At 36.7% G+C, this 72,089-nt stretch overlaps 4 protein-coding genes across 4 annotated transcripts; 1 reads left to right on the plus strand and 3 right to left on the minus strand.

Annotated features, from left to right (window-relative positions):
* Positions 1 to 12,298: 12,298 nt before the first annotated feature.
* Positions 12,299 to 14,182, minus strand: LOC109156531 (3-hydroxy-3-methylglutaryl-coenzyme A reductase 1-like). Its single transcript, XM_019304386.1, has one exon. It carries the CDS (start codon positions 14,058 to 14,060, stop codon positions 12,387 to 12,389), a length of 1,674 nt encoding a protein of 557 aa, XP_019159931.1. The 5' UTR covers positions 14,061 to 14,182; the 3' UTR covers positions 12,299 to 12,386.
* A 15,634-nt stretch (positions 14,183 to 29,816) lies between these two features.
* Positions 29,817 to 31,603, plus strand: LOC109156539 (3-hydroxy-3-methylglutaryl-coenzyme A reductase-like). Its single transcript, XM_019304394.1, has one exon. The coding sequence runs from the start codon at positions 29,881 to 29,883 to the stop codon at positions 31,495 to 31,497; it is 1,617 nt and encodes a 538-aa protein (XP_019159939.1). The 5' UTR covers positions 29,817 to 29,880; the 3' UTR covers positions 31,498 to 31,603.
* A 23,583-nt stretch (positions 31,604 to 55,186) lies between these two features.
* LOC109155595 (uncharacterized mitochondrial protein AtMg00810-like) lies at positions 55,187 to 55,852 on the minus strand. Its single transcript, XM_019303215.1, has one exon. The coding sequence runs from the start codon at positions 55,850 to 55,852 to the stop codon at positions 55,187 to 55,189; it is 666 nt and encodes a 221-aa protein (XP_019158760.1).
* An 11,950-nt stretch (positions 55,853 to 67,802) lies between these two features.
* On the minus strand, positions 67,803 to 69,766 carry LOC109155606. Its single transcript, XM_019303225.1, has 9 exons — positions 69,626 to 69,766; positions 69,343 to 69,526; positions 69,073 to 69,169; positions 68,857 to 68,984; positions 68,682 to 68,769; positions 68,437 to 68,569; positions 68,063 to 68,347; positions 67,930 to 67,965; positions 67,803 to 67,823 (listed from the first exon to the last, which is right to left on the minus strand). Exons 1-9 carry the CDS (start codon positions 69,764 to 69,766, stop codon positions 67,803 to 67,805), a joined length of 1,113 nt encoding a protein of 370 aa, XP_019158770.1.
* Positions 69,767 to 72,089: the final 2,323 nt, after the last annotated feature.

Genomic DNA, 72,089 nt, shown 5'->3' on the forward strand with positions numbered 1-72,089 from the left:
TGGATTATGTGTCAAAGTGGGTAGAAGCAATTGCAACTCCGAGGAATGACTCAAAGACCGTGCTCAAGTTTGTCAAGAAGAATATATTCTCCCGGTTTGGCATGCCAAGAGCTTTCATAACCGACAATGGCACACATTTTTGCAACAAGCTTTTGGAGAAACTTCTTCTCAAGTATGGTATTCATCACCGGCTCTCTACGCCCTACCATTCACAAACATGTGGGCAAGTAGAGTTGGCCAATAGGGAAATCAAATCTATTCTTGAAAAAGTGGTGAGTCCAACAAGAAAGGATTGGTCTTTGAAGCTAGATGATGCACTATGGGCCCTAAGGACCGCATTCAAGACTCCTATTGGTGTTTCTCCGTTTAAACTTGTGTTCGGGAAGTCATGTCATTTGCCGGTTGAGTATGAACACAAGGCATATTGGGCGGTTTCAAGATTGAATTTGGATGAGGACTCGGCAAGAGAAAAGAGGTTGTTACAATTGAATGAGCTTGAAGAGTTCCGAATGGATGCCTATGAAAATGCAAGGATCTACAAGGAAAGGACCAAGTACTTTCATGATAAGAGAATTTTGAGAAGGAACTTTGAACCGGGGGACCAAGTGTTACTCTACAATTCAAGGCTCAAGTTGTTTCCCGGTAAACTCAAGTCAAGATGGTCGGGCCCTTTCCGAGTAGTGGAACATTACCCATCGGGCGCCGTTTCAATTGTGGCTAAGTCGGGAGATCCTTTTATGGTCAATGGGCAAAGGTTGAAGCTCTTTAATGAGCCAGAATTCAAAGAAAAGGAGGCCAATGCGGTTTGGGATCTCTTCTATCCCTCATACACTTGAACACCAAAGGTGTAACACCCCAGATTTTCAAGACATTTAAAACTTATAATAAAGGTAGAATCTTATTAAATCTCAAGATATAAATACAAGTGTTCGGGGTGCTATGCCACACCTGGGCTAGAGAACCCAAGTGCACAGGCTAACTAACTAATCTCCTCAAAGTGTAAATACGTAAACGTGGCACGCAGGCCAAAGGGAAACTATCTACTTCTAAGTTCCAACGCACTCCAGTGACTTAATCTTCTGTGCCTGAAAGCCAAATATATCTGTTCAGCGAGAGATGCTGGTAACCCACTCCAACGCGTTGAAATACAATACATATAGAGATATATATAGATATACGAAAACCATTTTGAGCATGAAGATATACCCTACGAACTCTAGCTTTAAAACCGGGAATGACTCGACAGATAAGGTCAGACACAAGCAACAGTTATAACGAGCATATGCAGTTCACAACAGATAAGGCAGATAAGGCAGAGCATAAACAATGATCATAACCCAATATGAACAATCCCCAATATAAATCCCATAATCACATCCCCCAGACACTCATAATCACAACTCGTCCATGTCACAACACATAACGCACGTTGTTGGCGCCACAGGACCACTCGCATGCCCATACATGCGGGTCAGCGCATATAGCTCTGACACGGCCCCACAGCACCATACCCCGTATCGCAACACGGGGAGGTCGATCGCAACCGACCGATGAACCGCAGCTCATCATAATGTTTGATCGCAACCAAACAGTGGACCGCAGCCCAAGAGAGTGTGTCATCTGACTGTAGCCAGGAATTCCCATCTGACTACAGCCAGCCTCTGAACCACAGCTCAGGAAAGATGTCACCTGATTGCAGCCAGGAATTCCCATCTGACTACAACCAGCTTCTGGACCGCAGCCCAGGATACCGTCATCCGACTGCAGCCAGGAATTCCCATCTGACTGTAGCCGGCTTCTGAACCGCAGCTCAGGATAACCAATCCGATCGCAACCGAATTGGGGTAACACACACATATAACACATAGCAAGCACATGCAACCCACATTACACCTTGGCAAGGGGATAAAGCGTATAACAAACCTATGCGTGATCCATCACATACTAAGAATAGTCCTAAGAGGTTCATACTTCTTTCACCTAGGTCAACGGGATACCAATTCAACTAGCATGCAAGATAATAGACTCATAAACCTACGAATGGTACCCGAAACATCAAACTAGACATAGGCACGACAAGCGGGGTCCGTTGGGACACCACGGGGATCGGGGAAACATCAAACGGGGAAGCCGGGGTCCCGAGGGGGGGAAGATTCCAGCGGGTAGCCGGTGGGTGGGGGTCCACCTGCCGGCTGCCCGCCGGTAACACTGTTCCGGGCAGCGGGTGCCCGGCGGGCAGCTGCCCGCCCGCCGGCTGCCCGCTGCCGGAGCTGCCCGAATTGCCGCGGGTAGGTGGTGGGTCCCCTACCCCCCACCTACCCCCCACTGACTCTTTTCACCACTTTTCGTCCCGGGAACCATTGTGGAACCCGAAACCATGCTTAGACACTTTTCAACGTAATTAACGACAACACATAGACAATTAACGGATCAAATACGATAAACGAACGGCACATAACCTATCATGCTTTTCTAATCATAATCAACACCCAAACATGCGATTTCCCCACCCGATAATCCAAGAATAATATCATACGATACAACCTAGGGTTCTAATCACTTTTATATCAACAAGAATACAATTCGTCTTCTAATTGCAAGATTCGGTAGGAACAACACATAATCATCAAGGATACCAATTAATCATCAAAAACATCATAATCATCAAGAACAACACATAATCATCAAAACCCCAATTAATCATCAAGAACATCATAATTATCAAGAAACTCCCAATATCAAGATTATCAAGATTCCTCATGGAATCATTATATCGACATCAATAATAATCATCATCAATCGCCATTTACAACAATATGGGGGAAACCCTAAGGGGAAATCATAGCTATGAAAATAGGTTTTGTTGAGACATGGGTTACCTCTTAGCCTTAATTAATTCCTTGGCTATGAAGGATCTTTTCTTTAAGCTTTCTTGATTTCTTGATTTCTTCTAAGGGAATTCTTGGAGCTCTCCTGGGGTGGTGGGGCGTGTAGACGTGTGGGGGTTCTAGGTGCCTCTTAAGTCCCCTATTTATATATTTAGGAGTCCTTGTTAGGAACTAATATTATGGGCTTGCTAATTCTATTCCTCTTGGAACTAAGGATTGGGTTTAGGGATAAGGGTCCATGGCCCATAGTGGACCATATTAATTAATTAAAGGGAATCCTAATCGTAGTCTGAATAGTAAAAGGCCTACTTCCTTTATTCCTAATAGATAACTAGGTCTAGGATTCCTAATTAGAATCTGAATAGTAAAGGGTTTACTTTCTTTATTCCTAATAGGCTTAGGACTCTAATTTAGGCAAGAGTCCACGGTTCATGGTGGACCTTTATTAACTAATTAAAGGAAACCTAACCGAATTAAATCATATTTAATTATTATTAACGGGATTAATTTAATAATTAATCTGGGATTGAAGGCCGTAACACGGGGTGTTACAAAAGGTCAAGTCGAGCTAGCGACGTTAAACGTAGCGCTTCATGGGAGGCACCCCATGTTATCTTTTAAATTCTTGCATTTTCCTTTATCGCAATCTTACTTTATTCTCCTTATATGTTTTTTTTTATGTGTTTTAACTAGAGTTAGAAGTGTGTATCTTGTGTTTTTGTGAGTCCATTGATCCTTTATTGTGTCAATTTTGCTTGCATATCTGGGATGGATTTATTGGTTTTAAGTGGATTTAGTTGAGGAGTAATTGTGTGAGCATTAATCTTAATTGTTTAGGAAGGTGTTGGGAATGGTTTAAGTTTGCATGGTGATATTTTGGTTAAGTTTTTATCTTTTAGAGCCTTAGTTGTTGAGTGAATTGCATGTTTTTAAAATCTGAGCTTGCTGGTACTGCCACTAGTATGCCCATCCCTGAGGCCATCCGTATCTATAAAGTTGAAGCAGGTAGCGGACGGGCTGGCGTACGGCCATCCCTTGGCCAGTACGTATCTTTCTTTAAAAAAAAAAAAAAAAAAAAAAAAAAAACTCAAAATTTTTTTTTTTCTTTTCTTTTGTAGCAGCTTTTTTTTTTTGTTTCCTTTTCCCTTTTTCTTTTTTCCTTAGTAGTTTTCTAGTATGCTTCTTTTATGCCCCGAGCTTGACCCTTACCCCTTTGTGCATATTATTCTTGATTCTTCTTCTTGTTTTGCTTCTACATCGGGGACGATGTCGTCTTTAAGTGTGGGGGAGGGAATAATTTGAGTGCTTTCTAAAATTTGACAAAAAAAAAATGAAATTTTTGAAACTTTTGCTTGAATGACTCATTGAGTTTTGTGTGAATAAATTGTCTATCTATGCTTGAAATTGTGATTACTCCCTACTTGTTGGTTGGTGGTTTGATTGGTGGTGTTTGTTGCAATGCAATTTGTGATTGATGATTTGAGGTACACCATATGATTGATCTATTCTCTTGCCAATTTCCTTGTTAACCACTTAATAAATGAATAAATTTTTGATCTTGTGTGTTATGCTTTGCTAGTGAAGGCTTATGTGAGATTCCGGTCATGTTTGTTTTGCTAGAACTTGCCTAATTACTCCCCAAGTGAAGCCCAAGATTTGCATGCTTTGAAATGATTTAGGCCATTTTTGTTTAGCCCAAGCCTTTAAACCTACCCTTACATATGTTTTTATCATCCGTTGTCCCCGTTGAGCCTTTTGTTTGTTTAATAAGTGCTAAGCGCTTGTCCACTCTTTGTGATTGTTTTTCCTTGTGTTAACCCTAATCTTTTAACCTTCAACCTTTAGCCAAAAATATTTTCCTCCACCCTTGAGAGAATAGAGCATTTGTTCTTTTTCTTAGAAGAGATCTTTATTGGAGCTTGTTTTGTAAGTAATCCTCTTGATAATTTTGCCTAAGTGTGGGGGTCTTGATTCATTGAATAAGTTTGTTGGTTGATTTAAAAAAAAAATGATGTAAAAAAAAAAAAAAAAAAAAAAAAAAAGAGAAAAGTATTGAAAAAGTGATGAAAAGAAGAAGAATAAAAGTTTGAAATTTGTTTTGAGAGTTGTACTCAACCCCCACCACTTTAGAGGTTTGTTTTGTCCTTTGAGTCTTGTTTGCTCCTTAGTCCATAGATGTTATATCTCTTCTAGCTCTAATTGTGAATAAATGTGAAGTTCTCTCTTTTGTTTAATTTCCATACCCCTTCTTTGTTAACCTTTCACCCTTAGCCCCGTTACAAGCCAATAAAAGTCCTACTTGATCTTAGCATGCAATCTTAGAGTTGAACTAGTGGGAGTATGAAGGGCAAGCCTATGGGATCTCATTCAAAGCCAAGTTTTGCATAATCTCAACTTAGTATTGTGCACACTTGATCATCACACACTTAAATAATTTTGGTGCTTGGTTATTGGCTTGAGAATGGAACTTGTGTGGAATGCTAAAATGATTCTTGAAACAAGTTGTGTTGTAGCAAGTTGGCTTGTGGATTGACAAGTTGAGCAAGGTGGGAGTGTGATCAATTTCTTTGCTAGGATAGTGATTTATTTTTGTCTTTGCTTGAGGACAAGCAAAAGTTTAAGTGTGGGGGAGTTGATAAGTGCATTTTTGTATATATTTTTACCCCTTCTTGAACCCTTTTTATATGTGAATATCCTAAAAACTTGTGTGAATTGTGACTAAGTTATGTTGGTTTTATTTCAAGGTACAATCATTCACAACAAGTGAGGAATTCAATGATTTGTGGGAAGATACGAGCAATTTTGGGACCAAGAGATCAATCAAAGAGTTTGGAATGCATTTAAGAATTTTCAGCAGCCTCGTACCCCCTTGCGTACGCCCATCCGTCAGCCCATCCAAGATCTCAAAAAAGAAGCAGGTGGCGTACGCCCTGCCGTACGCCCATACGTATGCCCGTACGCCCTTTCCAGTGAACCAAGATTAAATCGTACTGCCTCAGGGATGGCCATCCCTAAGGCAGTACCTCTGTGCTCTGTAAAATATTTATGCGATTTTCTTGGATTTTTGGAGGAAGTTAGAACCCTAAATAGCTAGAACTCATTTCTCTTCATTTCCTTAGACTTCCTTAGCTTAGACTAGTCTAGTATTACATCTCTAACTCATCTAGCAAGCTTGTAAACGCGGATTGGAGTGGGATTCAACCACAACTTCTTCATCTTCAATAGAGAAGCTTCTTACTCTTCTTTTAAAGCTCTTGTGCAATGTTTATGATATTTTCTTGTGCTTTGTTGTTATTTATGCTTATGAAGTGTGAGTAGTCCGTTTTTGGGCTCGGATTAGGGTGATATTGCCAACCTAGATGCTAAATAGGTGATTATTGCATAAGGGGGAAGATATCTAACCTAGGGTTCATTTGTTTGTGAAGGATTTATGTTGAATCTTGTTAATATTTGGTACGTAACTCTTATTAACTTGCTTTTGGATAGTTTTTCTCCACAATGAAAGTTGGGGGAAGAATTTAAGCCTCTCCTTTCTCTAAACCCATTTTCTTTCTATGAAAATAGGGAAGAATTGGGGGCCTAAAAGCTTATGTGCTTTAAGAGCTAGGATTTGATACACCATGAAAGTGGGGCAATCCTTGCTCTAATCCTTGTTTATTAGCTTATGAAAATGGCTTTAAGCTAGGATTTTTATGTGCTTGCCCTTGTGTTCCCTTGGTTGATGTTCTCTCCTAATCCCTAAGTTGTTAAAGCATCTAGAAGGCAACATCCCCTAATTTGAGCCCATCTTTTATCATTGTGTTTACTTGTGTTTAAATTGCATTGTCTTAACTAGATTTTTAGCCTTTAATTATTAACTTTACCCAACCATGAATTTGAATTTGCTTGGATTCTTGTGGGTTCCAATACTTTGGTGCCTAGAATTTTAGTTGTCACTCAAGTACGTGCCATAGTCCCAATCCCTTGCGGAACGACAATTTACACCCGTTACTCACCATCTCTTTCCCGTACATCACATACAAACACATATTCAAATGAGGAAATCTTAGCTCGTATGCAAGATGAACTCGCACGTGAGAATCATGAGCACGCGATGAAACTGGATGCAATCGTTGAAGAATTTAAACATCTACTTTCCAAATAAGTTAACATAATGTTTGAATAAATATTTGCATGAGTTTACTCCATTGTTGTTTGGCATGTGTATAAGTTTTATGTTTTGTACGCATAAACCAACCCTATCATATTTTCCTTCCATACTCCAATTAATTTTCTGAAAGGTAATTTTTGATAGTGACAACACTATCAGAATAAAAAATAAAAAATTAATTCGCACTACTTGACAACAGTTGGAGTCTTACGAAATTTCTTTAGTGAAAAGTGATTTTATACAAAAGTACTTTGTGATAGGGACTACACTTTCATAAAGCTGATAGGGACATTTAAATTGAAATAATTGGACTCTAGTACACTACTATAAATAGCACACTACTATACAAACAACTAAAGCTGATAGAGACATTTAAATTGAATTAATTCGGACTCTAATACACTACTATAAATACCACACTACTATACGAACAACTAAACCAAGCCCCACAACTGCACCACAATACTTCTCTATCCGTAATACATTTCTTTCAACAAACTTTGCGAATCCCATATCTAGAAAGAGCCAAATTCATTATTCTCGAACTGCAATTTTTTTAAAATGGCAGCTATATCTACATATGTTTTCGTTTTTTGGGGTGGGGAAATACAAACAAGTGGGGCACCGCCACAGATAAATTATTCACTACAGCCTCGAGTAGTTATTCCAATACCATCAAATATTGGACTCATTCCTATGGAGTTAATGATCAGACAAGCAATGGGAATCAACATTGGGGACAATGTTGAGCTAATTGGAAGAGTGATAGTGGATGCTACAATGGGTAGCACACACTATCTACTGCACATTGCACGCGAAAGAGACTGGGAATACTTCATACGACAAACAATGCCAAACGGAGAGTTACATGTGTACGTTCAAACAGAAGATATTTATGGTGGCGGATTCGGAGTTAACGATGTCGATCCACCGGAGGAACTCCCATCTGAGTCAACAATGGTGGAAAGTTCATCAGAAAGTGATGCCACGTATCAACCTGATGAGTCCATACCGTCCGAGAGTTCAGGAAATACGGAGGACGAAAACATACAGGTGTCAGTTCCATTTGACTTCGATTCAATGAATGTAACTACTCAAATGAATCGAGGTCGGGGTCAACGATTGCCAGATTCTGCGGTCCCGTCTTACCACTCACCGATACCACCTCCAACAACTGCATTCGCATACGGCTTTACGGAGAGGGACGATGATGAAACCCTATCATACGACCCCTCCACAAATGTTATTGCGAAAGGAATGGTATTCCCGGATTTTCCGACGCTAAAAAAAGCAGTAGGAACATACAATATGTTGCACGGGCGGGACTATGTCACCAACCACAAAAAAAGGGCAAATTGGAAGGTCTCCTATACACATTATACCTCAACACCATCTTGCCCGTGGACATTATCTGCAAAGAAGTTGCATGGGGCATCTACTGAATGGCAGGTCACGAAGTACACTCAGCCCCACGAGTGCACAGTTCAATTCAACCAGGGGCCCGCGGACAAACTGTGCACCAGCTCATTAATATGTGATTTGATCTTTCAAAAGATCACTGCGGATCCACAGTACAAAATCAAACACATCCAAGTGGATGTGAGACAACGATATGGTGTCGACATTTTGTACCGGAAAGCTTGGTATGCCAGACACAAATGCATTGAAATGCAGTACGGGAATTACCGGCACTCGTACAATGAGCTACCACAATTCTGCCGGCAGTTGCAACTGTCCAACCCTGGTACCATTGTGGAAATCATGACCACACAGAACGCAGAAAGGGGTACAGGGTACGCGAATTTCTTGTATGCATTTTGGGCGTTCAAGCCCGCAATAGATGGTTTCCGCTACTACATCCTGGTTATTTGTGTTGACGGTACCCACTTGTACAACTGGTACAAAGGCCATCTCCTGCTAGCCTGCGGATATACCACCAACAAGGAAATCTATCCACTGGCATATTCGATCGTGGACTCCGAAAATAATGCCAGTTGGACTTGGTTTCTTCGACTTCTTGCCGAAAATGTCTTTCCACATCACAATTCCATGTGCATCGTCTCGGATAGACACGCTGGAATCGATGCGGCGTTTAATTTCGTCGAACAATTGAAGGGGGGCCGTGTCAAACGTCGGTTTTGCCTACAACACATTCGCAGCAATGTCATGTCAAGGGTGACCAGAAATAGGCGGTTACGAAAATTAGTGTGGGAAGCTGGTACTGCTGTGACAAGGGATCAATTCCTTCAACACATGCAGGCAATCCAAATCAAATGGCCGGCTGCATACGCCTATCTTGCCGACATTGATGTCGATAAGTAGACATTATCTCACGACGATGGTCACCGGTACGACATCATGACAACCAATCCGTCTGAGTCACTAAATAATTCACTAAGGTGTTGTCGGATGTTACCCGTCACGGCAATAGTCCGAATGACTTTTCACAAGTTACGGACTATGTTTGCCGACAGACGTACTGCGGGAGAGGGGATGCAGCAACACGGCCTGTGATTCACGACAAACATTACCGATGATTTGTCAGCTCGAAACAATGAGGCAAGCGGTGCAAGCGTTCAACGTTTCAATGATGCCCTCGGAATCTATGGTGTTGCCCTAAATACTTGTTACGTTTCCCAAAGTCAACAAAATCACTTTCAAGTGAATCTAACGGAACGTACGTGTAACTGCGACTTGGGAACGTCAACGGCTTACCTTGTGCACATGTGATTGCAGCATGCAATTACCGAGGGCAAGGATTCGGCCCATTAGTGCCAGAAGTTTACTCGGTTGAAAACTACAGGAACTGTTATGCCGGTAATTTTTACCCCGTAGACGAAAGAATTCAGTGTACCGGTCCAGTTACTTGCCTTCCACCGATTTCTGCTAGGCAACCAAATCAACGAGGCCAGCGCCGCACACGTAGGTATCCAAATGAATGGACTTCGGTTCAAATCGAAGTAGAAGATGTAGGTATTGTCGAAGGACAACTCATTCTCCCCCAAACTGTCCTACTTTGAATCATCAATAAAATAATGCTTTGTTTATATTTTTAATTATCCAATTTTTTCATCTAAATTCAAATTATGATATGAAGTATGGACATTATACATACTGAGCATGAACCTTCTTCTTTTTTAAGAGTCCATTTATTTCTGCAAACAATAAGTCGGATGAAAACAACAAAAAATATAATATGAATACATTCGTCCGTATTTATTAAAAAATAAATAAATAAACAAAATAAATTATATGAATACATTCGGACCTCAATGGTCTGAATGTATTGAAAAAACAAAAAAAAAAATATCAATACATCGGTTTTCCTTCTCTGGGGTCCAATTATTTATGTACGCAATTCTCGTAACCAACAAACCTATTATGACCTTTCCTGTTTATGATTCTAGACGGACATGATGGGTTCAAGGACCGGCCGTGGGGCACCGCGTAGACGAACTGAGACTGTTATTGCCTAGTAGCTGCCAACCGGGTTTATCCCTTTTCATTTAACCACAAAAAAAATAAAAATTTGATGAGGAAGTAAACTTGGAATTTCTCAAATTATTTTAAAATAATTTACACGGAATAAGATTCAAATTGGCCGCTGAACATAACCTGAAAATGCAATTATGCCACTTAACGAAAAAAAAAAGTGTAATTAGGCCACTAAACACTCTAAATGTATGCAATTTCACTTAACGAAAAAAAAAAGTGTAATTAGGCCACTAAACACTCTAAATGTATGCAATTTCACCTGATAGCAGGTTACTATCAATTTTAGTAGGTTACCTGCTTACGTGCCACCTGAGTTGGCATTTTTAATAAATTTTAATAATAAATTTTTTTAAAAAAATTTAAAAATGACAGCGGCCACCCCTTCGTTTTATTTTTTTATTTAATTTTTTCAATTTTTTAAATTTATTATTAAAAATTATTTACAAATTATTAAAAATGCCAACTCAGCTGCCACGTAAACAGGTAACTTGCTAAAATTGATGGTAACCAGCTATCCGATGAAATTGCATACATTTGGAGTGTTCAGTGACCTAATTGCACGTTTTTGGAGTGTTCAATTGTCAAATTGCACTTTATTTTCATTCAGTGGCCAATTTAAACCTTATTCCAATCTACACAAATCATTTATTGTTGTGCCACCCCCAATCCCAGAAGCTACAAGATTTTGAAATATATATAATTTAAAAAAAAAAAAAAAAAAAAAAAAAAAAAGGTAAAATTAACTACACAACTTGCCACATGAAGAATGGCAAAATTTGATTAGGTTTAGTAAAAATAACTAAATATTATTATTATTATTATTATTATTATTATTATTATTATTATTATATATGCTCTAAATTTATGAAGCAACTGATACCCCGTCAGAATGCAACAACCAATAGAAACAACAATTATATCAGAGAAATCTCTTAGGGTTGGGGTGCAACCTTTGGAAGAATTATATGAGAGAAATAAACACCCTACAATAGGTAGAGTTATAATTTCGTAATTAGAAGTACATGTAGAACTAAAAATTACAAAGTATTTACCAATTCAAAGAATTTAAATTCATTATAAGAGAAATGAATTTGGATAATTCTAAAAAAAAAAAAAAAAAAAAAAAAAGTAAAAAAAAAAAAAGAAAGAAGAAATGAATTTGGATAATAAATGCTGCTTCTGTGTTGTGTGTTCAGGTAGAGTGAGTCTTTTAATTTCTTCCAAAAGGCAGAACTCCAACTCTAAGGCCCTCTACATCCTGACCCGACAGAGCATTTGAGAGGATGTAAATCATGGTAACTCAATATGAATTACAGAGACTAGACATGTACTCACTGCGCACAAGGAACCCCTCACTTTGAGTGAATCTTTTAATTTCTAAACTTTGTTAGACCTTTTCCGAACAAATAGAAACTGAATCGAAATCGAAAACAACCAAATCAAATACCGAGACGCTCACCACTACCAGGAGGATGAGGAAGTCTAATCACCTCTTTTTATCTTCTTTCTTTTCAGTGCATTTTAACCAACATATATATATTTTCTGCCAGAAACCGAGTGGTTAAAATTAACGAGAAGGATTTTTGTAAATTCTAAAATTGATCGAAACGTTTATTTTTGACAAAAAAAAAAAAAAAAAAAAATCCTTATACGTCAATAACTATAGTTGTAATTTTGTAATTCGAACTTTTTAAGTACATCAAACCATTACAAATTAATTATCAAAGAATTTAAAATTATTTTAAATTAAAAAAAGAGAAACAAATTCAGATACATCATTAATAATGGATGATGTTGCTTTCTCTGTGCATTACTCTGTCCAAGTAGTGAGTCTGAAATGATCTTGATTAACTCTAAGCTTTGTTAGACCTATTGTATTTCATGTGACTCTTCACAAGCTGACCGGCAGCAATTGCAGACATGAGAGAAAGCTCTCCGGCTAATACTGCTCCTGCAACCACGGTGGCCAACCTTCTTGAGTTTGCTCCGGGAACCTCCTTGCTAGCACCCTTCACTCCTAGAAGATTCAAACATGCCGCCTGAGAAGCGAGCTGGGTCCCACCCCCCACAGTGCCTACCTCAATGGACGGCATGGTTACAGAGATGTGAAGGTCTTTCCCATCGTTAACCGCCTCCATCATGGTTATACAGTGCGAGCTTTCAATGTTTTGTGCTGGGTCTTGTCCGGTGGCGATGTAGACGGCGGACACAATGTTGGCGGCGTGGGCGTTGAATCCCCCGAGAGCACCGGCCATGGCGGAGCCTGTGAGATTCTTGAGCATGTTGAGCTCTACTAAGGACGCAACATCGGTTTTGAGTACTTTGTTGACTATTTCTTCCTTTATTATGGCCTCGCAGACCACAGACTTACCCCGGCCTTCGATCCAGTTGACAGCCGCAGGTTTCTTGTCAGAGCAAAAGTTTCCCGAGATACCGATGACATCCATGTCGGGGAAGTCAGTTTGGAGGAATTCCAAAACGTTCTGGACGCCCTTGGATACCATGTTCATCCCCATGGCATCGCCGGTGCTACAAGTTAATCTCATGTACAGATTCTTGCCGGCAATAGCGCATTTGATGGTCTGGAGGCGAGCAAAGCGACTGGATTTGTTGAAAGCTGCAGCAATGGTGTGGAAACTTAAAGGGTCCTCCAAATAGAGCTTCAACTGAGCGGCTCTTTGGGCAGTGGAGAATCTCACCACCGGAGCTCTAGTCATCCCATCCTTTAACACCACACTGGTTGCGCCTCCAGAGGCATAGATGGCTTTGCAACCCCGGTTGGTGCTGGCCACCAAGCAACCCTCCGTGGTGGCCATGGGAACAGAGTACTCCTTATCGTCAAGCAAGAGAGGCCCGGCAATACCTACCGGAATCTGCACGTACCCAACTGGCATCTCGCAACACTGACCCAGAATTGATTCATAGTCAAAATTCTCCAAGGGAAGTCCGTCTAGAGACTTGCCTGTTATTCTCTCCAGCGCCTCCCGACGAATGGCTGCCGCCCTCTTGCAATCCCCTAACTTAGATTCCAGGGAGTAGGACGGAACCCGACCTTCAACAACACCTTTTACTATCTCCTCGTCCTCTTCCGATAATATTATTATTGGATCAGATTTGATAGGCGGAGGTGTGAGGACATGGTCATTGTCTACAACATCATTTTCTTTTTTCTTGAGAGAAATCTGTTTTTCTTCTACTTCTTCGGATTCCTGTTCTTGAAGATGTTGGACGAAAACGGAGCCAACGCCCAAGAAGCCCAGCAGGTAAACGAAGGAAGCGGCGAAAGCGAGGAGGGCCACAATCTCAGAGAGTGTGAGTACGTGGAGAGGCTTGGAGTGGCGGATCTTCTCACGCCAGTTAACGAGCAGGTAATAGACTGCCGTGAAGAAGATGAAGTTGGTAAAGTAGACAAGCAGTGGGAGAGGGTTGGAAGGTTGATTTTCTGAGAAAGAATCGAATTTGGTTGCTTTCTTGTGTTTCGCCGGAGAAGTGGAAGTGGCCGGAATCTGGATCTGCTTCAACTCCATGTTGATTTTTGAGAATTCTTAGACAATCACACAACTAACAGGCCAGGTGCTATTACAACCTTTTTGATGTTGAAGCTCTAGCACTTATGATTTGTTAGGTGTTTTTTGCCTGCCCAAATAATGAGTTCTCTGAACCTATATTTATAGATGAATGAATTGTGAAATGGTGGAGGATGGGGTTATAAGAAAAAGTGACATGGTAGAATTTTGTTGGGTCAATATGGTTGGGCTGACTGTTTCACTCTACAATCTACATATTGATTATTGATTTGTCTCAGCACGTGTGGAAGGTGATAAACAATAAATAATTACATTCATTAATACCACTATATAATAAGCATACAATTAAATTAAAATAGGAAAAAGTGTCAAATAAGCCCTCAAACTTTACCTAAAAGTGCAATTAAGCCCTCCAACATTAAAAAAGTCAATTAAACACTCAAACTTGTTAAAATAGATCAAATAATAACCCGTGTTTACCGATAACCAATAGGTTACCGGTTAATTACCGCCCAAAACGCTCAGTTTCCCGCCGGTAATTCTTCTACATTGCCAGTCTTTCCCATGATCGTCTTCTCCAGTCCCATACATTGGAGAAGATGAACTGTTTTCGTCTTCTCCAATGGAGAAGACGCACATATTTTTTTTGTTAATGTTCATCTTCCCCTTGGACCCCTCGGAAGCCACTCGCTTTCTCTCTCGTTGCCACCCCATTTTCCGACACCAAAGCCACGCCACCGAAGAAGGGAGAGCTTCTCCTGCGTATCGACGAGCAGCAATGAGCAGCGAGCAGCTGGGTTTCCTCCAGCGTGTGTAGTATATCGGCGAGAAGCAGCAGCAGGTCCGGCGAGGCTCAGTATCTGCCACCGAAGCCACCCTCCATCACCAATGACGCCGTCAACTCCCCTTCCTCGTCGACTGGCACCAGCTACAGCGAGCAGGACCACTGCCATCACCTCACCCTTCTCTCTAGTTCCTCAACATGGTCCTCCTTGGCGAAGCAACGGACAAGCAGCAGATCCGGCGATTCCTTCTGGCGAGGTAGCTGCGGCGGTCATTGGCAGCAACTCCTTCCTAGCGAAGATTGGTAACCATCTGGTCAACTAGCAGATGGTTGAACTTCGACTGACCGAATGTTGTATGGAAAATTAATGACCGGTTGTTTCAGGTGAACAACCGGTCATTTGGGTTTAAATGTATCAAACTGACAAGTTTGAGCTTTTAATTGAACTTTTTTAATGTTGGAGGGATTAATTACATTTTGGGTAAAGTTTGAAGGCTTATTTCACCCTTTTTCCATTAAAATATAATAGCTACATATTTCTTTTTTGGGTCACACTTGTGTGATACCATCTCATAGATGTCACAGACACCTATCTGGGTTCCAAACTTGTGACCTCCTATTTAGAAAAGTCACAGAAATATCATTCAACTACAAACTACTTGGCATAAGAGCTACATATATAAAGTGCATGAATATAAAAAAGTTTGTTTTTCTAATAGTTTGAGGTTTTTCCATGTTTTTTATGGACCCACTGCACACATCTATATTAACTATATTTTAATTATTCTTTTTTATTGATTATCATTTTAAATTATAATTATAATTATTTTTTACTTAAATTAGGCTTGAAAATTTTAATTTAATTATTAATTATAAAATTGCAATTAAAATAATATATTATGGAGTATTAAATTATACATTACGTTTAAAAATTACATTTCCTATTTATTTTTTTAAAAATATTTATAAACAAATTTATTTAAAAAAAAAAAATCAAATGACCATGCAATGGCCATTTAGTATATTTAAAAAAATATAAAATCAAAACATACTACTTAGAGTGGCCACCAGCTAGTTTACACTCCAAAATCTAACGGGTTCATTATTTAAAGTCACTATCTAGGCGCATGCTTGAATTTAAATGCGTGACTTTTTCTTTTTAACATAAAATCGATGTGGATTGAAGTCTGAATCAATAATCACAAATGAACCGTACAAGACAATATAGGAATACAAGAGAGAGTCCTAACATAACTCAACTACTAGACTCCTAACACCCCCGCTCAAGCACAAGGTTGGGGGGCAACATTGAGCTTGCCACAAAGAAACGTAAACAGCGAACCCGACAAAGGCTTAGTAAAAATATCAGCTAACTGATCCTTCATCGAAATAAAATGAACCTGCAGCTCTTTAGTTCGGGTATGAAACACCGGATTAGCACACAAGTAGGTAGCGCCCAAGTTGTCACACCACAGCTTGGGCGAAGAAACAGGAGCCAAGGACAACCACATATATCTAGTAAGATCATCCACGAACAACACAAAATATTTGTAACTAGTAAGGAAAGAATAGGCGTTGGGCCCCAAATATCAGTACAGTTCCAAAACATGCAAAGTAGATGTTTCTAAACATGGTAAGGGAAATCGTCAAGACTTCCCTAACTGACACGCAGAACAGAAAGACGAACTACTACTAACATTAGAGGAACTAAAAGAACTACTACTAACACTAGACGAACTAAAGAGCTACGGGTTCATTTTTATTTCGTCACCTTGTCCCAAGGATTGGAGCTGACTGAGAAGGCTGAGCGTACGAGCTCGTGTAGTGGAACAGAGCGGCTGGAATGGCCATCCACAGCTAGCCAAATGAATGACCTCGTCGGAGAGGGACGAAATCAGGAGGTAGAGAATGGCTTGATCCTGATGAAGCCAAGCCTCTCGAGTCAACGATGGCGCCAGCGGAGGAGTCGCAACATCGTCGCCCGGCGGCTGACCCAGTGAAGAATCGGGCAGACAAGGGAGGGTGCCATCAATAAACCCTAACAGACCTTGGCCACGAAGAAATGGAATCAACTAGGTTCTCCAGAATAGGTAATTACGGGTGGATAGTATTATGGAAACGAAATGGTGCACAGAGGAGAGGGAAGTATTGGTGGGCATCGGGACTGACATGGCAGCCTCGGAGACGGTCCACTCAGAGGAAACTCCAATAGAGCCGTCAACAGAACCTGAAGTTGCCACGGCGAAGACCTGGAAAACTATGATACCATATGAGGATTGAAGTCTGAATCAATAATCACAAATGTACCGTACAAGACAATATAGGAATACAAGAGAGTCCTAACATAACTCAACTACTAGACTCCTAAACAAACCAACATTTACAGAAGAAAAAAAAAATGTCCAAAAACTCTACCCTGAATCGTTAAGAATCCAAGTTCAATTTTTTTATTAGAAAAATTTATTCAAAAAACTCAATTGTTGATGTTGTAAATAAAGTCAAACAGTTACTTTCATTTTTTGTCCTAGTATTATTGTGGCATGACCATTTTTTGTCCTTTATTAACAAAACATTTTAAACGTCGTTAAATACAAAGGATATTTCAGTCTTCAATTATGATTTTTTTTCAAAAAAAAATATTAAAATATAACGGGTCACCGCACTTTGTATTAAAAAGATTGAAATTTCATTGTATTTAACAGAATTTTAATGATCTTGTAGATAGAGGATAAAAAATGATCATGTCAAAATAACATTAGGACCAAAGAGGGATGTTCTGACAAAAAAGGATTAAAAGTGAACTGTTACCTATAAATCTAGGACAAAAAAAATGAAATTAACTCTTATAAATTTTAATATATTGTAATTTTTGGAAGACAATAATTGCATATTAGGATGGTCAACAATCAAAGAATTAATCATAGGTTATTAAATTGAATTCCACACACACATATATATGCATTCCGTATGAAAACAATTCCACATGTGAGCCTGTGGTCTAATCTTTTTTTTTTTTTTTTTTTTTGGATGGCTTAGATTTGATTTCGTAAGATGACATAGATTGATCTTCTTCTTCTTCTTCTTTTTTTTTTTTTTTTTTTTTTTTTTTTTTTTTTTTTTGTAACTGCTACAGATTTGAATAGATTTGTTTCCTATTTTCTTATATCATGACTGTTGTGAATTGGAGTCGCGATTTCTTCATCATCGATAGAGTGTTCGTCCAGTGAAAATGATCAGAAATTTTTATTTTTTCCACTTGTTTTTTTTAGTATAATATAGCTTATATTTGAATGTTGGTGTATATGTATGCATTCTGGGTAGACATGGTAGTACTGTTGTATATTCTGTTGTGTTGGTTGTGCAACCCAGTGTTATGAATTATGCATTGTTGGCGGGTGAGATGTGCATTAATGCGCTTAGTGAGGTGCATCGTAGGATTGTTGATAAATCTATGATTTTAGGAGGTGGTGCATCGTAGGACTGTGAGTTGTGCATTGGTGAGGTATTAATGCATCGCTATTTTAGTTGTGGTGCATTCTAGTGTTAGTTGTGGTGCATTATAATGTCATTTCAGTTTTTTTGTCGTGGAGTTTTGATTTTTGACTTTTGAGCGTGGGTGTTAATATTAGTAATTAAAAATAGTTGTTTATTTCCATCAATATAGTTAGAGAAGAAATAAGTTTGAAAACTTTAGTGTGGAAAGATTTTTTTAAAGATTTTTTTTTTTTTTTTTTACGCGGTTGGTTGTTGTTTGGAAGACTAATTTACCCTTGGCCAAAAATACTATTTCCTATTTTATTCTCCTAATTTCCTTAATCTAAGCAGATTTATTGGTTGTAATCACAGTCGCACGTCCTTTGTTTTTAATGATCCATATTAGACCACAGGTTCTCACCTGGAGAGTGGTTAAGTCTCAATCCATGTTTATACCCCTTATTTATGTTTGTTTTTTTGTATACTAATAAAGGTATACAATTTACTTTAAATGTTGTACACTTTAATTTTATTGGACAAAATATTCCTACTATATTCTAGTATTGATGAAAATATATTATTACCGTACACATATACCTATAATACCATTTTTCTATTATTTATAAGGAAGAGGAACATTTTCTATTATTTAATTATCATTTTATTAAAATTATTATATAATTAATTTAATAGTAGAATATATTTTAGTTAAATTTCTATTAATGGTAAATCATATATGTTTGTCTATTTAATACATGTATTATTTGTGTACACATACCAATATATGTGAGTACTAATTTAGTATTATAGATATTTTATTTATTTATGTATATATTGTAAAACATAGTATAAAATTTATCAAAATTGTTTACATTATTATTAAACAAAATATTTTTTTTTTAAATTTTTTTTTCTTCTATAATTTTTAAATACAATGATTAAAATTGACTACAGGAATTATAAAATATAATTGAAACTAAAATTTTAATTATTTTTATTTATTAATATTTTAATATTATCCATAAATTTTTGCTCATAGCTCATATAAACTGCTATTACACATATATAAATTCATAAATTTAAGATACTCATTAAAAAGTAATACATTTTTAACCACTCGAGTCCTAAAAATTATAAATAAATGCACACTATTTTCATTCTTCTGATTATTTATTTATTTATTTATTTTATATATATACATAATTTTTTTTTTTGAAAGGTTATATATATGATATGAGAAAAAGAGAATACATTTTTACAGAGAATGTCACAGTGGGTTGAGACCCACGGACTATCCCTAACCCATCCCATGATGAGATGTGTTAAGATTGAAAAATTTTAGATTCTACAAAATAGTGTCACTATGGGCAAATTTTACTGTGGATCATGGTTCACAGAACTTATTATGGTTCAAAGTTGAATCATTTTTTTAATGAAAAGAAACGACACCTGTTTCGCGTAATTAGTTCTGTTTGTATAATATATTTAGTTTCATTTTATATATATTGTAGTTTCATTTCAGCACAATTAAAGTTTAATTTTGGTTCAATTACAGTTTCATTCGACATTATACATACAATAGTCTTATTATAGTGAAACATGCTATTGAATTTCATTTTATACCCACTGTAGTAGTCTTATTACACCACTAAATTATAATTTTAATTCAACTACGGTTTCATTGGACAATATACATTCAAATATGTGAAACTGTTATTCAGTTTCATTTTATATACACTGTAATTTTATTACAACACAACTAAAATATTATTTTGATATAACTACAGTTTCATTAGACAATATACACTCAATATGTGAGACATTTTATTCAGTTTCATTTTATACATACTACAGTTTATTTTAACACAACTAATGTATTCAATTCAATTATAGTTTCATTTGATAATATAAACACAATATGCGAGACAAGTTATCCAGTTTCATTTTAGATATATTGTAGTTTCATTTTGTTATGAATACACAAAAAAAAAAAAAAAATTGTCAAAAATTTAACAACGGCTGCTTTTTACTTAAAGAAATAACGTCATTTTCAGATCATGATCCATTACCTGTGTGGACCATGGTTGACGTTATAACAACCGGTCACTATGCACGCCGGCTGACCAAAATTTTAAAAAATTATTTTTAGAAGGAATGTTGTAACTCATTATTAGTAAGTAATTAAGCCAAGTTGGTCCATCTATACTTTCATATTCATCTCGCCTACATATTCACTTCCCAATGAATACATCTAATGGGGCAAATCCACCCCACCCAACACATTTTCCATTTAAAAAATAAAACATTTTGTATTGTGATATTATAGCATTACTTTATAATATATCAATTAACAACACATGTTAATATTATATATATTCACTCCGTCAAACCTTGAAGTTGCACGTTTTGAACGCACCTCCAGAGTGGCATGCGCCCATAACAAGTAGGAGTGAGTTTCGTTAAATAATCACATATGATAATTTTTAATATATTTTAATTAATTAATATAATGGCGCTAATTTTATGAAAATGCCATACGTATAAAAAAAAGTTATATATATTAAATCTTGTGTCATTTGACATATTTTAATTTGATTAAGCCATAACAAAATTGGTGAAACTACTGATACCTAATAGATATAAAATGTGTTCTTTTTACACTTGTTGAACCACTCCATATATTACAACTTTTTAGAGTAAAAGACATTTTTGGTCCTAGACTTATAGTGTCAAGATAATTTTGGTCCTCCATAAAATCAGACAATTTGTGGACACTCTTATTCTGACGAGGACAATTTTGGTCCTCCGTCACTCTTCTCGTTAGATGCTCCGTTTGAGAAGGGATATTTGTGTCTTTTCATCATCATCTGCTCTGCTTCTTCGCCAGTCACTCACCGCCGACAGGAGTAGGGAAGAGAAGTCAAAGCGCCATGATAGGAGGTCCAGATCAAGGCCAACTAAAGCTAAGCGGGAAAGAAGTAGCAGGGTATCTCCAAGGCATTCAGATGAACGCAGATCAAGGCATCGAAAACGGTCAAGATCTAAATCTCTGGAAAGCAAGCATGGATCTGAAAATAATGATCTAAATGGAGGAAAAGATGAACTCACAAGGCATGCCAATGAGAAGCCTGGAAAGTTAGATGGCATCTTGGAAGAAAATCTGCATAATTCTGATTCAATGAACTTGAATGATGATAATCTTTATCATGGGGATCATAAAAAAAGTGTGAAACCAGAGGGCAGTGACAGTGAAGGATCTGAATTCACCAATAGGGAACAATGTCATCCTTAAATACTGTAATTTGAATATAGAGATACCGGTGTGACGGTAATAATGTTACCGGTAATAATAATATTATAATAACGCTACGTGAGAGAGTAACAATAGTTGTATTGCTTTTGTCTCAGTATAGAAAATACAGTCTTTGTCCAGAGTATTGAACGTCCCCCTCCAAGCTGAGGGGAGCCCCTACTTATACAAAAGCTGCTAACGGTAACAACATGAAGCATAAATGGGGAGCTAAGCCTTTAATTCTCTCTCATCAATGGTGACATCAATGGTGGCTTCAATGGCAGTAAAGGTGACAGCCGTTGGAATTCTGCCCGTTGGAGTTTTGCCCGTTGGGTTTCCATGTGGTGTCGGGTCAGATGCTGCTTATGATCCAGGTCGGGTGCCAGCACCATTCCATGTGCTGCTTATGATCCGGGTCGAGTGCCAGCACCATTATCCTGTCACCAGTCCCCCCTACTCCTGAGTCTACGGATGTGTTTGAGTTGACTAGGGAGTAAGACTGAATTTGCTTGATATCGTGCAGAATCCCGGTTGATCCCGAGTATGTGATTTTATTTTCCAAATCACACATGAATTTTTTTTTTAATGCTGGCCGAGACGGGCTGCGGCTTAGGCTGGCCGAGGTGCATGCCTTCGCCGATCACGGCCGAGGCGTCGCCTTGGCGGGGTGGCCGAGGCGTCGCCTCGACCGCTCGTGGCCGAGGCGTGCGCCTCGGTCGATCGTGGCCCAGGAGATCGTGGTTGAGGCGTCGCCTCGACCAACCGTGGCCGAGGCGTGCGCCGCGGCCGATCGTGGCACAAATGATAAATGTGTATGTTTATGAATATAAGGAAAAAAGTACAATCATAAACTAAACAAGTACAACCATAAACTAAACATAAACTTCTGGGCATAATCTTCTAGACGTTACTATACCAAAATCATGTCTCGTTAAAAACCTCACTAGAAAAACCAGTGGGAAAAAAACTAGTTGAGGAAAAGAGTACATGATATGCGTATTTATGTATTGCATTAGTTGCCTCAATAATTAAAAACCTTTAATTAAGAAAATAATATCAAAACTTAATTAGAGGAAAAATAGTACAGCTGTTGGTCTCAAGACCCAATCTTTCGGATTGATTTAAGTCTAAGTTTCAGGATTGATCAAATGAATGACACTCCCCCTGAAGATAACAATCTTCAAAGTCTACACCTTTTAATTCAAAGGCAACATTATTTAAAAATAAGTGTAGAAAAAGAATACTGTACATTTTTCAAGATTATATTGTCACTAGAGTGAACATTCTGTAAACAACCTCGTTACTCTTCTAGAGCTCACGTGAGTTACATTTTGACACTATATATACTTTGTTGAATATTCATAAACATACACATTTATCATTTGTGCAACATATTGACTAAGATAATAAACAAGTTCATTATCTACTCTTTATTGAGCACATAATAGTACATATTATTCATTCTTCATGAGGATAATAACTTCATTCGCAAATCTTTAAAGGGTGCATAATGGAAAATAAATACATATTCCTTCTTCAAGAGGAAAAATACTCAGTCAATTATTAACTGTTTCTGGTCATATAAAGACCATTGTCATTTAATAGCATACATGCTACGATTTTCATTTTTTAGTTCTGAGATTATAAATTCATCGCGGATTTCTATAAATATTAACTGCATATTTATTATTATTCTGCCAAAGATATTATGTAACGAAACTTAATGTCAATATTTATCGTGGGAGACTATATTTGATTAGAATCAAAGGGTCTCTGTGTGAACCCATAACCTGCAAACTCGCTTCATAATATATTCATATTATCGAGTCGAGCTATGCCTTAATTGCTCCTTTATACGTTAAATAGTCATGACACTTCCGGTGCCCAACTCTGGATCCAGATTATCGTATAACCAGCAATTTGTAAAAGCAACTGTGTTGTCGACAATTATAATATTTTGTCATAATTTCTCCCATAGAATTCATGGCAATTTCTAAATCAACCAGATTATTGTCATTTCCCAAAGACATTTAGATCCGGTCATTCCGCATCCCTAGTTTTATGTTTGTTTGGTGCACCTACAATTTTACTAGGATTTTTCGTCATCTGAACGAATGTCTGCAGGACATGATTATTCTAGGTATTTTCAAAAGTGACAATGTTTCTTTACTAGATCACTTACACCGATAGATCTCCTGCACTTCTAGTGTTAAGGAGTATCGGTAGATATATTTGGTCCAAGTTGGGGAAGGTACATAGGACATAGTCACTCTTTTATGACCAATAGATATATTTGGCATATCGATTATCTCTTGAACTTCCAGTTCAGTCTAACTAGTACGTATATTTAAATAACAATTTCATTTTATGAAATTTCTCGGCATTCCGTTCCACTAGATTTGGACTCTTATCTCCCCTAATGCCGATAAACAATCTTCGTTAACCCTATAATGGCTATTTGCATTTAGCCAACAACAGACAGAGGTTCCTTTGATAGTCCTTTTAGAGGTGTGTTATGGTGATGATATAAGGAATCCTACAGGGATTGATGGGATATGTGGACCAATTTTATCAAAAATTCATTATTAAGGTCCATCATAACGGGTCACTTAGAAAATTAAAACCCTTAGTCTACCGTCTGGGCAAATATATATTCTCAAAATTGAGAGTTATAATCAGTGCTATGAATTTGTCTTCTAGCAGGATGTAATATTTATGGCCCATAGCAAATAATTGTTATGCCACATTTATCATTTGTGCCACGATCGGCCGAGACGCACGTGGGGTATTTTTCCAAAAAAGAGGGTAAGTCGTTTTCCAAAAAAAATTAGTGTATTTTTCCTTTAACTAAATATTTATTTACCTTTGACTCACGTTTTTCACTCTTTACCAAATACGAAAAATTTGAAAAATGATTTTAAGAAATAATTTTTTGCGTTTCCAAACACACCCTTAAAAAATTATAACATTTTTATTGATTATGGCGTTACTTTATAATATCATATCTATTTATCAATTAACATCACTTGTTAATATTATATATACACTCTGTGTCTCCGTCAAACATATGAAGTTGCACGTTTTGAACTCACTTCTGAAATGGCATGCGCCCATAACAAGTAGGAGTGAGTTTCGTTGAACAATAATGTTAAAAAAAAAAAAAAAAAAGTTAATAACGCACATCTCGAGTTTCATGCGCCCATAACAAGTAGGAGTGAGTTTCATTGAACAATCATGATTTTTTTTTTAATTAGTTAATAAAATGGCGGTAATTTTATGGTTATGCCTTACACACACACACACACACACACACACACACACACACACACACACACACACACACACACACACACACACACACACACACACACACACACACACACACACACACACACACACACACACACACACACACACACATATATATATATATATATATATATATATATATATATATATATATAATCTTTTGTCATTTGACATATTTTTATTTGTTTAAGTCATAATAAAATTGGTCAAATTACCATTACCTAATAGATATATGTTGACACCTAAATCTATGCTATATATAAAATAAAATCATGAACTTTAACTTACCGTTCAATTCTTAAAAAATCTCGCTTTCTAATAAAATATATTGTTTTCTACTTTCATATTCGTACTATAATTCTAGGTTAAAATTCCTATTCTAATATTATAAAATAGTGTTATACAATTCCTAATAGAATATATTGTTTCATACTTTCCTATTTGTACTATAATTCTACATTAATATTCATATTCGTAATACAAGACAATCTATATCTATATCTATATATAATTAAAAGTAAAATTCCCCTTCTAGCATTATTTTTGCCCAAACTCATTGTATTGGTCAAATTATTTAATTATATATAGATGTTCGGCTACACAGCATAAAATTTTCTAAAAGAAAATTTATATTATTATTATTATGTAATCTACGTAATCAATATCTATATTTATATATCTATCTATATATAATTAAAAGTAAAATCTCCATTCTAGCATTTTTCTGCCCAAACTTATTATATTGGTCAAATTATTTAATTATATATAGATATTCAACTGCACGGCAAAAATTTTCTAAAAGAAAATTTAAATTTATTATTATTATTATTATTATTATTATTATTATGTAATAATAAAATAAAATTACAATAATAATAATATTATTATTATTAATAATATAATAATAATCAAAATAAAACTATATACAAAATAAAATTAAAACTAAAAAAAAAAAAAAAAAACAAAGGGGGAGCCACGAGATCCCCTTTGTAAATGATATGAGATCATTTTGATCACACATCGAAAATGTTTGAAAAGATGAGCTCTTGACAGTTACTTTTGTCACAATTTGTTTTCTTATACACTGTGGTTATGTGTATATAATAAAAGAAAATGTGGCATAACAATTATTTGCTATGGGCCATAAATATTACATCCTGCTAGAAGACAAATTCATAGCACTGATTATAACTCTCAATTTTGAGAATATATATTTGTCCAGACGGTAGACTAAGGGTTTTAATTTTCTAAGTGACCCGTTATGATGGACCTTAATAATGAATTTTTGATAAAATTGGTCCACATATCCCATCAATCCCTGTAGGATTGCTTATATCATCACCATAGCACACCTCTAAAAGGACTATCAAAGGAACCTCTCTCTGTTGTTGGCTAAATGCAAATAGCCCATTATAGGGTTAAAAAAATGCCTGTAATAGTGTATGTTTATGAATATTCAACAAAGTATATATAGTGTCAACTTTGTATAAGACATGACTATACATACATCATGTACTCTTTTCCTTTGACTAGGTTTTTTTTTCATAGGATTTTTCCTAGCAAGGTTTTTAATGAGGCATGATCACAAGAAGATAACGTCAAGGGGGAGTGTTATGAAGACTTAGTCTCTGGCCAAGTTTGTGGCCATTATGCTTCAGAGGTAGTTACACTTTCTAATTGATAGGAAGCATTTATTATATATATATATATATATATATATATATATATATATATATATATATATATATATATATATATATATATATATATATATATATATATATATAGGCTAATTTTCAGGTGCACATTCATATTAATGTGTGAACTTGTGTATTGATCTGGTGCATTAAGTCCCAAACAAAAAATCCAAGACTTAGCTTGTATATTTTTGATATAATTTACTGCTTCAGCGCTTTTTGAATCTGTTTGTTATTCACTACCAACAACCTCTATGTTGCACTCATTCACTTGTATCCAGTTTCCAAAGCGCATCATTTCAGGGCACTAGGAATACAGTTACTAAAGTTTAATCTTATTGCGTAGTTCAAGATGCACTGTGTGCATTGTATAATTACTCTAGCGCATTTTAAATCCTCTGTTCATATGTTCAAATTTTAAATTCTCGAGCCTAATGCCATCAGTTAGGGCCCTTTTAATCTGCACTGTCATATCCAACCACTTAAGAAACACACAGTTCACTGAAAACAGCGTTATAATAAATAGTTATCCTAGTGCAACGACTTTTGTTCCAAAAACAAAATAGTTATCCTAGTGCAACGACTTTTGTTCCAAAAACAAAGAGGCATGCGATGCGCTGCTTATCAGCCTCCGGTCTTATTTTCCACCGCTCAGGTGAAGTGCTTGCTGAGGTCTGCTAACTACCCTTTGTCACCTCTAGTTAGACCGCAATCCCACTCCTTGGGGTCTTCACCAAGGTAGGATTCCATGTGCCGCTTGCATATACACCGGACTCTTGCGGATTTATTGTTTCGCGCCATACCATCTACATCCGCTTTGGCTTCATGTTCCTTATCAGAACTGCACGAAAGGGTTGTTCCAAGCTGTCTACGAAAGATGCCAACAAATCCATCTGCAAGAAAAGAGTTTGCATTGGTTTAGAACTGCTAAACTCCAGTTTGTTGCAAATCCAAAACGCTAGAATACACCATAATATAGGATTATTTCATACTAAATAGAGAGAAGTTTGTCATGCATTTGAAGTAAGTATGCTTAACGGGTTCGCAAATAGATACTACCACCCCTCAAAAGTACATGTACCATACTTGTGAATGCACACACTATGCATTTAAAATTAGATAGCATAATCAGTGTGTTTTAGTTTTCCCTTTGTATATGCTCATCTATACCGCATTTGAAGTAACACTGCACAAACGGAACAACCAACAGTGAATACCAACCCATAGCATTGATTATACCATTCAGAAGAGTGCACACACAGATCATTTAAAATTTGATACCACAAACAGAATGCATTCCATTTAGAATGCACAACTGTAATGCATTCTATGTTAGAGGGCACAACGTGACAACCAACGAATACTACACCCAACCCACTAAATGAATGGCTTGGATGAATCAAGGGCAGGGGGTGCATTTGAATTCGAGCAACTTAAAAATACAGAATGCATTGCGCCAGTATCTAAGATACAAGTCATATAACTACAAATCTTTCTCATATGCATGTTGGTAGTATTGCACATGGAGGGTATTTAATGCCATTGTTAATATTGGAACACAGAGTATGCAAAACTGATCAAATAAACACTCAAATATTTAAAAAAAAAAAAAAAAAAAAAAAAACTACAGCCGAACACAGAAACCCTACCAGCAAGACGAGCTGAGCGGCGCCGATAAGAGGACGGCCATGGACCACCAGTCTGCGATCGTCTTCTAGCCGTGACTTCCGCCACTTCTACCGTTACGACGCGCCGCTTCGTCAGTCATCCACCATCCCCATCAGCCGTAGCAACGCCAGACGGACCTCCCGAACCCCAGGTAACGACCAGGAAGGCCGCCGTTTCTCCCCTCGATCGCGAGCACCAGACACCATAGCGAGGCTGCCGTCCGACGATAAGGGCTGCGAACTGTCCGGCGAGTAGACCACTCCCAAAGGTTGAGGCGCTGAGAGAAGGAAAATGGGTAAAACTAATTTCACCCGCACACGGATACACCTCCCAAATTGACCAATGGTAAAACAATTTAAGTAGAAGACCAAAATACCCCTTGTGTACAAATTATTAGATGGGATGCGGTGCACCTGGTCGACGTGCACATTAATTCATGACCATTGGTTAGCTCAAATGCACGGCGAGTATAAGTGCACAAGTTCACATGATAACTGAAGTTCACACCTGAACTTTTACCTATATATATATATATATATATATATATATATATATATATATATATATATATATATATATATTGTACATGTAAAGTCCGTTGATAATGAAGTTAATGAAAATGATTTTCTCTCTCTCTCTTCTATTTTCTTAGTTGTAGAGTTTAATTTGTATTATGATATATGTTCACGCGAGATTACATAAATTCGCATAACATTTTTCAATTTTTCAAATTTTTTTTTTGTTTGATCATCCTAAAAGGAAGATTGGGATTATTTCATCTTTTAAGGAAAAAGTGTTTTCGCTCGTATACATAAATGATCCTGAAATTAGGATTATAATATACAATTATTTTGCCATGAACAATATTCAATGCTGCCGGCCAAGCACCACGTGAGAGGTCATGAGATCGAACTTCGGTGGACAACACTCTTTGTACTTCATTAGGCTTAGTAAGTATGTTTGAACAGATACTACAATGTAATAAGGTCAGTAGCATTCCAAAAAAAAAAAAAAAAAAAAAAAAATCAATGCTGCCGGGGACCGGATCAATATTCAATACTTTTTTCTCTCAAGACGCCTTGTGGGGTTTTCCCTCTTTTTATATTTCCTTCCGTTTCCAAATTATTGAATTATTTATCATATTTTCTTATCATTTCAAAATTAAAGACAATTTTCAGAATGAAAAATAAAAAATCAAGCCAAACTAATAGCTAACGACTAGTCGTTGCAAGTTAGCAACACACTACTAGTCTACTACTAGACAACTACTTTGACTTGTGACTTTTGAATCAATAAAATGCATGTATTTAACACTATGGCGTCCTAATAGAAAAAAATAATGGCTGCAGTCAAGCACGCTAGCCCAACCTTGTTGAACATAACCAGCCGTCACCTATACATTCCAACTTCATTCTGTCTCTCTCAGCTGCTCTCTTATCATTTCCCAGAAACTGCAGAAATAGAAGAATATTTACCCAGTACTCTATTTTAATTCATTTAGCTATAACTATAAATAGGTTCTGGTATAGCAACGAACATATTCAGCAACACCTACTAACAAATAAAGTTGCAATCAACATTACGGAGTTGAAAAATATGGAAATTCCGGCGGCCACTTCCACTTCTCCGGTGAAACATAAGAAAGCAACCAAATTCGATTCTTTCTCTGAAAATCCAACTTCCAACGCCACCCCAATGCTTCTCTACCTTATAAATGCTGTTTTCTTCACGGCAGTCTATTTCCTGCTTGTTAGCTGGCGCGATAAGATCCGCCACTCCAAGCCTCTCCATGTTGTCTCAAGCTCTGAGATCGCCGCCCTTCTGGCTTTCGCGGTTTCCTTGGTTTACCTCTTGGGCTTTTTTGCCCATCCTCTTCCTCTTCAAGAACAGGAAAAAGAAGAAAAAGAAGAAGAAGAAAAACAGATTACGCTCATCAAGAAAAAAGTCCAATCTGATCCAATAATACTATTATCGGAAGAGGAGGACGAGGAGATAGTAAAAGGTGTTGTTGAAGGTCGGGTTCCGTCCTACTCCCTGGAATCTAAGTTAGGGGATTGCAAGAGGGCGGCAGCCATTCGTCGGGAGGCGCTGGAGAGAATAACAGGCAAATCTCTAGACGGACTTCCTTTGGAGAATTTTGACTATGAATCGATTCTAGGTCAGTGTTGCGAGATGCCAGTTGGGTATGTGCAGATTCCGGTAGGTATTGCGGGGCCGCTCTTGCTTGATGGTGAAGAGTACTCAGTCCCCATGGCCACCACGGAGGGTTGTTTGGTGGCCAGCACCAACCGGGGTTGCAAAGCCATCTATGCCTCTGGTGGCGCCACCAGTGTGTTGTTGAAGGACGGGATGACTCGAGCTCCGGTGGTGAGATTCTCCACCGCCAAAAGAGCCGCTCAGTTGAAGCTCTACTTGGAGGATCCTCTAAGTTTCGAGACCATAGCCGGAGCTTTCAACAAATCCAGCCGATTCGCTAGGCTTCAGAGCATCAAATGCGCTATTGCTGGAAAGAATCTGTACATGAGATTCACATGCAGCACAGGAGACGCTATGGGGATGAACATGGTCTCCAAGGGTGTCCAAAACGTGTTGGATTTCCTCCTCACCGACTTCCCTGACATGGACGTCATCGGAATCTCTGGAAACTTTTGCTCCGACAAGAAACCTGCGGCGGTGAATTGGATTGAAGGCCGCGGAAAGTCAGTCGTCTGCGAGGCCATAATAAGGGAGGAAATAGTCAAGAAAGTACTAAAAACAGACGTTGCGTCCTTAGTAGAGCTAAACATGCTGAAGAATCTCACTGGCTCTGCCATGGCCGGTGCTCTTGGGGGATTCAACGCCCACGCCGCCAACATTGTCTCGGCCGTCTACATCGCCACAGGACAAGACCCCGCACAAAACATTGAAAGCTCGCATTGTATAACCATGATGGAAGCAGTTAATGATGGGAAAGACCTTCACATTTCTGTAACGATGCCGTCTATTGAGGTAGGCACGGTGGGAGGTGGGACTCAGCTTGCTTCTCAGGCTGCATGCTTGAATCTCTTAGGAGTGAAGGGTGCTAGCAAAGTCGAACCGGGAGCCAACTCCAGGCGATTAGCGGCAATCATTGCCGGAGCTGTGTTGGCCGGGGAACTCTCCCTCATGTCTGCCATCGCTGCAGGACAGCTAGTCAAGAGTCATATGAAATTCAATAGATCTAACAAAGTTTAATTAGCAAGCCTCCTGAATTTCTTTCTTGACTTTAAATTCTTTAACACTTTATTTGTAATTTTTTGCTATAATTTCTTTTAAAAATTAAAGTTAATTACATATCTCATTTTATACTTTCAATTTTACTCATCCAGCCTATTAAATTTAGAGTATATTTCATTCAAGAAATGAATTTAGTGGGAATAGAAATAGGTACTATTTAACCAAATTTATAAACAATCAAGTCAAGTTAAATATGAATAAGGCAATATCAAGACATGTCACAATCATAGTTAGAATCTGGCTTCTTATTTCTAGGTTACCTCTTCAATTAAACATTTTCCATTTAGTCATAAGCGTAGGCAATTGATAATAAAATATATATGATGTGAGTAAAATGATGACATAGAGAAGTACACCCATTTAAGATTGGTTCGACTCAGTCTACTTTACTATCTAAGGGCACCACTATTAGGATTTACAACTCTACTCTCCATGCCACTTTGAAACAATGGTAGGCATTGCAAACACGTCAAACCAATTAACCACTGACGACGATAATAACACTTCTACAAACACCAAGCCTTCGTAGCTTAGGGTTGATACAAGACACTAAGCCCTTGTCTCATGGATACCTTGTGTACCATCATCCTCGTTAGCAGTTCTACAACCATCACACATTTGTAGCATACGTCACTAGTACAAAACAGCTCATCTACGACCCTTGTACAAAGTTCGCATATGGTGGGGTAGAGAAAAGCTTTGAACTTCCCACAACCCTTGATTGAGGGTTGTAGAAAGTTAATTAAGAATCCACGGCCCTTTAAATAAAAAGTGTCACAAATTCTTTTTTTTTTTTTTTTTAACAAGGGTTTCTGGGACAACCCATTATAAATAATACTCCGTAATAGATAATAAATACTACTTATAATAATAATAAACAAATGTAATATAACAAAAGAAAAGAAGATAGCTTAATTTTGCTTGTTAGTCGATGGTTGATATTCCATAATGGCCATCAACCAAAAATATAAAGAACATTTCCTTGTTGAAAGTTATGTAAACGTGGTGATGGAATGGAGTGTGTGTGAGAGAGTATCATATCCTTACACCGGATATCGTCTCAAGGAGTGGACCGGAAGGGGGTTAAATAGTAGGTGGTTAATCACAAGAGCGTAGAGTGTTTAGAAGCTAGTTTCAAAGGAATAGATGTGATTCATGTGATAAAAACAAAATAAAAGAAACGACAATCAAATTGTAATGAAAAGATCAAGCAACAATTAACAATTAATAATAAAACTAATTAGGGTCTTAGACTAGGTCATTTAAGTGTAGATGGTATTGTGTATCATTGGTTAGAGCATAAAGCATTGACAATGAAACTAGGGAGATGCTACTAGGTGCCAACGCCACTCTCATGGCTGTCGGATTCTCAATTAGCTTCAAGCCTCACTCTCATGGCGATTCAAGGCAATTGAAGCATTTTATCAAACATGTAGTGTTCACATCTCCTTCTATCCCCCTTTTCTCAAAGGTGAGTTGGATTAGTGAGAGGTATGACTATGATTTTGCCCTATTTTCATAGTGACAACCTTTTCCATGCACATCTTGAACAATTTGGCCACAATCATACAAGAGCCAATACAAACCATCAAGCTCAGCTCACAACTAGAGTCATCAACAAGTCGTTAAACTAGTTCATAATTCAGTTCAATCGCATAGCATCAATCACAAAAAATGACTTAATCCAATCCCTAATTGAATCTAGTTGAGCATGAATTGAGATTAAAGACATTTGGAATAATAATCGGAAGCAATAAAGTGCAATGAAAGCAAATAAGATAAACTTAGCTTTGATTAAGAGCTATGAAAATAAAATATGAAATTGCATGATGAAATATGAAAATGTTCTTCAAATATTCTTCGAAAATGGATTGGTTACACAAATAAAGTGTTTGGATCCATGAAAACCTTGGAGAGAGAGTGGAGAATGAAAAGTTCCCTAAAATAACTGCCTACACTACAAGAGAAATGCACATAGACAACACTAGAAAAACAACAGAATAACAGGATAATTTCTGTGTATTCTCATTCACGGATGGAAAATACAGAGATACAAAAGGAATGAAAGACTTGCCTAACTAATCCTATACAATAGGCTAGTAGTTAAGACTAAGTCAATTACCACATTACAACTATACAAATATAATGTGACTAATATAAATACAATATCACTAATAGAGGTGATTAGGAGGAACAAGAATCTGGGCTTGAACGAGTACAAGTTTATATTGAAGGCCATTGTGAGCTCCGGCATTGGGGAACAAACGTATGCGCCGAGGATGGTGTTCGATGGCCAGGAGGAGTGTTCGGCATACGAGGACGGGATCGTGGAGATGGAGGAGTTTTTCTTCGACAGCATTGGCCGATTGCTGAACCGCCAACGGGTTTCCCCGCATGACATTGATGTTCTCGTCGTCAACGTTTCGATGTTGGCCTGTTCGCCGTCGTTGTCAGCTCGGATCGTCTCCTAGTACAAGATGAAGGATAACCTTAAGGTATCCTCGTACAAGACCCACACCCATCAAACGACCACCCATGGTACGACCACTGCAAATGCCCGTTTTCGTCAAATCTCCCTTCCTACCATAATACATAGGTTAAGCAAATCAGCAAAAAGTTAAATAAAATTTTCAGAATAAGTTATGGAAAACAAAAATTGGGAATGGGCAGTAAAATTACAGATAAAGGAGCGAGGCAGTGGGGGCATTTGTCGTCCATGGCGACCCACTGGGAGCTGGATTTATTGAACTAAAGAATCATGGAGGCTGCCACACGAAGAGGGGGCACATCGCTCCTCCTTCTCCCTCGGAAACACAATACGCAGAATATTCTCAAGACGCAAAGGAATCTTTTGGTGTTAGTTGTAACCTCGGAGTCGCTCAGCCTGATGCATCCCCGGGAACGACAGATCCATGATTCTGTCGAAGCCAACTCCAGCTTCCGCCATGGCATCGATGATTCGCCGCCGCCATCTACCTCCCGTACTACGCTGGCATCGACAGCCTCCACTACCTCTTCAGCCCCGAAGCCAACTCCAGCTTCCGCCACGGCCTCGATTTGTACGATTACATTGCCGGGTGGATTCGCCTGCCATGTGGGCAAGAAATTTGGGTCACGATAATTTTATAGTAAGGTGTCTAATGCCCTCAAAGTGGAGAGTGAAGAACTATTATGCCATTACAATAAACAGTGACTTAACCCCCAAACAGACGGAGGACCATATCGGTCACAAATTAAATAGTTGATGACTTGATTGGTCAAAAAAATAAGTCGAGGACTAATTTAGTACTTTCGTTATAGTGGAGGGATCATTTTGGTAATTTACTCTTTTCCATTTGTGTTTCAAATATTGGATCATTGAATTTTTAACTTTTAAGCAAGGCATGACTTCTGTGTGGACTATTTTACGTAGCTTTTCCAATTAACACTTCGATCAAAAACATCACTTTCAAGTCTAGATTAGCACCGTTTCTAACTATAAAATATTTACATTTAGTAACCCTGTATCTGTTATATTACTATCTAATTCATTCATATTGTATAAATGTCGAAATTTTACAATACCAAAAGGACATTATATCAATTACTATATAAAAAAAAAATAGATTGATACACTTAGGTTGTTGTTGTTGTAAACACAAAAAAAGTAAACTTTGTATATATTCAAAAAATTTCGTGTAGAGCGTGTGTATAATTCAAAGTGTAGGTACAAAATCTCTGTCTAGCCCTCTGATTCTTTACTGACGTTATCTATTGAAGTGCCTCCGGGATTCAAATAGCGTAGCCTCCAGGATTCAACTGGCGCGTGCCATCGGGATTCAAGTGGCGTAGCTTCCGGGATTCAATTGGCGTGACTTTCAACAACGAACGTCAAGAATTTAGAAACAATCAACCCTGCAAAGTTTCAAAACACATGCAATGGATTCAAGTTGCCTTAACATCCTCAAATGCCTTCAAAAGACTTCCAGATCTTCGAGCCAATCAATTCTGCAAAGCTCCAAAGTACCTGCAATGGATTCAAATTGCCTGCAAAATCAACAAAAATGCCTTCAAGTCTTCAAGCATTCTTCAATGCCTTCAAGCTCTCAAGCCTTCAAGTTGTCAAGCGTTCTTCAATGCCTTCAAAGCCTTCAAAAGTCTTTAAGTTCTTCAAATGCTCTCAACCCCTCAAGTCCTCAATTGTTGTGTTTTGGAATGAAAGTGAAGGCTCTATTTATAGTAAGAGCCTAACCAACATTCCTCAACAAACTCCCCATTTAATTAATTAATTAATTAATTAATTATTCTAGAAAATGAACCTTGCCCAGAATCAAGTCTAGGTTCATTATTGTATAATCTAATTCAAATTCAAATTAAATTATAATTATCTAATTCAAATATAATAAAATATATTATATTTAAATTATAATTATAATTATGATTTATAATTCAAATTCAAATATGAAATGGGCTTGGACCAATTAATTAATTAATTCAATAGTCCAAATCAAGTTTAATTGGACTAATTAAATTAATTTAATTATTATGACCCAATTAATTAAATTGGCCCAATAATTAATCTCAACGTTGGTCCAATAACAATTTTATCAACATATTTGTCGGGTTCAAATTTTTTGTGTCTACAGTTGTTGTTGTTGTTTTTGTTGTTGTTGTTTTATGATCTTGTATATATACTTACCTATGTATCTAAACACAACACACTGAAGAATATATTAATGGATGTCTAGTGACAATTCTCCTCTTATCTCTCTTTTCTGGAGTTTGGTTATCACAAGAACACTACTATAGAAAATAGCTTTAACTTCGGCTAAATGACTCCATTTAACGTCGGCTAACGTACGACGTTGACTAAAGCGACGTTGTAAGAAAATAAACGACGTCGGTTATTTAACCGACGTCGTATGTATTTTAAAATTAAGAAATAATGATACGACGTCGGCTAATAGGCTATTGGACATGCATGCAAATCTTTGTAATCATTCCTAAACAATATGCAATCGTTAGGGCAAGCATGTACCTTTGTATATTCCATACCCATTGGACACAAAATCTTTTTGGCATCATACGTACTATTGGGAAGTTCATTACCATCTGGAAGCATGTCCTTTACTATTTCAAGTAACGCAGTAAAGCCCTTGTCACTCCACCCATTCCCAGCTTTCAAGTTAAATAATTTTAATATAGCAGATAATCGGGAATATTTACTACACCCCGGCCATAACGGTTGTTTTGAATCATTCAATAATTCATCTAACTCATTTGACCGATTGGTAAACTCTTCTCCAACATCGCGAAACATTTCATCCAACCGATCTTCAGACTCATTATCTTCATTGTCAATATACACATTAGATGTCGTAGACACATCGCGTTCACCGTGTCAAATCCATTGTGTATAATATGGATTAATCCCATTAACGATTAGATCATCATATATGTCCTCTTCACCTAACTTTTTCTGATTACAACATTTCTTACAAGGACACAACCACCTGTTATTACTATTCGGAAGGTTACTCTTTGCAAAGTCTAAAAATTTTCTAACTCCATCATCGTATTCCGTACTAAGTCGATTAGCTATCATCCAACTTTTATCCATCACGTACAAGCCAATCTAGATAATAATAACTCTAATTAAACATTTGTTAACACTATTTTAACAAATTTCTATAATAATAACTACTACAACAACTACAATAATTTTAGCATTTACATAATGCAAACAAGTAGCATTTCATGGACGCAAACAAGTAGCATTTATCCATCACGTACAAGCCAATCTAGCTAAAATAATAATAATCTTAATTAAACATTTGTTAACACTATTTTAACAAATTTCTATAATAATAATAACTACAATAATTTTAGCATTTACATAGTCCAAACAAGTAGCATTTAATGGACGCAAACAAGTAGCATTTATCCATCACGTACAAGGCAATCTAGGTATAATAATAATAACAATTTGTCAATTCTAGATGCTTTCTTATACATCCTAACTAACCAAAGAACATGTCAAACACAATGTGAATTGAATCTTGCTAAACACAATAGACAAATTGCGTACCCGAGACCGGCGAAGAACAGTGGAGGAGGAGCGCAGCAAGGACTGAACTTAGTCAAACCCGATTGACGCCTAACAAAAAATAAACCAATCAAATATTTTCGAAGTAGCAAAGCATAAAAGTTTCTTTTTTTTTTTTTTTTTTTTTTTTTTTTTTTTTTTTTAAGTAAGCAAAGCAGAAAAGTTTAATTTAAAGTTTAAGTGAGAATAGGTCAGACACACCAACATTCATACAGAGTATTTTGTGACTTTAAATATTTTTCAGAGTTGATTTAGGATCAAGCCAATACCTTATCACCCTATGACAATAGTTAGTAATATTAATCTCAACATTTATTTTTTAAAAAAAAAGACTTGATAATTTAAATGTAATATTCTCCTAACAATTATACATATAATCTATGGTAAATTGCTACTAGTTGCATATTAAATTGGAAGTAGCATCGTCTGACCTACACACTAGTAATAGGGCTGCTAACTTTATAGCCAATTTAATCTCGGTTTTCAACAAATGATTCTTTACCTAAATAAAGATGCAAATGTAAGAAATTTCCAAAATAAATTTAGAAATTTTATAATTAATGGTTGTCATAATTTTATAATTTCCAAAATAAATTTAGATTATATTTAATTAAACCATTGTCCTCATAATAAGCCCTACTAGAGTGCTATATATCTAGATTCTAACAACCTTGCACTAGATCAAACCCCCTAAAGTAAACTCAACTCCTTCTGCATTATAGTATTACTGATTAGTGATGTGTATATTAATATTATAGCATAAGTAGCATTATTCCTAAAATTTCGAAATATACACAATAATATATAAACAATATTTCATAAAATTCCACATATACACACACAACAATTCATAATTTACCCAATAACTTATAAAATCAAAAATATATACACAATTATTCCTAAAATTTCGAAATATACACAATAATAATTTATAAAATTTAAAATTCAAAAAATATAAAAGATTAATTATATATATATATATATATATATATATATATATATATATATATATATATATATATATATATACATACCTGCCGTATATGCGTCAGATCGACGCCGTCCGGCGTCCGGCGGCGAGGCGGCGAGCGTCGAGCGTCAAGCGGCGACCGTCGAGCGTCGAGGCAGCGAAGAGAGATCTGATCTGTCTACGGTGGCGGTGGTGGAGCTGAATATACGGTGGGGTGGTGGAGATAAGTACACGATGGCGGTGGTGGAGGGTTTTGGTGGCGGTGAGGCGTTGATCTGATCTGATCTGATCTTTGTCTTTGTCTTCGATTTTGTTAAAATGAAATGAGTATACGGCGTCGGCTATATACGTAGCCGATACCGTATACTATATTAATTATTATTATTATTTTTAATTCAGATACGACGTCGGCTATATACGTAGCCGACGCCGTATACTATATTAATTATTATTATTTTTTTAATTCAGATACGGCGTCGGCTATATACGTAGCCGATGCCGTATACTATATATATATATATATATATATATATATATATATATATATATATATATATATATAACCATCACATAAAAAAAAAGATAATTAAAATCTCTCTCTCTCTCTATATATATATATAGAGAGAGAGAGAGAGAGAGATTTTTTTTATATTTGAGTACATTGAAACATTTTTAAATATTTTAATTATCTTTTTTTTTAATGTGATGGTCCATTTAAAAAATTGATATGAAATTTTTAATGTATATGCCTTATCATATCGACAGTTAAAGATTAGAGCAACTTTATTGAGTTTTGTTGTTGTTGTTGTTGTTGTTTTGGAAGAATTTTGTACATGCAATGTGAATGAGAGATGTGATAGAAAAAAAGGAATTATTGTAACTAACCTCTTGCTGGGGACAATTTTTTAGGAAAAAAATTAAAGAAATAAAGAAAAAAAAGGGGGTCACATAGGCGAATTTGTGAGCCCAATGAACACCACAACTGGCAACGACCTTAAATTTTTTTTACTCTTATAGATTATAGTATATAGAAAAAGAGATATCGATAATAAATATTTTTCAGTAGTATGTATTTAGATTTAGAGTTTATGCATTGAATTTAAAAAAAAAAAAAAATACTTCACATCCCAATAAATTAAACTTTACACCATTTTATACCTCTAATTAAGATTGATTAAAATGTTCAAAAGAGGGAAGTGTCGAAAATGGTGAGTGATGGTGAAACATGATTCTCATATTTAAATGCCACGAAATATAATTCTTGTTAACATCTTTTTTGGTCCAATTCATCGTATAGGATCTCCCTCGTCACAAAATTAAAATCCAAAAGAAAAAGAATAAAAACAAAATAAAGTATCCTAAAATCAATATCAGTCAACAACAGTACAACACCATTAAATATTACGAAATTAAAATGAAGTAAAAATATCAAAGCACGTTCGTCCATGGGCATGCATTGTCTCACCCCGCAGGATGGGTCGTGACTCTTTAATTAGTTAGATTCACTTTTGTCAAAATATGATAATTGTTATATCATAAATCATGGTACAGTATTGTAAATTCTGATCTAAAAATATGTATTTATACACCTAATACGTTAATGCAAAATGGACCTTAGTCGTCTGGTATAATTTCTTAAAATATGTGGACTGATGAGGTGAAACTTAGGTTATTGAATAATAGAGTTCACCAATTGAGGCATAACTTGTGGAGTTGTGGACTTAATTTTTTCTTTTCACATTTGCTTTGTAAATTATAAATTATTTTCAATAATGATAAATGTATTTTAAGGAAGTAGTGAAGCACATGCCTTGATTTTATTTGAAGAAAAAATTGAAAATTGAAAATTATTGATTCGCTTTTTTTTTCTTGCATTAATAAAAACATATCACATAATAATAATAATAATAATAATAATAATAATAATAATAATAATAACAATAACAATAACAATAACAATAACAATAACAATAACAATATTAAGATAAAAGTGTCAAATAGATCACTAAACTTATCGCTTATGTGAAATTGAGTCATTGAACCTAAAGTGTGCAATTAAATCATTAAACAAGTAAAATATGTGCAATTGAAACAATTTTTCAATTTTTCCAAGTAAAATATGATTATATTACTTATATGGTATGTACTAATTATCGTTATTTCTTTTGCTATACTAGTTAGGATGAAAGAAAATTGCATTAAAAGGATGCATACAAATGTCTCAATTGCACATATTTTGTTTGTTTGATTGTTTGATTACACACATTTTAAGTTCACTAACCTAATTACACAAAAAGTTGTAAGTCTAATGACTTATTTAACACTTATTCCTAAAATTAAATAATATTACTCTTGACATTTAGTAGAGTATGCCTCGCACTCTCATGTAACCATCTCACACGAGACTTATTTGTCAGGGATAACACTTGTGTGAAACCGTCTCACGGGTCTCAATTCGTAAGAAGAGTCAAATCTTTAATTAATGGGTCAAAACTTTAATTAATGGATCGAATCTTAAATTTTGACTTCAGTAATTAAAGATTCGACCCGTCTCATAGATTGAAACCTGCGAGATAAACACACACAAGTTTTTGCCATTTTTCAGTGAGGGATTCGATGGACAAACAATTAGGGATGTCAATTCTACCCGCACCCAATGGGTTCCCCGCATCCCCGCCCCTAAGGGTTTTAAAATACCCGCACAATTTGGGTAATGGGTGCGGGGGTATGGGGGGAGTTTTGTATACCCGCGCGGGTATGGGGGCGGGTGCGGGGCAAGGTATCCCCGCCCCGCCCCGCACCCGCACCCGCACCCGCACTTAGCTTATATATATTGTTATTAGTAGTCATTTATTATATAAGTTTATGTATATTTTATAATTACAAATGCATAATGAATTAGTTTTTTGTTAATGAAAATTTAGTAAGAACAACACAAATAACATAATGAGTAAACACATAATACAATTTATACTACCAACACAATTTTAGTTCCAATTAAGGATTAACTTCATTGACTCTTATTAAATTTTAGAGTTATGTTCAAACTTATAAAAAAAAAAATCCATGTGATAATAAGAATTGTAGTTTAAATTTTTTATTAAATTTAAGTGTAATATTAATAATTAGAGTTGCGGGTTGGGTATTACCCGCACGCGCAAAATAATCCCCGTGAAAACGGATATAGGGTAGGAATTTCATTACCCGCACAAGTGCGAGTGCAGATGAGGGAAGTGGGTTGAGAATGCGGGTGCGGGGGGGATATATCCCCCGCACCCACCCGCCCCATTGCCATCCCTACAAGCAATCAATGAGTGGCAGTGCAGGTGCTTTAGTCTTTCCACGAAGCCGAAATTAAAGGAGCAATTATTTAGGACTTCCACAAAACCGTGTTATAGAAGTTGAATCATTCACACTTTATTGACTTGTAAAGAAGACTTCATTATATATTGTTAGAATGTGTTCCATTCAGGTACATACTTCTACATACTCTTTTATTAGCGTTAATAAGGGTTTAGAAAACAATTAAGAAACCAGATACAAAAATAATAGTTGGACAAAGGCATCCAAAAACATGTAAATATAAAAATATTAATTGTCAACTAATTTTATAATTTAAAATAAGATAAAGGTCAAATAGATCCTCAAAGTATAATCAAAAGAGCAATTAGACCCTCAATCTATAAAAAGTTCTAATTTAACCCTTCAACTTGTCAAATTAGTACAATTCACCCATTTTACCTGTAACCTTCATGTTAATGTTGACATAAGCTGTCACGTGGCAGCTATGTGAATTTTTTTTTCTTTGGATTTTTTTTTTAAAACCTACCTGTAACGCTATAATGTTTATTATTATTATTATTATTATTATTATTATTATTATTATTATTATTAAAACTAAAGCTAAATAAGTAAAATAAAACACTAAACTAATTCAGTAATCCCTAATCCTAACTTCACACACTATACGTCTTCCATTTTACGACTCATTATTAGTTTAGGGTTTTATTTTACTTATTTAGTTTTAGTTTTAATAATAATAATAATAATAATAATAATAATAATAAACATTATAGCTTTACAGGTAAACTTAAAAAAAAAAAATCCACATGGCTGCTTATGTCAGCATTAACTTGAAGGTTACAGGTAAATGGATGAATTGAACTAAATTAACAAGTTAAAGGGCTTAATTTGAGCTTTTTATAGATTGAAGGTCTAATTTCTCTTTTGGTTATACTTTGAGGGCCTATTTGACCCTTATCCCTTTAAAATAATACATTATAGGGGAATATACATAGGATTTGGATCAAATTAAAACCCTATCGCATGAGAGGATGAGAACAATAGTTGTAAGTATAATCTTATTATTGATCAAATCATGATGATTTAAAGTACATGATGAAGCGATGTATTTATAATTAAGGATACAAAGAGTCTCAGTCATGATATGAATGGTAAATTGTAATATTCTTAATAATATGGGGAGAGAGAGAATGAATTCTAGTGTGCATAGAATACAGAGTCATAATACGCCCCCACAAGCTTAAGGTTCTCTAAAGAGAACATTAAGCTTGTCCCTTAGATCATTTAGCCTTATTGTGGTTAGTGACTTGGTAAAGATGTCTGCCAGTTGGTATTATTGTAGAGATATAGATTCTTTGATGCTACTTTGTCATGAACAAAATAAAAGAATCTTGATGGACCAAATTTTCGCCCATAGGATCGGCTACAATGGATCGGAACACTCATCAGGAGCACAGCTACAACGGAACACTCATCTAGAGCATCGCGCGCACATGAAATTAGAATTTGACCGATAGACTAGTTGCGCAACTCGCGATTTACCTCTATAGTGGCTCTAGGAACAAGCCCTACGGGCTTAAAATTAGTCCGAAGAAAATGGAATCACCTAAGTTTTATTTTAAAAAAAAAAAAACCTTCAAATTATAATTATTTTGCAAAAGTGTCATCCCACACCATAAACTACCTCGGATTGTTCATGCCGCACCTTGACTTTTCATAACATTTATTTAAATTCACTTACCATGAATTTTTTTTGTCTAGCATTTTTCACAGGTTTCCTAGTTACCAGGATGACATGACACTGGTTTTTAGCTGATGTGGACCTTCTTTCGTGTTTATATGTTTATGATGTTGATGTAATGTGGTCATTGTAGGCTACATTTTGTTGCATGTATGTATAAAGTGTGGTCATGCTAGGCTGCTTTTTGTTGAATATGTGTGTATAAAGTGCGGTCCTGCTTATCAATTTGTTATTGCATATGTCTGTATAAAGTTAATATACTGTGTGGAAAGTTATAAAGTGTGGTCTATCTATTTTATGTATAAAATGTCCATTTAAACTCAATGTCACAATCAGTTGTGTAGAAGAGCAACAAGGGAGATTTTGTTGAAGTTGCATATAGGGTATAAAAGTTAGTTCAAGAGTCATAGAGATTATGCTCAAGAGTGCCTAAATTCAAATTCAGGTTTTACTGTGAAGATAAAAACTACAAGAATAGTTCCTACTTCACCCTTGATGTTTGAAAGGATTTATGTTTGTTTTAATGCCATGAAGAAGGGATTCTTAGATGGCTGTAGGAAGTTTATTGGACTTGATGGATGCTTCTTGAATGGCAAATTGAATGGTGAAATTCTCATAGCTGTGGGTAGAGATGAGAATAATCAGATGTACCCAATTGCATGAGCTGTAGTTGAGATTGAAAATAACTCTTCATGGAGATAGTTTTTAGAGCTTCTCAAATCAAACTTCGACATTAGGGACAACAATGAATGGACATTAATGAGTGATCAGCAAAGGTAAATCCAATTTCATGTTGTCAAACTATTTGTATATAAACAAATTCATTTTGCATTGTATTTATTGCTATTGCAATGGCAGGGGTTATCCAATGTCATTCAATATATATTCCCTAGTATAGAACATAGAAACTGTGCTAGGCATGTGCATGTCAATTGGAGTGAGAGGCACCCGGGAAGGTTCTAAAGCTTTATTTCTGGCTTATTCCAAAGATCCCAAATGAAGCAGAACTTGCAGAAAATTTGACGACTTTAGAGAAGCTAGATGTTGTTGCACGCCTTGAACTTGACAAATATCCTATGCAATTCTGGTGCAAGGCTTTCTTCAAGGAAGATGTGAAGTGTGACATGGTAGATAACAACTTGAGTGAGGCATTCAACAACACTTTGTTGAATGCAAGGTCAAAGTGTATAATTCCAATACTGAGGATATGCGAGTATCTATGATGAAGAGGATTGCAAAAAAAAAAAAAAAAAAAAAAAAATCATGTGCTGAAAAATGGAGAGGGAATTATGGCTCATTTGTGATGAAGAAGCTCAATGAAAGCATACTTGGGAGTGCTGGTTGGAAAGTGACCTTCAATGGAGTTGAGGGCTATGAGATTAAAAATGGTAGATTTCAAATCAAGGTCAATTTACAGTTGAGAACATGTTCTTGTAGACTTTGACAGTTGACTGGTATCCCTTGTCCTCATGATATACATTTGTGTCATATTTCACAAAGGGCATTAGTCTGAAAATTACATCCATGAATGGTATAGTAAGAGCTCTACTTATGAGCATGTAATCGAATCATTGAATGGATGGATTTATTTGCAAAGAACTAAAGGAGATCGATGAGATACATGCTCCTATTCTAAGGAAGATGACTGGCATACCCAAAAAAAAAATAATAAAAAAAAATCTTGAAGATAATGAAAGAAACAAGCAAAATAAGATTTCAAAGGTGAGTAAGTTGACAAGGAAAGAAAGAATTATGACATGTCAAATATGTAAGGAAAATGGCATAACAAACGATTTTGTCCTATATTGTCAAGCCAACAAGCAAAATTTGCTAGTTCTTTTGTTGTTAGAGGAATAGGAAGGCCATCTACTACTGTGAGGGGGAGAGGGAGAGGGAGAGAAAGAAGAAGAGGGACTTGATTGTCTCAGGAAAGTACGGTTGGAATGCCAGATAAATAAATTAAACAAAACACTTCAAGTAGATTGTTGCTAGTAGTGTTGGATTACTTGTGATGGAATAATTACGGAGCGGACCTGGAGCGAAGAAATATGGAGCGGATCACACACGGCACCGAGCAGACTACGCACGCGACCGGACAGACCATGGAGGGGTCTACCACCCCGGGGTCCTCGACTACTACCACGGGGTCCTCGGCTACTACCTCCCCGGGGTCCTCGGCTACTATCACGGGGTCCCCGGCTACTATGCACACGGAGTGACGAACCATCCCGGGGTCGGCCAACAGGGGCTCGGCACCCCGGGGTCGGCCGGCACACCCAGGGTCGGCCTACGCGGGGTCGGCCTGGCGTGAGGTCGGCTCGCCATCGAGCCGACCTCCACGGGCTCGGCCTCGTGGGCTCGGCCCCATGGGCTCGGCTGAGCCCATGGCCAAGCTCCGTGCTCGGCCAAGGACCGGGTCCTCGTGTGGAGCGAGTCCCGCGGCGCGGGCCGCGGCTCCTCCCGCGTGACCCGGGCCCGATCTAGCCGGGGGTATAAAAACACCCCCGGTGTCCTATTCAATCATCTTCTACCTTTCAGACAATACTTGTAACGTTATTACGCATCCCGAACCTCTGTAATAGCATTATACGCTCAATTAATATAATATTTATCATTTATTATTTATTTATTATATTCAAACATATATTCGGGTTGTATAATTTGGACCCCTGGGTTCATATAATCCATCAACTTGATAATGCTTCCTTTATTTCTGTAGATTACGTGAAAGAATTCGAACCATGAAGGCAAGATAAAGACTGATGGAGTGACCTCTTTTTGTGTGTTTTTGTTGATTATTTAGTGGATGATTACAAGCTTGTGTTTATAGCTACTCTTTATGGAATGACTAATATATATATATATATATATATATATATATATATATATATATATGTAATAGATGAAGAATGGTCTATGTATGATTTTGTATTTTTACTAGCTAGTGTATGTGGTTACTGATCAATTTTGTGGATGACTAGTAGATCAATTTTTGTGCATTGAATGAGAATGTATTGAATATAGTTGCATGATCCATTTTCATGTTAACACGGTTAATTATGTATTATTCTAGAAGTAACAGAGTTATTTTTTTTAATTGCTCATGTTGTTTCTCCCTTTGTTTCACTTTGAAAGCTCTTATATTGATGTACATTTTTGGTTCCACTACCATTATCTAAAAAAGGCAATTTATATCGTACGTGCACCACGACGCACATAGCAATGTGTGTCCAAGCACAAAACGCGCGCGTTTCTTGCTGACGTCACTCTGTCCGTCCAAATAGACCAAACTCCATTATGTGTATTCAGTTAAAAGTTTACGTGTATTGTGTTACGAGTTTATGTGTATTCAGTTAAGAGTTTATGTGTATTATGTTAACCAAACCCATTATGTGTATTCAGTTAAAAGTTTATGTGTATTATGTATTATGTTAGATTATGTGTATTCTGTTATGAGTTTATGTGTATTCTATTATAAGTTTATGTGCATTCGAAACAGATGATTTTTTTAACAACTTAACAAAACAACGTCGTTTTGGGAGGCGCAGGGCGCATAGTGCTATGTGTGCCGTGGTGCACGGTATACCGATTGTCTAAAAAAGATATGGGCCCTGTTTGGTAAAATAGTTAGTCTATAGACCAATTTGACATATTTGACCACTATTAGCTCTTTGACTTGGTTAAAAAATTAATATAAGTGTTTGGTTAATTAGCTTTTTTGTAATTTCAAAATACTAAAATTCAAAAAGCTAATCAAAGCAACTTTTTTAATTAGTTTTTTGAGAAAAGAAATTATACCAAACAGCTATCATCTAACAGTTAATTTACCAAACACATTTCTACACTCAACTAATGTTATCAACTAGTTATACCCTCTAATTAACTCAATCAGCTAACCACTAACAAGTATCAGCTAACAACCATTTACCAAACAAGGCGATGATTTATATCATTCATCCATCAACACTATTTTAGTTTGGTTGATATGCTTTATGAGATTCAAGTATTGAATTGTGTGGCTATTGCATTTATGGACAGGTTAGGGAACCACTTCCCTTGATCATACATCATATATATGCCTATAGTAGTGACCTTTGCATTTAAAAGATTATATTTTTACCTAATGGAACGGAGTGCCTTTTATACATGCGTATTTACTCAATGTGTACTTATGTTAGATAGATTACTAGCTAATTAATATGTGCATTATTGAATATGTTTGTTGATCAATTGTCATGTTAACAGCTACTATTTCACAACAACTATTGATCAAACCTGGAAATTAAACAAGCTTGATAAATGCATTACAAGCTTTGACAGCTACTATTTTAATTAGCAAACCAAATCAATGCATTACAACCTCAAACCAAACCATTGCATTACAATCTCAAATCAACAGTTTTGTTATAAGCATAACAATTACAATCATGAGAATAACACACTTTTTCCTCATTACTTTATTTTTGAAATATATATAAGCGCAGCACATAGTGACGTTAAAACTGACGTTGTAACACAAATGATCTGTAACGCAGTTCGGACAAACAACCCTAATCTGCGAGGAACTTCTCAATTTGAGAATTTGCCTAAATCCACTAAAAGCTTAATATTTAAAGTACACTTGTTTGGATCCTGAGATTACACAATAGAATGATCTTTCCTACCGAACTATTGAAACCTAAACACATGTACTACTTTCTAGGAGATTTTGGTATCTCTTCTCAATGACTGTCGTGCCTCACCAGTTAGATCTTGAAAGCTTGACCTCCTGTGTTGATGAGTACCTGCTTTTATGATGCCAAGAGTCATATGTTGGTTCTAAGAAGGTTTTGTTAATCCTAACCAAAATAGGAGTAGGGATCTTGATTCCTACTTGGATTTAGTAATCCCTTTTTGCACAGAATTTGACAAGTCATTTTGAATCAATATTCTCCCCCTTTGTCAAATTTTTGACAAAAACCTTGATCTTCCAAGAGCCTAAAAAGTCTCCCCCTTAGTTGATTATCCTTTCCAGAATAGTCTGTCATGAACCTAGAGGTATTATCCCCTTTTCTTTATTGTTTTTTTTTTTTTGTTGCTTTGTCAACCCAAAAATGGATGGTAGCCAGAGTTTAGCTGAGCCAGTCTACATATATGGTAGAAACAGGATTGTATACAGTAATATGTTCACAAAAAAAGGTTTGATTGGCAGATAGCAGTTTCACTGGGGAAATTTGCATATACAAAAAAACATAATAAGCATAATAGCCATAATAAGCATAATAAGCATAAAAGCACTGCTAAACCATAATAGGCAGCACTGTCAAGCACTGCTGGATTGCTTTTTCTCTCCCTTTTTTGCTAAAAACTTGCAATTGTTTCAACTTGATGCTGTTGAAACAAAGGTTTCAACATCCTCCTGGCTTTCTTCCTCATTTTCTTCTTCATCTTCCTCTTCAGTTTTTGGTTTAAGGGCTTTTAGCCATTGAAGGACTTCTGATTTCTCTTCTTTGATTTCCATGTGCATCCTTATGACATGTTTTTCTGATGCTTTTAGCTCAGTCAGTCTTCTTTCAAAGTAGTTTATCAGATTTTTCTGATCTGTTAGATTGTCGTTTGGCACTGTGTTTTTCAAGTCATTCTAGTGACCTCCCTTCTTCAGTTTCATGGTAGCGTTAATGATTTTGACTTGAGTTTTTGGTCCATGGGTTTTGAGGCCCTGCTTTGTCAAGATGGAAAATATCAGATTTGGGAAGATTAGGGAGGAGTTTGTCACAGTATTTTCTGCCAAGTTGGTTATCTGTGAATGGATGATGGTCCCAAGGTTGAACTTGATTCCTTTCCCAATCTTGTACAACAATTCTACTAGAGTCCATTTTACAGTGGACATATGTAGGGAAGGCATCCAATTGACAAGAGCTATCTTTTGAAGGATAGCATATTTGCTTGTTAAGGAGGCAGCCTTGATCTTGTTCTTCTCGAAACTCACATTCCCGGCTGTGAGCTCTTGGACAACTTGTTTACTTGTTACTTGCACACACTGCTCAATTTTAGATGTTCCCATGTAGCTATTGATGATATCTGGCCTAAACTGATACAACTTACCCCTTAGATAAACTTTCCCTTACATAGGACTGCTAGGTGTAGTGGTGTTTTTAGTGAGATTGCAGTAGAATTCTTGGATGACCTGTTCATCATAGGGTTCAATGTTGGTGACTGTTCCCAAGAGTTGGTTTATAGTCAAGATTTCTTGAATCTGTTCAGAGTTGTCCAGTTTATCAAGGATGAGTAATTTTTTGCTAATGACCTTTTTCTCCACAATCTTTTTCCACAAGCTTACAGATTCTTTTCTCAAAAAGGTTGAGCTGTGAGGTTTTGGTAATTTTGACAGGTCAGCACTACTAACCACTTTCTGTTTTCCTTTTTCTTTGGTACTTGATTTCCTTTTACCCTTTTCTTGATGGCTAGCCATTGTTTTAACTCTTTCACAACTAGAGTCTTCTTCTATTTCATCAGGCACCCAATTTTGTTCTTCCTCTACCCTTTTCTCTTTTAAATTTTTGAGTTTGTTTGGCTTCGGAGGGGGTATATTTGGACACTTTCGAGGTGGTCTTGCTGAAATTGGGAAGTCACTTGGATTTTTAGCCCTAGGGTCTGCCCCTTCGTAGGGGTCAGTCATTTTCCTTTTTCTCTGTTCTTTATCTGATAGAGAGGGTGGTGATGGTGTTGTTTCATCACCTCTGTTTCTGGGGGTTCTTCGTCCATGGGGTTAGAACATTGTTCTTCCTCAGATTTTTCTTTTTCTTGAATGGTGTTGGGCGAAAGATTGTTATCATTCGGGTGTTGGACAGCATTATCCCCCGAAATAGCTACTGAGGGTAGACAAATTGAGAATTCTTCATTCAATTTGACTGTAATATTTAGATTAGCTGGGCTAGGGTTTTGATGTTCTTGAATTTTCTCGAACGGCACTTGAGAAATTGGGACCGGGCCCATGATGATGGTGTTGGGACTTTCTTCTTCAACGCACAGTGGGTTCCAGGACGCTCTAGTGCCGGTGTATTGTGGAGTGATGCCTCTCCAAGGTATCTTCCCCTTCCTTTGATTTCTAGTTCTCACCATTGTCGATTTTTGTATGGAGTGGGAGAAGCGGTTTAGGTAGATGGTAGATGGTCTTAGGTAGATGATGACGGCAGCTTTAATTTTGGGAATTTTAGACATGGATTCGGGTTTGGGCTTTGATTGTTGAGATATGGGCTCCCCTTTTATTATTTATCTTTGTAGAGACGTCCCATGTTTTTATTTTTCTTCACAAAATGCACAGGTCTATTTCGGCCCTTAATTTTCATATTTGTTCCCGTCAAGAGCTTTTGTTAAGATGTCTGTTAGTTAATTTTCTGTATTAATGTGTGTGAGATTGATAATTTCATCATCTACTAGTTCTCTTATGAAGTGATGCCTGATAGGGTTGGGCACTTCGGTCTTCGGTTCGGTTTTAGAAAAGTCAAACCGTTAGGTTTAATATATAGTTCGGTTCGGCTTCGGTTCGACTTCGGTTCGGTTTCAGTTCGGATTTAATTCGGTTTGGACTTCGGTTCGGATTTAAGACTTTATAATCCCCAAATTTCAACATTTCCTAATTTTCCAAACATACTACCAAACAATACTATTCACATAATCCACATCTAAAATCTAAATGTTATATAACAAAATAACAATTCAAAGTTTAGACGTACTACTAAATACTAACATCACATACAAATAGCAATCTAATTACCAAAACATCACATACTTAGAATCCAAAGTTCAAAGTTCAAAGTTCAAACATTACAAACATGAAGCATAACATAGTTCAAACTTCAAATCCAATGTTTAAAGATTACAAACATAAAACATCAAATAACCCAAATCCAAAGTCTAATCAATCACAATCAACATAGCAATCCAGATTCCAAACTCATATGTTGATAAGTTGTTCATCCATCATCACGGATCAATATGAAGTTGCCCTGCTGATTTGCGAATCTCTGTACAACAAAACAAAAGGTTCAAAAACAAGTTAAAATAATAAAATATTGAAGCATAAACTAATATAGTATATACTATACATAAATTCATAATAAAATATAGAATTGTCAATTACCTTCTGCAAGCATATCCACAAACTGAGTTTTTTCTAATATCTGAGCCAAGCTTACTGTTGCATCAGATTGGAGTGAAGACCGCAACCAATCTTGTGTCAAAATCAATGCCTCTACCATATACGGTGTCAAAGAACTCTGATATTGGTCTAAAATACGGCCTGAAGTGCTAAAGGCAGACTCTGATGCAACACTAGAAACTGGAATTGCAAGAACATCACGTGCCATTGTGACAAGATTGAGAATTTCATACTTTCTTTCCTCCACCATGACAAAATATCAAATTTCATACTCAATCTATTAGGAGTTGGCCTTTCAATCTTTTCCATCAGGTATATATCCAACTCATTTGATGTTTGTTGCACATCTCCTTTTTCACATATCAAATCGGTGGCATACGTGTTAAAAATACTCCCAATAGGTGTGACATCACCAACATTTAAAACCAATTCACTAGTCACACAAGATTGAATTACACTCTCACATCCACTTTCACTTCCACCACCACTTTGACTTGTAGTTGCACTTGGTTTAGCATAAAATGCACTGTATACCTCATACAACTTACGCATGACATCCACTACTGCTTCTTTCATTTCACTACACTTTGGTGTATCTTTGCCATACAATTTTTCAAAACAAATTGTCACAAAACTCATCTTGCTCCTCGGATCCAACACACTACTAACAATCAACAATTTATTTATCTCAGACCCCTCCCAATACTTATCAAACTTTTTCTTCATTTCCAAAGCCATGCCACTCATATTCACATCTTTACTAGTACTGAAAACATTCAAATTAACTTCAATTGTGCATATATCATCAAAACAATGACTAGATGTCACAGTTTTGTATGAAGAAAAAGACAAAGTGGCATCATAAATTTTTTTTTAAAATTGTACCAATCGTCGGACATTCTCCCAATCAATTGATGATGGCGGCCCAACCCTTCTCTTTCCATTTTCATCCTCTTTAAAGTAAGCATCATACAACTTGTCATCATTAGCCATTCGATCAAATGCTGCCTTATACTTGAAAGCTGGAATCAACATGAGGTAAGTAGAATTCCATATAGTATTGCAATCTAAAATCAAACTCCCTCTACTTAGGTTATCTTGCTCTGCACGTATTTGAAATGCATAAAATCTAGAATTGGATGATCTCACATACTTCACTGCATTACGAACACTAACCACACTATTACCCACCGCTGCCAAACCATCCTTCACAATCAAATTTAAAATATGTGCACAACAACGCACATGCAAAAACTCTCCACCAGTATCAAAGGATCCTCTCTCTAACACTTCACTTTAGTTTTGAAAATCCTAAGTGCACTATCATTAGCAGATGCATTGTCAACTGTGATAGTAAAAACTTTGGTGATACCCCAATCAATCAAACAATTCTCAAGTTCTTTTGCAATTGTTTCACCTTTATGATCAGAAATTGGTTTAAAACTGATAATTTTTCTGTGCAACTGCCAGTTCACATCAATATAATGAGCAGTGATAACCATATAACTGACAGTAGTAGTACTTGCAGTCCATATATCAGTAGTTAAAGAAACCATTGACTCACTAATCACACTCTTCAATAAAGCTTTTTCTTTCATGAACAATTCAACTACGTCTCTTGTGATTGTTCTTTGTGAAGGGATAATAAACTTTGGACAAGCAACACTACAGAATTTTTTAAACCCATCCCCATCCACAAAACAAAATGACAATTCATCCAAAATAATCATCTTAACAGTTGCCCTCCTACAAGCCTCTTGATTAAACCCAACCGCCACAAGATGACTACTACCACCTTTAACAACACTTGCACTTTCATGTATTGTTAGATTTTTTTGGGTTGCACTCTCAAGATGGTCCTTAAATGCAGCACATCTTTGATTATGTGATTTCAAACTACTAGTGCCACTCGTTGTTGCACACTTAAATTCTTTAAAGTAGTAATTTACATTTACATTTATCCTTGTTGTCCTCCAATTTAGTAAAGTGATTCCATACCTCAGACCTTGGAGCAATTGGTTTCGGTGGAAGTCCACTGTTGGTACGTTTTCTTTTTTGTCCCACCGATTCTTCAATTGGCTCAGTTGGAGTGCTACTTGGAGTGTCACTTGGAATGTTTCCTTGATGCGAAGATAAAGAATCATCCATCTACATTATCAAATTGAAATGTAAACGGGCCATCCACTTAAACTGTAACTGACTGGAGTCATTCTAAATTGGAATGTAAGTATGTAACACTGGAATTAATTCCAGTGAACTGGCATTGAACTGGAATATTCTTCCAGTTCACTGGAATGGTATTCCAGTGAACTGGACTTTAAATTCCAGTGAACTGGAGAGTGAATACTCCAGTGATATCCAGTTCACTGGAATTGAAGGGAAAATTCCAGTTCAATTCCAGTGAACTAGAAAATTGAAATAAAGTGTTTAATAAACCTAATGAAATTGATATACAACATTAAGTCATATACAACATTAGAACTTACAAGTATAGAACATAATGAACTTGAAATTCTAGAACACCAAGTCTAAATAAAAGCCCTAATTCAAAATTCAAGACTATTCAAATTGAAATAAGAAATCGAAAAAATGTATAAACTATAAAGTATAAACTATAAAACTAAAAAATATAAAATAGAAAAGACAAACATTACCTTGGTCGCGGGTGTTCTTCGGGCTTCACTCTTCAACTATGGTCTGAGTCTATGGCAGAGGCGTGACTCGTGAGTGCGTGACAGCAACTCAGCAAGAGATGAGGAATAGTGGATGGCGGAGGCATGGCATGGTGGCGGAGGCGTGGCGCGGTGGCGGAGGGCGAGAGTGCGAGGGGGTGAGTGTCGATGATGAAAGGAATTAGGGTTATTAGATGATCTGAAGAACTACTGAAGAAGTATTAGACTATTAGTTATTTAGTATTTTAGTTTATTATATATAATAAATATTATTTAAAAAAAAAAAAACTGATCGGTTTGTCGGTTCGGTTCGGTTTTTTACTGAACCGAACCGAACAGAACGGTTTCTCCTTATCGAGTACCGATCGGTACTTCGGGTAGAAACCAAATCGAACCGAACCAGTTCGGTTTGGTTCGGGTGACCCGAACCGAAGTGCCCAGGCCTAATGCCTGATATCGATATGCTTTGTTCTTGAGTGCTGTACTGCGTTTTTGAAATATCTATTGCGCTTTTGGTATCGCAATGAATGGTCATAGTTGATTGATGAATTCCATAGTCTTCTAGCATCTGTTTCATCCAAAGTAGTTGTGTGCAACAACTTCCTGCTGCAATGTATTCTGCCTCAGCTGTTGATAAAGATATCGAATTTTGTTTTTTGCTTGTCTAAGATACTAGATTTGTTCGTAGGAAAAAACATCCCCCTGAGGTGCTTTTCCTGTCATCTATGGTTCCTACCTAATCGGCATCACAATAGGCTGACAAGTGATGATTGGTATCGAAAGAATACCAAATTCCTAAGTCGGTAGTTCCTTTGACATATTTAATGATTCTTTTAACTGCTTTTAGATGTTGTTCGGTAGGATTGGCTTGATATCTGGCACATATTCCTACTCCAAAGTTTAGATCTGGCCTACTTGCAGTTAAATACAGTAGGCCTCCTATCATGCTTCGATAGAGAGTTTGCTCAACCTTTTTACCTTCTAAATCTTTTGAAATCCTTTCTGTTGTTGGAACAGGTGTTCTGACAACTTTGCTTTCTTCTAGACCAAATCTCTTAACTAGGTTCTTTGCATATTTGCTTTGTGATACAAAGATCCCATTATCTAGTTGTGTTGTTTGTAGGCCTAAGAAGTAGTTTAGTTCACCTACCATGCTCATCTCAAATTCTCCTTCCATGTTAGTGATGAATTGGTTTTTGTGGCTTTCAAGTGTTGATCCAAAAACTATGTCATCAACATAGATCTGAGCAATGACAATGTCTTGACCATAGTGTTTGACAAATAGGGTTTTGTCAACTCTTCCTCTTTTGTAGCCCTTTTTGATTAGAAATTCAGTGAGTCGTTCATACCACGCTCGTGGTGCTTGTTTCAACCCATATAGAGCTTTGTTGAGTTTAAACATGTTTTGTGGAAGATGAGGATCCAACATAGACTTCTTCTTTTAAATTGCCATTTAAAATGCTGATTTTACATCCATTTGATAGAGTTTTATCTTGAGTATGCATGCTACTGCTATGAGGAGCCGAATTGATTCAATTCTGGCTACTGGGGCAAATGTTTCCTCAAAGTCTGTTCCTTCAACTTGTGTATATCCTTGTGCTACTAGACGAGCTTTGTTTCTTGTTATGTTTCCTTGTTCATCTGTTTTGTTCTTGTAAATCCATTTTGTCCCAATAAATATTGGCTTTTTCAGGTTTAGGGACTAACTCCCAGACGTTGTTTCTTTCAAATTGTTGTAATTCTTCTTGAACGACTTCCACCCAAAATTCATCATTTAAGGCTTCAGTAATGTTTTTAGGTTCTATTTTGGAAGTGTAGCAGTAGTCTCCTTCCTCCATTTTTCGATAATCTTGTTTCTTTCCTCTAGTTTTGATCCCTTCATTAAGTCCTCCTATAATATTTTCTAAGGGATGATTTTTCTGTGTCCTTAGTAGTGTGACTTTCTTCAATTTCCTCAATGGGTTTTGTTTCTTGTTTCTCTGTTGTTTCTGTTTCAGATTTCTGGTCCAGAGTTTCAACAGCACTTGGTCCTTCTTCATCAGTGGTGAGTTCATCTGAAGATGTGTCATTAATGACAACATTTATGGATTCCATGACGCTGTTTGTTCTGAAGTTGAATACCCGGTAAGCCCTGCTATTTGATGAGTATCCTAGGAATATTCCTTCATCTCCTTTGATATCAAACTTTCCCAATGGTTCTCTATCTTTTAATATGTAGCATTTGCTCCCAAAGACATGAGTATGCTTCAGGTTCGGTGCTTTTCCTTTCCAGATTTGATAAGGTGTCATGTTGGTTTCTTTTCGTATATATACTCGATTTATCAAGTAACATGCGGTGTTTATTGCTTCAGCCCAAAATCTTGGTGATAATCTTTTATGATTTAAAAGAACCCTTGCCATTTCTTGGATAGTTCGATTTTTCCTTTCGACTATTACATTTTGTTGGGGTGTTTTTGGAGCGGAGAATTCATGATGAATTCCATTTTCTATGTAATACTCTCTGAACTTTGAGGCTTCGAATTCTCTACCATGATCACTTCTTAAACTGATGATTTTTCCTATTTTACCATCCTTTTCATTTTGGATTTTGATGATGAGAGTTTTGAAGGTTGTGAATGCTTCGGACTTCTCTCTAAGGAAGTTTACCCATGTGAATCGTGAGTAGTCATCAACAGTCACATAGACGTACCTTTTTCCTCCTATGATTTCTGTTTGAGTAGGTCAAAATAGATCCATGTGGAGTAACTCCAAAATTCTGGAGGTGTGTATTCCCAATGTCTTCTTGTGAGTTGTTCGTGTGATTTTGTTTTCAAGGCATACTTTCTATTTTCATCTATGTCGAGTGTTGGAAGCCAGATTCTAGCGACGCGTGTTTTTGTGACGGATGAATTCCGTCGCTAAACACTTTAGCGACGGATTTTTGCTATTTAGCGATGGAATTTGTCCGTCGCTATTTTTGCATTTTTTTTTTGTAGTGGTAGTACCTTTTTAACGAGCCTATGTTCAGGAATAGGTTCGCCTAGATTGATTGCATCTCCGGAGATGCTTAGAACTCTGGCGCTAAATTGAGTGATGTTCTCTTCTTCTTCCATTTTCAGGTTTTCAAAATCTGTTTGTATCATTTGTAATTTGGATTGCTTGACAGATGTGTTCCCTTCATGATGATTACATAATATATCCCATGCAACTTTGGCTATGCTAGTGGTGGCGATCAGTTTGAAGGTATCTTCACTTACAGCTCCATAGATGGCGTTCATTGCTTTCGAGTTGAAATCATATTCTTTTCTTTCTTCTTCGCTCCAGTCAATTTTAGGTTTTCGATTTCCTTTATCATCAACTGGAGTTTTCCATTCGTTTTCTATAGCATTCCAGACACATTCTCCTTGTGCCAAGATATATATTCTCATTCTGGCTTTCCAATAGGAGAAGTTCGTGCCAAATAGGGCAGGTGGCCTGTTGTTTGATAGTCCTTCTCTTGGAAATTTCATTAGGATCCTACTAGTAACTTAAGCAGTTTGGCTCTGATACCAATTGAAATATATATAAGCGCAGCACACAATGACGTTAAAACTGACGTTGTAACACAAATGATCTGTAACGCAGTTTGGGCAAACAACCCTAATCTGTCAGGCACTTCTCAATTTGAGAATTTGCCTAAATCCACTAAAAGCTTAATATTTAAAGTACACTTGTTTGGATCCTGAGATTACACAATAGAATGATCTTTCTTACCGAACTATTGAAACCTAAACACATGTACTACTTTCTAGGGGATTTTGGTGTCTCTTCTCAATGACTCTCGTACCTCACCAGTTAGATCTTGAAAGCTTGACCTCCTGTGTTGATGAGTACCTGCTTTTATAATGCCAAGAGTCATATGTTGGTTCTAAGAAGGTTTTGTTAATCCTAACTAAAATAGGAGTAGGGATCTTGATTCCTACTTGATTTAGTAATCCCTTTTTGCACAGAATTTGACAAGCCATTTTGAATCAACAATTTTCCTGTTTCATATCACTATATACTCATTTACAATTAAGTCTCGCACACCTTCTATTTCACAACTCAAAGAAACTAGTATCTTGTTTATGCTTTCTGGCTCACATTCTCCCTTCCGTGAACTTTGATCCTTTCCTACATCCTTGATAACATGAAGAGGAAGCTTAGTAAGTGGAAAGCCGACTCTTTAAGCTTAGCCGATCGATGGGTCCTGGTCCAATCGTCACTAACAACAGTCCCGGTTTACACCATGCAAACGGTGGCACTCCCGGTAAGTACTTGTAATGACATTGATAAGATTTGCAGGGACTTTCTCTGGGGCTCCAATGAAAGTGAAAAGAAAATTCATCTACTCAATTGGAGGGAAGTATGCAGGCCTAGGGAGCAAGGTGGTCTGGGTCTAAGGATGGCTAAAGAATTCAACCTGGCCCTCCTAGCGAAGCTCGCGTGGCAATGCCTCAATAACCCGGACAAGATCTGGGTTAACGCAATGAACCACAAGTACATTCAAGGTAATAACTTCTTCACCACCCCGCACCCCGTCAAATGCATCTTGGACCTGGAAGAGTTTTACCAAAGGACACACAGTCATAGAGACTGGAGCCCGGTGGCGTATTGGGAATGGCAGTTCGCTGGATTTTTTGTCGGACTGGTGGGTCAGCGACAAGCCCCTTGGCCTCGAAACGAATGTGGATATCCCCGATCATCTCTGCAATGTAAAAGTTAGTGATTTTATCAGCCAAAACCGCACTTGGGACGTGGATGTCCTTCTCGGTATTCTGCCTCCCACCATCGTGAACAAGATCCGTGCCACCCCAATACCTGTTGATGCAACAACACAGGATCGACTACGCTGGCCAAACAATACTACAGGTACCTTCTCCGTACTCTCTGCTTATAACAATATTCCAGGCACTCTCGGTGAAGACGACAACTGGAGCTGGGTGTGGAAGATGAAGTGTATTGAGAAGGTCAAAACCTTCCTCTGGCTGTTTCTAAAAGGGAAGCTTCTCACGGGAGTGGAGAGGAAGGCTAGAACCTTGACAATGGACGCTTCATGCAAACGATGCCCTGAAGAAGAGGAGTCGGTATACCACATTTTCAGACATTGTCCGTTCACCGAAGATTGCTGGGAAACTGCTAGGAACCATGGTGGTACAGCTCTGGACATCCTCAGACCTTTAAATTCATGGGTTAAAAGAAACTGCATGAGCGAGACTAAGATGCACTACTGGAAATTATGGAATTTCCGACCGCTTGAAAGTGATCTTAAATCAAGATGATACCAAAAAGTGGTCGGAAATAGCAACAAAGGTTTTTCCGGATACCAAAAGTGGTCGGAACAAGGCTTTTGACTTGATTTAAGATCACTTTCAGGTGGTCGGAAATTTCATAATTTCCAGTAGTGATGGAAGAAGACACACCCTGAAATATTGCCTTCGTCTATATCACTTGGTTAATCCGGAAAGTAAGGAATAGGCTAGTCTTTGACAACAAAGCTGGCTATCCCGGTGCGGTAATACAGACGACTTTATCTATGGCTAAGGAAGCCAGGCTTCTCCTTTTTAAGCATGCAGGAGTTTCACATGGGAATTGGAAGTGGATCGCGCGGTCACCCCCTCCCACCCCCTCAAACGGGTTGGTTAAAACTTAACACGGATGGAGCCATGAAGGCTAACACGGGGATCGCAAGCGCCGAGGGGCTCATTCGGGATAAAAACGGCCTTTGGGTCAAGGAGTTCGCAACAAAAGTGGGGGCTACGAATAGTTTCTCAGCAGAGCTGTGGGGCCTAAGGGAGGGTCTACAGCTTTGTTTGAGAGAAAGGTTTGATAAAATTTGGGTTGAAATGGATTCTGCGGCAGTGGTTGCAATCATGGATTGGGAGAACTACGGGGAAGAGACAGTCGTGACTCTGGTTAAAGATTGCTTCGATCTCACCAACAAACTTAACATGTTTAAAATCTCTCATATTAGGAGAGAAGGGAATCAATGTGCAGATTGACTCGCTAACTTCGGGCAAAATGTTGATTGTGGGACTCTCGTACTGGACGCACCTCCGATAGAGATTAATGCCCTTCTTGAAGCCGATGCCTGTAGTAGACCGGTTCGGATCAGATGAGCTGTCCTTGAAGGCTCCAAATGCACCTGTAAACACAAAAAGTAAACTTTGTATATATTCACAAAATTCCGTGTACAGCGTGTGTATAATTCAATGCAGGTACAAAATCTCTGTCTAGTCCTCAAATTCTTCACTGACGTTATCTATGGAAGTGCCTCTGGGATTCAAATAGCATAGCCTCCGGGATTCAAATGGCGCGTGCCTCCGGGATTTAAGTGGCGTAGCTTCCGGGATTCAATTGGCGTGACTTCCAACAACGAGCGTCAAGAATTTAGAAGTAATCAACCCTGCAAGGGATTCAAATTGCCTGCAAAATCAACAAAAATGCCTTCAAATCTTCAAGCGTTCTTCAATGCCTTCAAGCTCTTCAAATGCTCTCAATTCCTCAAGTCTTCAAGTTCTTCAAGCTTTCAAATTCTTCAAGCTTTCAAGTGTGTTTTGGAATGAAAACGAAGGCTCTATTTATACTAGAAGCCTAACCAACATTCCTCAACAAACTCCCCCTTTATTAATTAATTATTCTAGAAAATGAACCTTGCCCAGAATCAAGTCCAGGTTCATTATTGTATAATCTAATTCAAATTCAAATTAAATTATAATTATTTAATTCAAATATAATAAAATAAATATTATATTTAAATTATAACTATAATTCAAATTCAAATATGAAATGGGTTTGGACCAATTAATTAACTAATTCAATAGCCTTGGACAAATCAAATTTACTTGGACTCATTAAATTAATTTAATTATTATGGCCCAATTAATTAAATTGGTCCAATAATCAATCTCAACGTTGGTCCAATAACAATTTTGTCGTCCATTTATCGAGTTTAAATTTTCTGTGTCTACAAATTGCCCCCTCGAGACTTGTCGTGACATGCCGTCTAACGTGCTTGGCGCGAGGCAGTCTTGAAATTTAACAAACGGTCATTCAAATTCATCAAGGTGCATCTTAATTCTATGAGCCCAATGCATGCGCCCAATACATGCTTAACATTCCTTGAGCCCAAACTCATTTTAGGATATCATAGGCCTAGTGCAGTTCCATGAGCCCAAATGTATGATTGCATGAAGGTTCTGCCATGTTTGATCAAAACTCCCCTCCAGCATTGACGATGACTAGCTAACCAATTAACCATGAAAAGATATAACAAAATTGGACTCAAAATTATCCCATGCGGGATTCTAGCAACATGGACGAATCCCTCACCACACAAGCTCAACCACACTCTGAGTTTCAACTTAATTCCAACAATATCACTCCCTTAATGATACACTATAAATAGGACCAAAACTCATCAGCCTCACACCCAACGAAGCGGAAAGTTGAGGAAGGAAAGCACAGGACACAACACTCGACCTTCCTTTAGCAAGGTAAATCATCTATACCATCACCCTCATCTTTCCCATATGCATTTTTTTAATCTACAGGGAAAAGTGATACAACCGCAACATAAAGGCCAGAAAGAAAGAACCCGTTTGTTTTTCTTTTTTTTTTTACTGCCGCCATCAACCTCTTCAAAGAACTCTCAACAAGCAACGTGAAAGGAACCACTTGTTTTCGCCGAAGTTTGTTCTTCATAGAAGTCGCCGGAGGGTTTTTGTGTTTTTTTTAGGAGGCTGTCGGACTACCGCCCGCCGGAGCTTCACAGGAGTCACCGGAGGGTTTTGTGTTTTTTTTTTTTTTATGAAATTGCCGCTGGAACTTTTCACCGTCAAGGTCGCTTCTTCCACTTCTCCGTCGATTCCACTAGAAATCAGCGATGCCGCCTTGTGAATTGCAACTGCCGCAGTCCGGAAATCGTCGCAGTCCCAATGCTCTGCTGGAAATTTTCTTTGCAGGACTCGTCGGAGCCGTTGAGGGTTGCCAAGATTTCTACCGCCGCTTATCTAGGAACCATGCTGACGGAAAGCCTTGCGCCGTTGACTGTCGGAGTTGCCGAAGGTCGCCGGACTGCTGGAGTTTCTCGCCTACTTCTATTCCCTTTCGTGGGTGGATATCGCTTGTCTCTGTTTCTTTTACTGTCGCTGTTGCAGGTGGATTGGAGCCCGCCGCTACTGGAAGATTACCGCTCAAAGGTTGACATTGCTGAGCTGTTGCGTTGCTGCCTTCATCGGAGTTCCTCACAGAAGCCGCTGGTGCAAATCGTAGCTGTTGGAGCTTTCTTCCTCTCTTATTGTCATTGCTAAGGGATTGAGTGGAGTCCAAAGGTCGCCGGAGCCCGAAAATTGCTGGAGTCTGTCGCCCAACTCTGCTTCCCTATCGTTGCTGCCGCCGGAGGTCGAAGAAAAGCTTCGCTTATGAGCACTGTATCAAAGAACAAAAGCTTGAGAAGCTGCATACACCTTGAGGTTGAAGTAAAGCTTTTAGCTTTGCTTATGAGCACCGGAGGTCGAAGAAATGCTTTTAGATGAACTCTTCTGCGATCTGCGATTTTCTAATGGCCTTCACGTGACTAGCAGCTTTATTGGAAATGAACCAAAACATTACTTCAGTTGAGACCACCTATTTACTTCCACGCCACCACAATGCCTTCAGTATATACTAGTATAGTCCCCGTGCGATGCACGGGATGGATATTGTTCAAGTTATTGTCTAATTGTGTGAATAATTGTTTACGTTATTATGCTAAATTTGCGATATGAACGAATAGTTTAAAAAATAAAAACACGTTGAAACAAAATATCATAAACATCTGTTTATTAACAATTACAAATTATTGAAGATTTCATGGTATACCACGTTGGTTGTTGATGTAGCAGTTGTCCTTGAGTCACTGGAAACCAATATTTTGAGCCCACTTGGGTTGTTAACTCGAGATGCAGCAACGTACAATTGACCATGAACAAAAACTGGTTTTTTTAGAAGCAAACCTACATGTGACAGTGTTTGTCCTTGACTTTTGTTAATAGTCATTGCATACGCTAACATTAGTGGGAATTGTCGTCGTTGAAACTTGAATGGTAATCTTGTGTCTGAGGGTGACATCGACATTCTAGGTATAAATTAGTATGCTAACATATTAAACTTTAATTAGATAAAACATTACTAAATTTTGGATCAATAATTACACTTTATCAAATTCGAAACAAATAATAAATCTATATATCTATAATTACATTCGTGAACAAAAGTACATGAAATAGTCCAGTTTATATAGATTATGTATAATGTATAAAATCATCAAAATAATATTTATAAACAGCCAACACAGTTTAACACTATATAATATAGATATTATAAATACAGAATTAAAAAAAAAAAAAAACAAACAAACAAACAAACGCAGCTCTCAGTCCTCACAGTTGGGTCTTTGTTGACCTTACCTCCACGCTCAGATGTGGTAAACACTTAGAAATGAGAATGTTCATCTCATCTCATCCGAGCGTTTATCGCACTGAGAGTAATGGTCTTTGTTGGCTTATCTGCTTCAATCCGATCCCTTGCTAAATTTATGAGATGAGAATGATACTCTCATGTCAAACCCAGCGTACGCAGTATAGCTTTGCATCTTCTCTCTACATTTCAACCTATTTCCCTAAATTATTTTGCAGATTATGCTGTATCTGCTCGTACCCACACGTCGTTCGTATGTAATATACCCAAATCAGGGTCGATTACATACGACTTCTCTACCGATTTGGAAACCCTAGACTTGGTTTGGTGTGCTCGGAGAATCAGCAGTAGCAAAATTGGAAGCAGAAATCGTATATTTGTAAGTTGTAGTTCGAAATTCAATTAAACCTTTAACATAGGATTTCTGCTAAAATTCGATTTTGTCTCACAAATTATTTTACTTAATAGACAATCTACAACCCAGAAATTTGACACTTAGAATCATGCATCTAAACCCTATAATCTAGTTTATTTTGTTCTTTAACTTCCGATCGGAACATGCAAATGAAGCGTATGTAAATTTTATTCGGTGATTTTTTTATTTTTTTTTTCAGTTTCCTAAAAATCGGAAATATTATTTTGTCTACAGGCAAGTGTTGCTAAGTGGAGCAGAGAGCTTGTGAAACAGATAAGTTTTACTAATATATTCTATTTGTAATCTCGTTATTTGATAGTGTATGTCCAGCATAAGATGTGTTTTACAATATGAGTAATTACATGCTTCTACTAACTATTTCATACTGTATGAAAAGAATTTTAAGGGGACACACCTTTTGTTTGACGACACTGTTTCCTCTTGGAGCCAATAGTGCATGATGATGTAATTTTCCTCATGTTCTGAAATAAGAATGCTTGAGATTCTGTGGTTTTGATGGGAATGCTTTACCTCCTGTATTATTTGTTAGATGAGAGTATTGTGTTCACAGCAGTTTTGTAAATCCCATTTGAAATAATTGTTTGTGTATTTATATAGGAGGTGCCCTGGTTTCTATTGAAAAAAAAAAGACATTAGTCCTTAATTATTCATGTTATCAAGCACATAGGGAAGGTAAAAGGTTTTGTCAGCTCTCTCAATTAATTTTTTGAAGCTGAAAGGTTAATGTTTTTTAATTAGAGTTTTATATATTTAGTTGGTGTGGCTGGTAACATATCAGTGAATATATATTTATTTGGTCATGTTATATTGTAAATGGACGAAACCATTATCTTCTTACTAATGTGACTTTGGTTTTGCAGTGAAGGTGTTCGGGTCATATATGTGACATCTTAGATGACCCAAGTTTAAGTTCAGTAAACATATAGACTATGCACACCAGGTTTATTACAATGTTTAAATGTAAGTGTAAAACTTTCATTCTAACTGTGAGTTTCTAACTTACTATCCATAATGTTACTTTTCGAATTTATAAGAGACATGTAGTAATCTCAGTATTTTGTTTAAAAACTTAACAAACTGACTTTTGTCATTGAACAGGTGTATCGGTCACAGGTGTGAGTTTTTAATTCCAGTAATTTTTAAGTTGGGAACAAAACGGAGTATAGAATTAGATAACAGGTAATATTAGAGTTTAGGAACAAAAAGTTGACCATTAATGTTATGTTATGATTTTGGCTCAGTTATACTTATTAAAAACTCGTTTGGCAGGGCTTTTCAACACGGGATTTTTAATGTTCTCAAACACCTGCAATTATGAAGTTTGACCTCATTAGCACTTATTCTAATTGATTTTTACAGGAGTTCTTGAACCAAACCGTTGAGCAGGTCACATTACTTGACTAATTTGACATTCACATTTATTTATGGAAGTATGTTATGAAAAATTGTCTAAATGCCTTTGTTTTACAGTGAAGGTGTTGGCGTCACAGATTTGATATCTTAGTTAAGGCACTGCTAATGTAAGTTAAAAAATGTTTATTGAATCGTGAGTTTATAGGTGTGTAGCAGTAATATTTACTAATTTTCAAGACATGTTGCACATTAAGGTGTATTCGTCAAAGGTGGCTGACCTTAAATCATTCAATTTAAAAGTGAAGTCACTGAACAGGTAATGTTAGAGATGGATTTGTAAATTTCTACAATTAATGCTATAGTATAACCTTGCCCTCAGTTATGCTTATCAAAATAGCTTTTTGCAGGACTTTTTCGAAACCAATCACAAACTAATTTTCAAATAGAGCAGGTCATGTCACTTTCCTAATTTGCAAACTGTATTTAGAAATTGACGAATTTTATGTGAACTGATCTCAAACTTAATTTTTTTTTGCAGTGAAGGTGTTGGTGTTACAGATCTCTGATCCTAGATGACACAAACCTAAACTTGGGCCCCAAGATAGTATACAGTTCATATGTTTCTACTGCTAGGTAATTAAGCTACATTTCTAAACCAAATTGTGAGTTTAGAAGTGTTTTACAGTAATGTTAGTTTACTACTTTTCAACACAGATTTTAAATGAAATCTTTAATATGTCAAATTTTTTAAGTTGAGTTTGGATTTTGCAGTGAATCTATTGGTTTATACAACCTGAAGTATTGACTGATCCTAAAGTATACTTCGTAACCAAGTGAATAAGCAGAACAACTCTAAATGTTTAGATGTGAGTTTGGACCATGTTCTTTTAAGACTCAAGTTAAAATATTTAATTTTTATCACTGACTAACCTCAATTGTGACAATTTACTTAGCAGGATGATCGAAAGTCGTGACTTTTGAAAGGATACAGACTGCAATATGTTATTCCCAGGAAAAGCAGGTAAAATTTATTTGTTATGTTATTTTGTACATACTTTACTGTGTATGTGAGACATTTTCAATTTTTTTTGTGTTGCCAAAATCTGTTATACGTGTTTCCTTGCTTTTAATAGTTAATTTTTTATTTTATTGCATGTCCAATGAAAGCTGATTTCCAATTAAAAAACATGTTGCTGCAAGAAAGTTTTTTTTTTTAGGGTAACACTTCATTGACTACTTGTGGTTAAGATACAAAACGTATAATGTTCTATATCTAAATAGAACTTATATAGATTATTCTAGATATTCTAGAATACTTCCTAACAATCTAGTAACTTGTTGTTTCAACTTCATGCACACCATATGTTCCTTGAACTTGATTCGCATGGCTATCTTCTGATGAACAACATCTTTGTGTTTGTTTTCTATATTTGAACTCCAGCTACCTGCAAAAGTATAACAACTTTGAAAAAACATTAGGATTAACTACCAATTATATTTGCTGAGATAGAAAAATTTTCCAATTAACAAACATGTGAGTTCAAATATTAAAATAGAATACTCTAGGAATAGTAGTGAAGTCCTGCAAAATATATAAAATGCAAAGAAAGTTCTCCTGGCAAAAAGAGCATCTCAAGGAGAAAATAAATACATCAATAGTTAGTGTGTCCAAAGTCTCACATCCAAGACCATACTTAGAAACATTGTCCAGATAGGGCCTACCACTTAGGCCAAAAACACTATTTACATTGTTCAAACAGTTTCAAGATTCCTTCAATTTTTCTAATTTCACAACAACTTCCTTTGATTTTTTTGAGCTTTGGGTACTTGAAAATTCATCCATCAAAGACCTTTTAACTGCTCCTGCTTCATACGCATCACCAGTGAGATTAATGGGAATAGCCTGTAGAGGACTCTCGGCTTCATTGACATTCAGTTCATCCTAAACAAACATTTAAGTTGTATATGTTAGATATAGAAATGTTGAGACCATAGTTAATAGGCATCTAACAATAGTTATGACTAATAAATACCTCATCCTCCCAAAGGTCATCTTCTATAAGCTCAAATTCCATCTTAGAGTTAAGATCTTTATCCCTTCCGAGCATCAACTGTGGGGCATGTAACTCTAACATTTCCACATCATTGATAATCCTCATCACAGAAAAGGCATTTAGGAGGTTTAGAAATTGTTCCCTTCGCACCGCAATTCTGAAAATTAGGTTTAGGCCAACCAATGCTTGAATCTCAGCAGGAACACCATCTTTTCCCTATAGTATAAAGGATATAAGTTGAATAGTGGTACATGTTCATTGAGCCAATTCAAAATAAAATAAGTTAAGAAATTAGGTTAGTGTAATGTGGTACCTGAGAATTTTTCTGTTTCAAATCCAGTGCACTCAACCCTAACAACTCAGTGCATTCCCTATCCCACATGACAAAGGGAGCATTCCCTTTGATGTCTACAACCCTTATCTTAATCCTATACCTCAAGATCCCATCTCCCCAAGTCCTATCACATTCTTTGCAATATAGGAACTCTTTTTTGGGCTCCAACTTCTTGTAGCATGATTTTGTCCGACACGATGGATAATACCACTCCCCATCGCAGTCAATAAAAACTATTCGAGCAGCTACCCAGAACTCACCAAACTGAATCATATATAAATAAATATTATTTAGCAGCAAAACTAAGATGTTAGCCATTATTACTTAATTAGATAGTGAGATAGTTTTCATACCTCCTTCTTTGCATACACTACTGTCAATGTTCTTAATTGCAAATCCTCCTTTAGGGATACAGTGTATGAACTTCCAGGGTTGAAACTGGACTGTGAAACAATACTCCTCATCGGAGTTTGTTCAAGGCACAAACTGTTGGAATAATTATATTAGACACAATCTTAGGTGATTTGATTTTTGACAGAAGTTAAAAAATAACAACCAAATATTTTTAGTAGTTAAACAGTAAATTTGTTTTACATACCTTTCTCTAAACTGCATGAACTCTGGGGTTTGTTGATTGAATAGGAGTTGTGTAACATCATATGATGAACAGATTTTTATATCACCACCTAAATATCAAAAAAAAAAAGTGTTAAAGCAAATTTAGAGAATACTTTTTAAAAAATAATAATTGAAGTCAAGAGATGAGTAGTTACTTTTCAAGCAGGTTCTAGCTCTACAGAACTGTATTAAAACCAAAAGTGGTTCTTCAGTAGCAGAATTGTAGTACACCTCCACTTTGTTTACATGGTCATCCCATACAGTACAACCCAATTGAATACCACTGTAAATACATTTAGATGTTAGGTAAGGCTGCAAACACTTTAGGAATAGGAAAATACATTTATAGATCTAGAAAATTAGACACATACTCTGAATCTTCAATTACAAAGTCGATCAACCTTGCGTTTTTGCCATTGATTACCTTTTCTTGGGGAGCATGTATCTCTACCACACGGCCAATTACATCTAACACATATTTTTACAATGGAAAGTGTAACGTTAGTAAAAGAATTAAAATTTTTTAAAAACTATACTAATAATATAACCTTACCAAATACTTGCTTCTCATCAAACAGATTGATTAGCTTTTAGTGCCTTGAAATCCATCAATCTGTACATGTGCATTGGAAAATTTGTACCCTTCAACTGTTTTACAACAGTTTGATAATTGAATTTTATCATGAATTTATGTGGGCTGGTCTTGAAAGAGTAGAAATTAGTGATGACCACAAAGTTCTTAACACCATACACTTTTCCTTCTGTAAAAGTCGACCGGAATTTCTCTACAAATTCCTTGGGTATGTGGGCATGTAAAAAAGTGCCCTGTAAGCAATTAGAACTGATGATTTTAGATTATGATGTAATAGTTAGTAATATTCAATAGTTTTCGAGATTACACAGTACATTTCAACAAAAAATTACCTGCTGATCATGGAAGACAACTTCTTTGGGTTTGAGTACGGGAGACGGCTTCCTCTCTTGGATGTCATACGCCCTCACAGTTCGCAAACGCAGGGCGTTGCGTGTATTCATTGGGGATATATCACTTGCAAGAACGTACATTGTTGGCTGCTTGTATCGACTGAAACTTGAGCTATTACGTGCAGTTGAGCGTGTGAGATCCGAAGATGAACAATGGTTTTGATCATGCTGAGACTGTTATTTAAATATCGATGGCCTGCACTTCATTGGAAGAAGCAATTCGGCGTAATGAATATGTAAACATAATTGTTTACATAAATAGCTTATCGGAATTCGCAGAGACCAACCTATTTCAAATTAGGTCTTTAGTTTGATTGGTTGAAATTGATTTTGTAAGCCAAAAATAAAAGGAAACAATTTTTTTTTTTGTAAACTCTTCGGTAACTGAACGGTCTCACCTGGATTCTTACGCATTTCAATTATTACTCTCGTATAATGGAAACGACAGCGTTTCATTTGGGCGGGAACTTTTTGACCTATGTTATTTTGCTTTAATATATATAGAGATTACATCCATATACATAACATACATTGTATATGACTATATGTACACATGCCAACTTTCCTCTCTTTTTCGTTTGTTTCTTTCTTTTGATTTTTTTTTTCTTTCTCTTTTTCTTTTGGGTTTTTTTCTTCTGTTTCGTTTTTTTTTTTTTTTTGTTTCTATCTTGCATCTTTTTGTTTGCCTTTATTTTGTTAATATAATAATAATATAATAATAATAATAACTAGTAACAATACATAATAATAATAATAGTAATAACAATAATTAATAACATTAATTATTATCGTTATTCCTCCCGACTTTCTCAAACTCGACATAACTTTAACGCGATTCAAAATGATGTACTTTCTAGATCAACGTTTTAGCGGGGTAAAGAGAGGGCTTGGTAATATCTAGCAGCAAGAACAATCATAACAATTAACCCATAAACCTTCTCGATTTAAATGAAATTTGAACACAAGAAATTCTAGACAAATTCGTGCCTTCACTACCCCTCAAAACTTGACCTTTCTAAAGTTGTATTCAAGCTTTGATGTCTTCATGAAAGTTGTAGCTCTGTAAGTTAGCTTTCCAACGATGCATAGATCACCTCAATCGGATCAACGTAGACCGGGATATGAACAAAATACTAAACATTGGTCAATTGTTGCGGGATGCATGCTTTGAAAATTTTTTTCCATTCTAAGACTCACAATACTTCCTAGACTTGACTGGTTCTCCTCCTTTCCATGTCAATAATTAACGTGTGCTTGAATAGAATCACTATCTTGGATGAAAATATAAAATTTTTGTTATGACTGAACTTAGACAATAAAATTTCTAAGCTGCCTACGTACTCCTGCAAAGGAGATCAAGTCAAACGTAGTTCAAATATATTTTTTTTAAAAGTAAAGCCGTTCACATTTTAGACTCATGCGGGCCAGGAGCGTCTTTGACTTGGGCCCACTCATAGGCAAGCGAGATGTTTTAGCAGTTTAACCACGTGCAACATTTTGGTGGATATCATTCATCAAGTAGTCTCGTTTACTTAATTAATAGGGCCAACTTGCGCATCATTTTCATCAACCAAGTTGTACATGCCCCCCCCCCCCCCCCCCCACAATCAGGATCTCGTCATGTCAATTAATGTCGTGTACTTAATTAATAGGGCCAACTTGCGCATCATTTTCATCAACCAAGTTGTACATACCCCCGCAACTGGGATCTCATCATGTCAATTAATGTGGAATGAAGACGGCACCTCATCTTGAGTTGGTGTCGCTCCAGAATCAAGGTCTTCTTCTTTTCCTTCTTGCACATGAGTGTATAACTGTATATGATGGTCTTTGGCTGGACCTTCAAGACTTTGCTGCATGAAACATGGACATCAACTTCTCGTCTCATACGAGAGGGAACTATACTTCTAAGCCTTTTTGAAGACTCTATTTCAATAGAAGTGTTGGTATGTTCTTTTAAAACTCGAGAAGCTCCAAGTCTGTCATGTATTGACTTCCTCTTAGCAGGTTTGGGATTTGACCCAAGCCTATGAAAGGTTGACCGTCGTGGTTCTACCTCGCCAATCCTATCAAAAGACTGATTGCCTCTTATGGTGCTTCTCCTCATCGGTAGAAGTGATGCAGTTACTTGCGGCTCTGTTTATGAAGATTCGCAGTGGTTTAGGGAGCCCATAGCCTAATCCTTTACGTTCATGCGGTCCCTACTGATTTGACTTGCCTTTATCGCCGGCTTCTAGGATAAGCTTCCCCAACTTCTGCGGCTCCTTGGGATTATAGCCAGCTTTAGCTAGGAGTTTAAAAGCATTGGGGTCGAAGCCATTAGTGCGCTTAACAGGCAACATTTCATCTATTCCATCCCGAGCATTGTTATCTTTGGTTTCTTCTCCAAGCGGTTTGGCTAGGG

This window comes from Ipomoea nil, unplaced genomic scaffold, assembly GCF_001879475.1.
Source record: "Ipomoea nil cultivar Tokyo-kokei standard unplaced genomic scaffold, Asagao_1.1 scaffold0276, whole genome shotgun sequence".
Lineage (NCBI taxonomy): Eukaryota > Viridiplantae > Streptophyta > Magnoliopsida > Solanales > Convolvulaceae > Ipomoea > Ipomoea nil.

Coding starts and splice junctions, on each gene's coding strand:
- LOC109156531 (XM_019304386.1), bottom strand. CDS start 14,060: ATGGAGTTGAAGCAGATCCAGATTCCGGCCACTTCCACTTCTCCGGCG.
- LOC109156539 (XM_019304394.1), top strand. CDS start 29,881: ATGGAAATTCCGGCGGCCACTTCCACTTCTCCGGTGAAACATAAGAAA.
- LOC109155595 (XM_019303215.1), bottom strand. CDS start 55,852: ATGTTTAAACTCAACAAAGCTCTATATGGGTTGAAACAAGCACCACGA.
- LOC109155606 (XM_019303225.1), bottom strand. CDS start 69,766: ATGTACGTTCTTGCAAGTGATATATCCCCAATGAATACACGCAACGCC. Junction 68,770..68,856: donor AGCTAGAACCTGCTTGAAAA/GTAACTACTCAT, acceptor TTTGATATTTAG/GTGGTGATATAAAAATCTGT. Junction 67,824..67,929: donor CTGCTGAGATTCAAGCATTG/GTTGGCCTAAAC, acceptor TGGAAATGTTAG/AGTTACATGCCCCACAGTTG.